This window comes from Triticum aestivum, chromosome 4B, assembly GCF_018294505.1.
Source record: "Triticum aestivum cultivar Chinese Spring chromosome 4B, IWGSC CS RefSeq v2.1, whole genome shotgun sequence".
NCBI classification, from domain to species: Eukaryota; Viridiplantae; Streptophyta; class Magnoliopsida; order Poales; family Poaceae; genus Triticum; species Triticum aestivum.
Window position 1 is genome coordinate 364,008,935 of NC_057804.1, and position 72,089 is coordinate 364,081,023.

At 45.9% G+C, this 72,089-nt stretch overlaps 1 protein-coding gene across 1 annotated transcript; it reads right to left on the bottom strand.

Annotated features, from left to right (window-relative positions):
• Positions 1-25,826: 25,826 nt before the first annotated feature.
• LOC123092190 (sucrose synthase 4) lies at positions 25,827-49,334 on the bottom strand. The gene is made up of 15 exons (XM_044513891.1): positions 49,167-49,334; positions 48,940-49,066; positions 48,692-48,843; positions 47,872-48,064; positions 47,655-47,773; positions 46,781-46,997; positions 46,579-46,674; positions 34,041-34,214; positions 28,418-28,534; positions 28,179-28,345; positions 27,732-27,956; positions 27,197-27,518; positions 26,849-27,093; positions 26,614-26,752; positions 25,827-26,246 (listed from the first exon to the last, which is right to left on the bottom strand). Exons 1-15 carry the CDS (start codon positions 49,262-49,264, stop codon positions 26,208-26,210), a joined length of 2,430 nt encoding a protein of 809 aa, XP_044369826.1. The 5' UTR covers positions 49,265-49,334; the 3' UTR covers positions 25,827-26,207.
• Between the last annotated feature and the right edge of the window lie 22,755 nt (positions 49,335-72,089).

Genomic DNA, 72,089 nt, shown 5'->3' on the forward strand with positions numbered 1-72,089 from the left:
TAGGACTAGGAGTCAACGAAAGGGAAGAGAGAAGAAAAGGAAGGAGGGGGCGCCGCCCCTCCCCCTAGTCCAATTCAGACTAGGCCTTGGGGGGCACGGCCTGCCTCTCTCTCTCTCCCTTAAAGCCCAATAAGGCCCCCCCGGCGAATTCCCGTAACTCTCCCGTACTCTGATAAATACCCGAATCACTCGGAACCTTTCCGATGTCCGAATATAGTCGTCCAATATATGGATCTTTATGTCTCGGCCATTTCAAGACTCCTCGTCATGTCCCCGATCTCATCTGGGACTCCGAACTACCTTCGGTACATCAAAACACATAACTCATAATATAAATCATCACCGAACATTAAGCGTGCGGACCCTACGGGTTCGAGAACTATGTAGACATGACCGAGACTCATCTCCGGTCAATAACCAATAGCAGAACCTGGATGCTCATATTGGCTCCTACGTATTCTACAAAGATCTTTATAAGTCAAACCGCATAACAACATACGTTGTTTCCTTTGTCATCGGTATGTTACTTGCCCGAGATTCGATCAACGGTATCTCAATACCTAGTTCAATCTCGTTACCGGCAAGTCTCTTTACTCGTTATGTAATGCATCATCCCGCAACTAACTCATTAGTCACATTGCTTGCAAGGCTTAAAGTGATGTGTATTACGGAGAGGGCCCAGAGATTACCTCTCCGACAATCGGAGTGACAAATCCTAATCTCGAAATACGCCAACTCAACAAGTTCCTTCGGAGACACCTGTAGAGCACCTTTATAATCACCCTGTTACGTTGTGACGTTTGGTAGCACACAAAGTGTTCCTCCGGTAAATGGGAGTTGCATAATCTCATAGTCATAGGAACATGTATAAGTCATGAAGAAAGCAGTAACAACATACTAAACGATCAAGTGCTAAGCTAACGGAATGGGTCAAGTCAATCACATCATTCTCCAATGATGTGATCCCGTTAATTAAATGACAACTCATGTCTATGGCTAGGAAACTTAACCATCTTTGATTCAACGAGCTAGTCAAGTAGAGGCATACTAGTGACACTTTGTTTGTCTATGTATTCACACATGTACTAAGTTTCCGGTTAATACAATTCTAGCATGAATAATAAACATTTATCATGAAATAAGGAAATAAATAATAGCTTTATTATTGGCTCTAGGTCATATTTCCTTCAGTCTCCTACTTGCACTAGAGTCAATAATCTAGTTCACATCACCATGTGATTTAACACTAATATTCACATCTGCATGTGATTAATACCCATAGTTCACATCGTCATGTGACCAACACTCAAAGGGTTTACTAGAGTCAATAATCTAGTTCACATCGCTATGTGATTAACACCCAAAGAGTACTAAGGTATGATCATGTTTTGCTCGTGAGAGAAGTTTAGTCAACGGGTCTATCACCCGTATGTATTTTGTAAAATATTCTCTGTCTACAATGCTCTGCACGGAGCTACTCTAGCTAATTGCTCCCACTTTCAATATGTATCTAGATTGAGACTTAGAGTCATCTAGATCGGTATAAAAGCTTGCACCAACGTAACTTTTTATGACGAACTCCTTATCACCTCTATAACCGAGAAATATTTCCTTGGTCCTTACTAAGGATATTCTTAACCGCTGTCCAGTGATCTACTTCTAGATCAAAAAATTGTACTCCCTTGCTAAACTCAGAGCAAGGTTTACAATAGGTCTGGTACACAGCATATCATACTTTATAGAACCTATGACTGAGGCATAGGGAATGACTTTTCATTCTTTTTCTATTTTCTGCCGTGGTCGGGTTTTGAGTCTTACACAACTTTACACCTTGGAATACAGGCAAGAACCCTTTCTTTGACTGATCCATTTTGAACTTCTTCAAAACTTTACCAAGGTATATGCTCATTGAAAAATCTTATCAAGCGTCTTGATCTATAGATCTTGATGCCCAATATGTAAGCAGCTTCACCGAGGTCTTTCATTGAAAAACTCTTTTCCAAGTATCCCTTTATGCTATCCAGAAATTCTATATCATTTCCAATCAACAATATGTCATCTACATATAATATTAAAAATGCTACAGAGCTCCCACTCACTTTCTTGTAAATACAAGCTTCTCCAAAAGTCTGTATAAAACCATATGCTTCGATCATATCATCAAAGCATATATTCCAACTCCGAGAGGCTTGCACCAGTCCATAAATGGATTACTGGAGCTTGCACACTTTTGTTAGCACCCTTTGGATTGACAAAACCTTCTGGTTGCATCATATACAACTCTTCCTTAAGAAATATCCATTTAAGGAATGCAGTTTTTATATCCATTTGCTAGATTTCATAAAATATGGCAATTGCTAACATGATTCGGACGGATTTTTAGCATCGATACAAGTGAGAAAATCTCATCGTATTAAACATCTTGAACTTGTCGAAAAACTTTTTGTGAAAAGTCGAGCTTTCTAGATAGTAACACTACTATCAGCGTATGTCATCCTCTTGAAGATCCATTTATTTTCCATGGCTTGCCGATCATCGGGAAAGTCCACCAAAGTCCACACTTTGTTCTAATACATGGATCCCATCTCAGATTGCATGCCCTTCAAGCCATTTCGCGGAATCTGGGCTCATTATCGCTTCCTCATAGTTCGTAGGTTCATCATGGTCTAGTAAAATGACTTCCAGAATAGGATTACCATACCACTCTGGTGCGGACTGTACTTTGGAAGACCTACGAGGTTCTGTAGTAACTTAATTTGAAGTTTCATGATCATCATCAGTAGCTTCCTCACTAATTGGTGTAGGAATCACTGGAACTGATTTCTCTGATGAACTACTTTCCAATTCGGAAGAAGGTACAATTATGTTATCAAGTTCTACTTTCCTCCCACTCACTTCTTTCGAGAGAAACTCCTTCTCTAGAAAGGATCCATCTTAGCAACGAATAACTTTCCTTCGGATCTGTGATAGAAGGTGTACCCAACAGTTTCCTTTGGGTATTCTATGAAGACGCACTTCTCCGATTTAGGTTCGAGCTTATCAGGTTGAAACTTTTTCACATATGCATCGCAGCCCCAAACTTTAAGAAACAACAACTTTGGTTTCTTGCCAAACCACAGTTCATAAGGCGTCGTCTCAACGGATTTTGATGGTGCCCTATTTAAAGTGAATGCAGTTGTCTCTAATGCATAACCCCAAAACGACAATGGTAAATCGGTAAGATACATCATAGATCGCACCATATCCAATAAAGTGCGGTGACGACGTTCTGACACACCATTACGCTGTGGTGTTCCATGTGGCGTGAGCTGTGAAACTATTTCACATTGGTTTTAAATGAAGGCCAAACTCGTAACTCAAATATTCTCCTCTATGATCATATTGTAGAAACTTTATTTTCTAGTTACGATGATTCTCCACTTCACTCTGAAATTCTTTGAACTTTTCAAATGTTTCAGACTTGTGCTTCATTAAGTAGATATACTCATATCTGCTCAAATCATTTGTGAAGGTCAGAAAATAACAATATCGGCCATGAGCATCAACACTCATTGAACCGCATACATCAGTATGTATTATTTCCAACAAGTCAGTAGCTCGTTCCATTGTTCCGGAGAACGGAGTTTTAGTCATCTTGCCCCAAAGGCACGATTCGCAAGAATGAAATGATTCATAACCAAGTGATTCCAAAAATCCATCTTTATGGAGTTTCCTCATGTGTTTTACACCAATATGACCCAAACGGCAATGCCACAAATAAGTTGCACTATCATTATTAACTTTGCAACTTTTGGCATCAATATTATGAATATGTGTATCACTACGATTGAGATCCAACAAACTATTTTCATTGGGTGTATGACCATTGAAGGTTTTATTCATGTAAACAGAACAACAATTATTCTCTGACTTTAAATGAATAATCGTATTGCAATAAACATGATCAAATCATATTCATGCTCAACGCAAACGCCAAATAACATTTATTTAGGTTTAACACTAATCCTGAAAGTATAGGGAGTGTGCGATGATGATCATATCAATCTTGGAACCACTTCCAACACACATCATCACTTCACCCTCAACTAGTCTCTATTTATTCTGTAACTCCTGTTTTGAGTTACTAATTTCTAGCAACCGAACAAGTATCAAATACTCAGGGGCTACTATAAACACTAGTAAGGTACACACCAATAACCTGTATATCAAATATACCCTTGTTCACTTTGCCATCCTTCTTATCCACCAAATATTCAGGGCATTTCCGCTTCCAGTGACTAATTCCTTTGTAGTGGAAGAACTCAGTTTCAGGCTTTGGTACAGCTTTGGGCTTCCTCGCGGGAGTGACAACTTGCTTGTCATTCTATTTGAAGTTCCCTTTCTTTCCCTTTGCCCTTTTCTTGAAACTAGTGGTCTTGTCAATCATCAACACTTGATGCTCTTTCTTGATTTCTACCTTCGTCAATTTCAACATCACGAAGAGCTCGGGAATCATTTTCATCATCCCTTGCATACTATAGTTCATCACGAAGTTCTAGCAACTTGGTGATGGTGACTAGAGAATTCTGTCAATCACTATCTTATCTGGAAGATTAACTCCCACTTGATTCAAGCGACTGTAGTACCCAGACAATCTGAGCACATGCTCACTAATTGAGCAATTCTCCTCCATCTTTTAGCTATAGAACTTGTTGGAGACTTCATATCTCTCAACTCGAGTATTTGCTTGAAATATTAACTTCAACTCCTAGAACATCTCATATGGTCCATGACGTTCAAAACATCTTTGAAGTCCCGATTCTAAGCCGTTAAGCATGGTGCACTAAACTATCAACTAGTCATCATATTGAGCTAGCCAAACATTCATAACGTTTGCATCTGCTCCTGCAATAGGTCTATCACCTAGCGGTGCATCAAGGACACAATTCTTTTGTGCAGCAATGAGGATAAACCTCTGATCACGGACCCAGTCTGCATCATTGCTACTATCATCTTTCAACTTATTTTTCTCTAGGAGCACATATAAAACATAGGGAAGCAACAACACGAGCTATAGATCTACAAGATTATTTGCAAAATACTATCAGGACTAAGTTCATGATAAATTTAAGTTCAATTAATCATATTACTTAAGAACTCCCACTTAAATAAACATCTCTCTAATCATCTAAGTGATCACGTAATCCAAATCAACTAAACCATAACCGATCATCACGTGAAATGGAGTAGTTTTCAATGGTGAACATAACTATGTTGATCATATCTACTATATGATTCGCGCTCGACCTTTCGGTCTCAGTGTTCCGAGGCCATATCTACATATGCTAGGCTCGTCAAGTTTAACCCAAGTATTCTGCGTGTGCAAAACTGGCTTGCACCCGTTGTAGATGAACGTAGAGCTTATCACACCCGATCATCACGTGGTGTCTCGGCACGACGAACTTTGGCAACGGTGCATACTTAGGGAGAACACTTTTATCTTGAAATTTAGTGAGAGATCATCTTATAATGCTACCGTCAAACTAAGCAAAATAAGATGTATAAAAGATAAACATCACATGCAATCAAAATATGTGACATGATATGGCCATCATCATCTTGTGACTTTGATCTCCATCTCCCAAGCATCATCATGATCTCCATCGTCACCGGCATGACACCATGATCTCCATCATCTTGATCTATATCAATGTGTCATCACATGGTCGTCTCGCCAACTATTGCTCTTGCAACTATGGCTATCACATAGCGATAAAGTAAAGCAATTATTTGGCGCTTGCATCTTATGCAATAAAGAGACAACCATAAGGCTTCTGCCAGTTGCCAATAACTTCAACAAAACATGATCATCCCATACAACAACTTATATCTCATGATGTCTTGACCATATCACATCACAACATGCCCTGCAAAAACAAGTTAGACGTCCTCTATTTTGTTGTTGCAAGTTTTACGTGGCTGCTGATGAAGCCATGTACCTAGGGTAGGGTCACAGACCTGTCCAAAGTACCCTTCCCAAGGACATCTCTAGAAGAAATTACCTTTCAGTCGACCTAGAAGGGTTCCACTCGATGGACTCGAAGACACTCGACCATGAAGCCACTCACTCGATCCGCCAGGAGATCTAGAGTCACTCTGCACACAAACGGTCTGTCATTAAGTAGTCTTTATGGTCATGATAGCACTTTATGTGGGCGTTACCAGTAACCCCAGGCCTTAATGTACTTTAAACCCTGCATAACTGAGGGCTGGAGGGGTCTGGCAGACTCTATATAAGCCACCCCCCTCCTCAGTGTAAAGGGTTTGCACCCCTGTAACTCATACGCATATAATCCAGTCGACTGCCTCCGGGCTCCAAGACATAGGGCTGTTACTTCCTCCGAGAAGGGCCTGAACTCGTAAATCCCTTGCGTATACAACTACTCCATAGCTAGGATCTTGCCTCTCCATACCTACCCCCTTTCTACTGTCAGACTTAGAACCACGACAGTTGGCGCCCACCGTGGGGCAGGTGTCTTAGCGACTTATTGGAGAAGTTGCAATTTTTTCCGATCTCCTTCACCATGGTTTCAGGCGGAGTTTTGGTCGAGGGCCGCGAGATCCGTCTCGGCGTGCTCACGTTCATCGCCGACGACTCTGCTTGGCTTCAGGAGGCTCCACTCGACATCGACGCGCTCCCGTCCGCGGAGCGACACACTTTCGCGCGTGTGTCCGCGGCGTCCTCCTATGGCAACCGTCGACCCAGTATCGGTCGGTCGTTGTGTCATCCTCCCTCCCTGCTTCCCGCCGGCGCAAGCGCTCCGGTCGGTCGAGGCTTCAGCGGTGGGTGAGGCACGCGGTGGCCCGCTAGTCGGCCACCCCCCAAGTCGCGGCAATCGAGCCCGACGAATCTCTCTACGGCCTGTTCGACCTGTCGACTGGCTCCGCAGAGACTGCATCCGAGTGCGACAGCAGTGATCCAGCGGCGGAGGTCCTGATGGTCAATGGACCGTGCAGTCCTCCTGGCTTCCCCCGCACCGACGGAGGCGACGGTGGAGGCGACCCAGCGCAGGTCCACGAAGAGTATCCACCCGAGCCACTCACTTTGCTGCAAAGGGAAGATCTTCGCCGCCGGAACATGGATGCACTGCATACTCCTATCGTTGGAGAAACCCCCGAGGCTCGCGCCTTAGAGGACGCGCGTTTGGCCAACCTGGCTGAGCGCACTTGACTGGAGAACCTTCAGCGAGCGCTCGACGAGCGTGCACGGCAACGGGTTCCGGACTCCAGTCGACGTCAGCTCTTTCCACCACCGACTCAGGTATATCGAACTCCGATTCAGAATTTAGCAGCTGCAGCCCGTATAGCAGAGTCAATTCAGCCTTCCCAGTCAGAGGCTGGCAGAGGCTTGATGCAGATCAGAGATTTGCTCCGGGCAGCAGGAGATCAAAATTCAGCCGTATCACAGTCGCGGAACAGGATTCACAGCAGATCCGTCGCTGCGAATTCAGTCCAGTCGGCCCATAGCCCTAGATCGCCCCCGAGGCGTGAGGGACGTGGAGGTCGGCGTGATCAGTATGATGACCGATTCGATCGCGATGATCGGCGTCGAGTGCCCACTCCACCCCCAAGAGGTGGGTCGTACGCCCCTCGACAGCAAGATGACAGACGCCAGCACAGTGTTGGGCGAAGGGTTCCAGTCGACCCCAGAGAACCAGGCTTTGATGCGAGATCCATCATCGTTCAAGGTTTGGTCGATCGGAACAGAGCTCACCGAGAAGGCCATGACAGAGATGTGCCCATCAGCAACAGAGTTCACGTCTCAGGACCGGAGTGTTTTAGCAGAGCTATCAGGGCCGCGGTGATTCCTCCCAATTTCAGGTTGGCGACTGGAGTCAGTAAGTTCACCGGCGAGTCCAAGCCCGATACTTGGCTTGAAGACTACCGAGTGGCTGTTCAGATTGGCGGCGGCAATGATGAGGTAGCCATGAAACACCTGCCTCTTATGTTGGAGGGCTCGGCCAGAGCATGGCTGAATCAGTTGGCGCCTAGCAGTATTTACACTTGGGAAGATCTTGCCCGAGTGTTTGTCAGAACATTTGAAGGAACTTGCAAGCGACCAGCAGGGTTGACAGAGCTGCAAGTTTGCGTGCAAAAGTCGAATGAGACTCTGAGGGATTACATCCAGAGGTGGATCACGTTGCATCACACCGTGGAAAATGTATCTGATCACCAAGCAGTCTGTGCCTTCAAAGAAGGCGTTAAGAACAGAGAGTTAAGTTTGAAATTCGGTCGGACCGGAGACATGACCCTGAGTCGGATGATGGAGATTGCCACCAAGTATGCCAATGGTGAAGAAGAAGACCGACTCCGGAGTGGCAAGTACAAGCCAACCGCTCATGAAACCGGGGGAGGGAACTCCAGTCGGAAACAGAAGCGGAAAGCCGAGCCAGCTGCTCCTGGAGAAGCCTTGGCCGTGACTCAAGGAAAGTTTAAAGGGAAGCCCAAAGCTCCTTGGAACCCTAAGAAGGTGAAAGACAAGGAGGGAAATGACGTGATGGATTTGCCATGCCACATCCACACGAAGAAAGATGAGGAGGGTAACTTCATTTACCCGAAGCATACCACTCGACAGTGTCGGCTCTTGATACAGCAATTCCAAGGGAAACAACCCAAAGATAAGGAAAAGGAGTCGGACAAAATTGAGGACAAGGGGGATAGTGATGAGGAATATCCCCAGGTGAATTCCACTCTGGTGATTTTTGCTGACATTGAGAGCAAAAGTCGATTGAAAGTTATCAACCGAGAAGTGAATATGGTTGCTCCGGAGACTCCCAATTATCTGAAATGGTCTCAGACGGCCATCACCTTCGACCAGTCCGATCACCCGACACACATAGCCACCCCTGGGAGGCAAGCTCTGGTGGTCGACCCAGTCATTGAAGGCACTCGACTGACTAAAGTGTTGATGGATGGTGGCAGTAGCTTGAATATATTGTACGCAGAGACGCTGAAAGGGATGGGCATTCCGATGTCTAGAGTCAGTACCAGCAACATGAGTTTCTATGGAGTCATTCCTGGCAAGAAGGCTGCGTCACTCGGCCAGATAGCTCTTGATATGGTTTTCGGAGATTTTTCCAAACATTTCCGCAAGGAAAAGTTGACATTTGAGGTTGTGGATTTCCAGAGTGCCTATCACGCTATTTTGGGCAGGCCAGCTTACGCACGTTTTATGGCTCGACCATGTTACGTGTACCTCAAATTGAAGATGCCTGGCCCCAAAGGTGTGATTACTGTTACTAATAATCGCAAGAAGGCGGAAGAGTGCTTTTAGAAAGGCTCAAAGATTACCGATGCTCAGATGGTAGTAGAAGAGTGGCAGGAACACCAGAAAAATGCAGACCCGTGTGATTTGTTGCGAGCTAAGAAGCCTGCTACAGAATCAGCGTTTCAATCGTCCGGTGAGACAAAGCCAGTTCACATCCACCCGACCGACCCCAACGCTGCTCCGACTAATATCTCCACAACACTCGACCCCAAATAGGAAGAAGCGCTCATCCAGTTCCTCCGTGAGAACTGGGACATCTTTGCATGGAAACCTTCTGACATGCCAGGTGTGCCCAGGGGGCTGGCTGAGCACCGTCTGCGAGTCGACTCAAAGGCGAAACCTGTCAAGGAACATCTGCGGCGGTCCGCCGTCCAGAAAAGGAAAGCCATTGGCGAAGAGGTGGCTCGGCTCTTAGCAGCAGAGTTTATCCGAGAGATTTACCACTCCGAGTGGCTCGCCAATGTTGTCATGGTCCCCAAGAAGGACAAGTCACTTCGCATGTGCATTGACTTTAAACATATCAATCGGGCCTGCCCGAAAGATCATTTTCCTCTCCCCCGCATCGACCAAATAGTCGACTCGACTGCGGGATGTGAGCGACTGTCTTTCTTAGACGCCTATTCCGGGTACCATCAGATCCGTCTGTATGGACCCGATGAGATCAAAACAGCTTTCATCACCCCATTCGGGTGCTTCTGTTATGTCACCATGCCATTCGGCCTCAAAAATGCCGGAGCCACGTTCATGAGGATGATTCAGAAGTGTTTGCTCACTCAAATCAGTCGGAATGTGGAAGCGTACATGGATGATATTGTGGTCAAGTCACGCAAAGGTTCCGACCTGCTGACTGACCTTGCTGAAACATTTGCCAACCTCAGGAGGTATGATATCAAGCTTAATCCATCAAAGTGCACATTCGGAGTTCCTGGCGGAAAATTACTCGGTTTTCTCGTTTCCGAACGAGGAATCGACGCAAATCCAGAGAAAGTGGGCACTATACTCCGAATGAAAAGACCTGTGCGTGTGCACGATGTTCAGAAGCTTACTGGTTGCTTGGCCGCTTTAAGTCGATTCATCTCTCGTCTCGGTGAAAAGGCATTGCCTCTTTACCGACTGATGAAGAAGTCAGACAAGTTCGAGTGGACTCCTGAAGCTGATGCAGCGTTTGCAGAGCTAAAAGCCCTGCTTTCCACCCAGCCGGTGCTTGCTGCCCCGATCAGCAAGGAGCCTTTGCTGCTTTACATTGCAGCCACAGGACAAGTTGTCAGTACAGTACTTACGGTCGAGCGGGAAGAAGAAGGAAAAGCCTTTAAAGTTCAGCGCCCAGTATATTATATTTCTGAAGTTCTGACCCCGTCAAAGCAAAGATACCCTCATTATCAGAAGCTTGTATATGGGATCTATATGACCACGAAGAAAGTTTCTCACTACTTCTCTGACCATACCTTCACAGTCGTCAGCGATGCCCCATTGTCAGAGATTCTGCACAACAGAGATGCAACTGGTCGAGTGGCAAAATGGGCGATTGAACTCCTTCCCCTGGATATCCGATTTGAGGCAAAGAAAGCTATCAAGTCCCAAGCAATAGCATATTTCCTCGCCGAGTGGACCGAACAGCAACTGCCGACTCAAGTTCACTCGGAGCACTGGACCATGTTCTTTGATGGCTCTAAGATGCTGAATGGTTCTGGTGCTGGGGTAGTGTTGGTTTCCCTCCGAGGAGACAGGCTCAGATATGTACTCCAGATTCACTTTGATTCCTCCAACAACAAAGCAGAATATGAAGCACTTTTGTATGGGTTGCGTATGGCTATTTCACTCGGCGTCCGTCGCCTCATGGTCTACAGTGACTCAGATTTGGTGGTTAACCAAGTGATGAAGGAGTGGGATGTCAGAAGCCCAGCTATGACTGGTTACTGCAATGCAGTAAGAAAACTGGAAAAGAAATTTGAGGGGTTAGAGCTTCATCATATACCCCGACTGAAGAATCAAGCAGCCGATGATTTGGCAAAGATAGGTTCCAAGAGAGAAGCCATTCCCAGTGGTGTATTTTTGGAACATATCCACGCGCCGTCAGTTAAAGAGGACCCTTTCACCGAAGAAGCCCCGCAGCCAAAAAGTACCACAGGTCCGACTGAAGTCGAGGTCCCAGCCGTGGTCGATCTGGTCATGGAAGTTTTGGTTATCATTCCCGACTGGACGGTGCCTTACATCGCATATATCCTAAGGAAAGAGCTCCTAGAGAATGAAGAAGAGGCTCGACAGATCGTCCATCGATCCAAGGCCTTTACTGTCATGAAGGGACAACTATACAGAGAAAGCGCGACTGGAGCCAGTCAGAAATGCATAACGCCGGAAGAGGGGACCTGTGGCCATCATGCGTCCTCTCGGACTATTGTGGCTAAAGCATACCGAACGGGTTTTTACTGGCCCAGAGCAAATGAAATGGCGAAAGAGATAGTCGACAAGTGTGAAGGATGTCAGTTCTACTCCAACATGTCGCACAAGCCCGCCTCAGCCTTGAAGACCATTCCAATCGTCTGGCCCTTTGCTGTCTGGGGGTTAGATATGGTTGGGCCACTGAGAACTGGCAGGAGCGGCTTCACCCATGTACTAGTGGCAGTCGACAAGTTCACCAAGTGGATCGAAGCCAAGCCTATTAAAAATCTTGATGCCGGCACTGCCATCAGCTTCATCAGAGAATTGATATTCAGATATGGAGTTCCGCATAGCATCATCACCGATAATGGGTCGAACTTCGATTCCGACCAATTCAAAGCCTTCTGCGCTTCTCAAGGCACGCGAGTTGACTACGCTTCAGTCGCCCACCCCCAGTCGAATGGACAAGCAGAAAGAGCCAACGGCCTAATTCTCAAAGGACTGAAACCCCGTTTGATGCGTGACCTCAAACACGCAGCAGGCGCATGGGTCGACGAACTTCCATCAGTTCTTTGGGGATTGAGGACTACTCCAAATCGGTCGACTGGGAGAACTCCATTCTTTCTGGTCTATGGAGCTGAAGCGGTTCTGCCGAGTGATCTGCTTAACAATGCACCGCGAGTCGAGCTCTACTCTGAAGTTGAAGCAGAGCAAGCCCGGCAGGACGCAGTCGACCTTCTGGAAGAAGAAAGAGAGATGGCCATGATCCGATCGACCATCTATCAGCAAGACTTGCGTCGATTCTATGCCAGAAATGTGAAGAGTCGGGCCTTCCAAGAAGGAGACTTGGTCCTCCGAGTGGACCAGCAGAAGCCACACAAACTTGCCCCTACTTGGGAAGGTCCTTTCATCATCACCAAAGTTCTCCACAACGGAGCATACCGTCTTTACAATGTCGGTCGCCAGGTTGATGAGCCACGAGCTTGGAATGCGGACCTGCTCCGCCCCCTTTTACACTTAAAGTATTCACTCGGCTGAGTTGTAATAAAAGTACTTCTGTAGTTTATTTATCAAAGACAAGAGTGTTATAATTTTCCCAGTGATTGTTGTTACTTTTGTTTACATGAGAAGTCCCCCAGTGGGTGGCTTAGCTGCGAATCCGTTTCGCCTAAGTTTGTAAAAAAATCCTTGCCGAGTGGCGAGCCAGTCTCCCACTCGGGGGGCTTAGCTGTGAATCTGTTTCGCCTAAGTACTTTCAAATCCTACTGAGTGGTGAGCCAGTCTCCCACTCGGGGGCTTAGCTGCAGTCCAAGTACTCGCCTAAGTTTAACAAAATCCTACCGAGTGGTGAGCCAGCCTCCCACTCGGAGGCTTAGCTGCAGTCCAAGTACTCGCCTAAGTATCTGAAAATCCTACCGAGTGGAGAGCAAACCTCCCACTCGGGGGCTTAGCTGCAGCCCAGTGCTCGCCTAAGTACTTAATACAATGTGCGCTCCGCAAGGAAGACGAGGTGCAGGTCGACTGCTACCTTCTCCTTCCGAGCTACGCCACAAATACAATGTGCTCTCCGCAAGGAAGACGAGGAGCAGGTCGACTGCTACCTTCTCCTTCCGAGCTATGCTACAAATACAATGTGCGCCCCACAAGGAGGGCGAGGCACGGGTCGACTGTTACCTTCTCCTTCGGAGGTACGCCATAAAAAATCCTACCAAGTGGAGAGCAAACCTCCCACTCGGGGGCTTAGCTGCAGCCTAGTGCTCGCTTAAGTTTTTAAAAATCCTACCGAGTGGAGAGCAAACCTCCCACTCGGGGGCTTAGCTGCAGCCCACTGCTCGCCTAAGTATATGAAAACCCTACCGAGTGGAGAGCAAACCTCCCACTCGGGGGCTTAGTTGCAGCCCAGTGCTCGCCTAAGTTTTTGAAAATCTTACCGAGTGGAGAGCAAACCTCCCACTCAGGGGCTTAGCTGCAGCCCAGTGCTCGCCTAAGTTTTTAAAAATCCTACCGAGTGGAGAGCAAACCTCCCACTCGGGGGCTTAGCTGCAGCCCAGTGCTCACCTAAGTTTTTGAAAATCCTACCGAGTGGAGAGAAAACCTCCCACTCGGGGGCTTAGCTGCAGCCCAGTGCTCGCCTAAGTTTTTGAAAATCCTACCGAGTGGAGAGCAAACCTCCCACTCGGGGGCTTACCTACAGCCCAGTGCTCGCCTAAGTTTTTGAAAATCCTACCAAGTGGAGAGCAAATCTCCCACTCGGGGGCTTAGCTGCAGCCCAGTGCTCGCCTAAGTTTTTGAAAATCCTACCAAGTGGAGAGCAAACCTCCCACTCGGGGGCTTAGCTGCAGCCCAGTGCTCGCCTAAGTTTGAAATCCATTTTGACTCATAAGGACGACGAGGTGCAGGTCGACTGATACCTTCTCCTTCTGAGATTCGCCACAAACACAATGTGCGCTATGACCCGACCCGCAAGGATGCAGGTCGACTGCAACTTGTACTCCAACCTGCAAGAGTACGTCAGCAGCACTAAAATATATACCGAGTGAAGAGCAATGTTCACTCAAAAGCAGATGCAAACATATTCAACGGCAAAACCAAGTTCAGATAGCATCCTACGGATCCAGAAGTGCTCAGGAATCGAGCCTGTTAAAGTTTATCGGTTACAAAAACCACTCGGCATTCCGAGGAAAATTTAAGACATCAAGCATAGAAGTTTTTTACTCCTCCGGTGGAGGACTGGAAGGCGCGACAAACTCGTCCAAGTCGATTCCATATGCAATCCGAGTGGCAGCAGCAATGAAGGTCTCCATGAAAGATCGGAAGTCATGCTTCTTGGTATTGGCCACCTTGAGAGACGCCAGCTTGTCCTCTCGCGCATCCTTGCAGTGAACACGGACCAAAGACAGAGCAACATCAGCACCACACCTGGCAGAAGACTTCTTCCATTCTTGCACTCGACTTGGAACTTCGTTCAGTCGAGTCATCAGAGACTCGAGGTCATTCTGAAGCGTTTGCCCCGGCCAAAGTGTTGTGTCGATGCGCGACGTTGCAACCTTCAGCCTAGCAAGATAGTCGACCACAGCAGCAACACGAGACTCCAGTCGGAGCACGTTCATGGCAGCTTCATCCTTCACAGGAGAGTTGATGGGATCCAAGCCTGTCTCCACTCGACTAGTCTCCTCTTTGAAGTTTTGGCAGAATTCTATAAACACAACCCAAGGATAAGCTAGCAGTCCTACAATAAGTCAATGATTACAAGTCAGTCGGATATAAGGGATTACCTTCGAGCATGAGGAATAACTTCTTGGCGAGCCCTCCCAGATAAGCCTCTAAGTCGTTCTTCTTTCCCACCAGTTCGCTAGCCTTGTCACTCAGGGCTATCTTGTCATTCTTCAGTCGACTGACCTCCTTGTTGGCCGTGTCGAGAGCAGCTTTTAGATTGGTATTCTCCTCTTCAAGTTTGCTGATTGAAGCCAACTTTTCTTCTGCGAGTTTCGTCTTGTCCGAAGCCGCTTTCTGCGCCTCGGCGAGGTCAAGGTCCTTCTTCTTCAGAGCATCCTTCAGTTTATCTGCAAAATGACAGTGAGATCAGACTCAGGAATGGACAAAAAATAGGGGCAGTCATCAAGGTTCTCACCAAACATACCTTTTGCCTCCTCCTTTCGCCTTCGTGAAGTTCTCCTGGACAAGCTTCAGATCAAGTTCGAGCAGGATATGCTTATTCTCCAATTCAGTATAACGAGCCACAAGCTCGCAAGATTTTTGCGAAAGATCAGTCGACAAACGTCAAAAATAGATCACTTCCGAGTGACTAAGAGGAAAAATCGTAGCATTTCTAAGACTACAGCCGAATCAAAATATTCAACAGTAGTCTCGAGGACTACACCTAGTGGGTGCACTCAGCGTGCCCCCACTGGTTCTACCGACTCGGATCGATCAGTCGACCGAAAGAGACAGAAAGTTATGATCCTAAACCATAGCTAACTGCCAGCAGTCAGCCATGGTGTCGTAAAAAAATATATGTGTGTTCTTCAGACCATAGTCGACTGCCAGCAGTCGACCATGGTCTCGGGGACTACACCCAGCGGGTGCACTCAGCGCGCCCCCACTGGTTCCATGATTCCATTCGACCAGACCGAGTGGAAAAAGTAAACAGAAGAAGTTCAAAGTATAGAGACTATAGTCGACTGCCAGCAGTCCACCATAGTCTCAGGGACACACCCAGTGGGTGCACTCAGCGTGCCCCCACCAATACAGATATTCAATCAACACACCCAATGGGTGTATAGATACTAAGATCTTCAGAAAGAAAAGTTTTCAGGTACCATATCCTAATAGAACAAGCGGTGATTAACTAACCTGGACATTGCTCTGAAGAGCTGAGCTTGCATCATAACCTGCTTAACTGGCGTCTCGGATCGCGTTCACCTGCTCCATCATGACCCCCGCCTGGCATATAGCTTCCTTAGCGGCACCTGCTTGGTCCTCTGGGACGTGGTGTGTGGAGAAGAGGGAAGGCGGATCAGCACTCGACGACGAAGGGTGGGCACTCGTCAGCGGCACCACAAAAGACACGGTAGCTCGAGTGATGTTGCCTCCCTCCAGTACCAGCGTCTCAAGTGCTAATACAACCTGAGCAGTCTTGTCGGCAGACGTCTTCCTGTTCCTCCTTTGCCTCAACGGCTCCTCATCGTCATCATCGGGGAGATCAATGACATGAGGTGGGACTACAAGAAAGATTCAAAGTTAAAAATGAAGATCCAATCGACTTAAAGTGAAACTACAGAGATCATACCAAGGTTGGAGGTAGCAGCATCTTCCATTTCATGGTCCTCATTCCTGGCTGAGGTCTCGGAGGTAGCAGCACTGCAGATCTGAGAAATCAGTCGGTTAGCTAACGAGTCGACCAAGATTTTACTCATGCCAAACAAGAAAACACAAGTTCTACTATTACCCGGAAATAGTGGGAATAGCCATCCTCATCTTCGGCAGGGCCTTCGTCGGCTTTGATGACGTCGCTCGAGGTTGCTTCGACGCTTTCTCAGTCGGTGCCGGAGAAGTCGTCCGAGGACGTTTCGTCGACTGCCCAACGGGCGCAGTTGCTTTACCATGCTCGACTACGGGGTCATGGGCGAGCTTGGATCGCCTTTCAGTACGAGGAAGGTCGACTTCCTCCTCCTCTTCCTCCTCCTCCTCTTCACCAGAACTGTCAACTTCTTCGTCCTCCTCACCGTCAGATTGCCACTCCTCCTGACTTTCACCTCCGCTCCCCTCCTCCTCCTCGACCTGTTCTTGCGCCCCATTGGGCATCGAGTACATCTCGGTAGTGACTTGGAAGAGAACAACAAGACAAGAATCAGTCGACTGAATTCTAATGAAAAGGAATGAAGGAAGCAGGGTCAGAGTCGGAGATACAGAATTGGACCTTGTCTGGCTGGTACGATTGGTCGAGTGGAGGGATCCTCCTGGCTCCTCGGGGGTTGTCCTTGTTCCCTGTTATGGCAGTCATCCACCTCTCCAGTGTGGCATCCTCGACCTCCTCCGGGTGGACCCGAGTGGTGTCTTCAGTGCCAGAGTACATCCACATTGGATGGTCTCTATATTGGAGCGGCTGGATGCGCCGTCGAAGGAAAACCTCCAGAAGGTCCATGCCAGTCACCCCATCACGGATAAGTTGAACTACACGCTCGACCAGCACCTTAACCTGAGCCTTCTCCTCCGGGACCACCTTCAGAGAGGACGGCTTGCTCACTCGATCCATGGAGAAAGGAGGGAGTCCAGTCGACTGCCCTGGCATCGGCTGGTCTTGGCAGTAGAACCAGGCTGACTGCCACACTCGAACCGACTCAGGAAGGACCATGGCTGGAAAAGCACTTTTACCCCACACATCTGAATCACTTGGGTTCTCTCGTCACTCGGATTGGCCTTCTTCACCGTCTGAGAGCGACAGGTGAAGATGTGTTTGAAAAGGCCCCAATGCGGCCGGCAACCCAAGAAATTCTCACACAAGGACACGAAAGCAGCGAGATACACGATGGAGTTGGGTGTGAAGTGGTGGAGTTGTGCCCCAAAAAAGTTCAGAAATCCCCGAAAGAAAGGGTGGGGCGGCAAAGAAAACCCGCGGTCAACGTGACTGGCTAAGAGGACACACTCACCCTCCTGAGGCTGCGGATGCCACTCCTTCCCCGGGAGCCTCGCTGATCCATGAGGGATCAGTCCCTCATCGGCCAGATCATCCAGATCATTTTGGCGGATGGTCGAGCCGATCCAGTCACCCTGGATCCAGCCCTGCGGCAGACCTACCCACGATGAGGATCCGCCCCGACTGGTCGCTCTTCCCTTCGCCTTCGCCGTCGCCTTCTTCGCCCGCTCCAAAGCCGCCGTCTTCTCCTTCACCATCGTCGCCAGCAAAGCACGCACAGGGCAGCAGCGCTGGGATAGAAGCGAACGCAGCAAGTGAATCTGAGGAAGAGGGAGAAGCAGATGAGGGCGCACTATTCAAAACCCCCATCCGACGCCTTATATGGGGTCGCTTCCGAGTGACTGACTGGTAGGCCCGGGCGATCCTGTCAAATCCCGCAACAGTCGCGCGCGCGATACGTGGCGAAAAAGGTGGCGCAGAAATCGAGGCATTCCTGCCTTATCCCATCCGAGTACCGCGGCTTCCTCCGCCTCGCGCGCTTCCCAAAATTCAGATCCTGCTAAATCCGCGAACAGCAGAGCAACTTGTCAGACTGAAGATTTCCTCCGATCCGTCGCTCGGAGATCTCCAAGTATAGAAAATTCACTCGACCAATATAAAGAATGGATCAAGGTGACTCAAAAAGAAGTTGGTGACGTCACCTAAGGTCATTGATCCAGAACAAGACATACTCATAGCACAAAAAGATGGGTCGGAAGAATTCTCAACTCCTTCCTCACTCAAACCTCGATCCATTCGGGGGATAATGATGAAGCCATGTACCTAGGGTAGGGTCATGGACCTGTCCAAAGTACCCTTCCGAAGGACATCTCTAGAAGAAATTACCTTTCAGTCGACCTGAAAGGGTTCCACTCGACGGACTCGAAGACACTCGACCATGAAGCCACTCACTCGACCGCTAGAAGATCTAGAGTTACTCTGCATCCAAACGGTCTGTTATTAAGTAGTCTTTATGGTCATGATATCACTTTATGTAGGGCGTTACCAGTAACGCCATGCCTTAATGTACTTTAAACCCTGCATAACTGAGGGCCGGAGGGGTCTGGCAGACTCTATATAAGCCACCCCCCTCCTCAGTTTAAAGGGTTCGCACCCCTGTAACTCATACGCATATAATCCAGTCGACCGCCTCCGGGCTCCGAGACATAGGGCTGTTACTTCCTCTGAGAAGGGCCTGAACTTGTAAATCCCTTGTGTATACAACTACTCCATAGCTAGGATCTTGCCTCTCCATACCTACCCCCCTTTCTACTGTCAGACTTAGAACCACGACAGCTGCTACGGGCTGAGCAAGAATCGTTCTTACCTATGCATCAAAACCACAATGATATTTCGTCAAGTTGGTGATGTTTTAACCTTCACAAGGACTGGGCATAGCCACACTCGATTCAACTAAAGTTGGAGAAACAGACACCCGCCAGCCACCTGTGTACAAAGCACGTCGGTAGAACCAGTCTCGCGTAAGCGTACGCGTAATGCCGATCCGGGCCGCTTCATCCAACAATACCGCCGAACCAAAGTATGACATGCTGGTAAGCAGTATGACTTGTATCGCCCACAACTCACTTGTGTTCTACTCGTGCATATAACATCTACGCATAAAACTGGCCCGGATGCCACTGTTGGGGAACGTAGTAATTTCAAAAAAATTCCTACGCACACGCAAGATCATGGTGATGCATAGCAACGAGTGGGGAGAGTGAGTCCACGTACCCTCGTAGACCGAAAGCGGAAGCGTTAGCACAACGCGGTTGATGTAGTCATACGTCTTCACGATCCGACCGATCGAAGTACCGAACGCACGACACCTCCGAGTTCAGCACACATTCAGCTCGATGACATCCCGCGAACTCCAATCCAGCAGAGCTTCACGGGAGAGTTCCATCAGCACGATGGCGTGATGACAGTGATGATGTTGCTACCGATCCAGGGCTTCGCCTAAGCACCGCTATGATATGACCAAGGTGAAATATGGTGGAGGGGGGCATCGCACACGGCCGAGAGAGATCAACAGATCAACTTCTGTATCATGGGGTGCCCCTAGCCTCAGTATATAAAGGAAGAGAGGAGGGGAGGGGTCGGCCCTCTCTATGGCGCGCCCTGGGGAGTCCTACTCCCATCGGGAGTAGGATTACCCCTCCCCCCCCCCCCCCTTCCATGTAGTAGGAGTAGGAGTCAAGGGGAAAGGGAAGAGAGAAGAAAAGGAAGGAGGGGGCACCGCCCCTCCCCCTAGTCCAATTCGGACTAGGCCTTGGGGGGCGCGCGGTCTGCCTCTCTCTCTCCCTTAAAGCCCAATAAGGCCCATATACTCCCGGGCGAATTCTCGTAACTCTCCGGTACTTCAATAAATACCCGAATTACTCGGAACCTTTCCGATGTCCGAATATAGCCGTCCAATATATCGATCTTTACGTCTCGACCATTTCGAGACTCCTCGTCATGTCCCGGATCTCATCCAGGACTCCAAACTACCTTCGGTACATCAAAACACATAACTCATAATATAAATCGTCACCGAACGTTAAGCGTGCGGACCCTATGGGTTCGAGAACTATGTAGACATGACCGAGACTCATCTCTGGTCAATAACCAATAGCGGAACCTGGATGCTCATATTGGCTCCTACATATTCTACGAAGATCTTTATCGGTCAAACGGATAACAACATACGTTGTTCCCTTTGTCGTCGGTATGTTACTTGCCCGAGATTCGATCGTCGGTATCTCAATACCTAGTTCAATCTCGTTACCGGCAAGTCTCTTTACTCGTTATGTAATGCATCATCCCGCAACTAAATCATTATTCACATTGCTTGCAATGCTTAAAGTGATGTGCATTACCGAGAGGGCCCAAAGATACCTCTCCGACAATCGGAGTGACAAATCCTAATCTCGAAATACGCCAACTCAACAAGTACCTTCGGAGACACCTGTAGAGCACCTTTATAATCACCCAGTTACGTTGTGACGTATGGTAGCACACAAAGTGTTCCTCCGGTAAATGGGAGTTGCATAATCTCATAGTCATAGGAACATGTATAAGTCATGAAGAAGCAATAGCAACATACTAAACGATCAAGTGCTAAGCTAACTGAATGGGTCAAGTCAATCACATCATTCTCCAATGATGTGATCCCGTTAATCAAATGACAACTCATGTCTATGGCTAGGAAACTTAACTATCTTTGATTCAACGAGCTAGTCAAGTAGAGCCATACTAGTGACACTTTGTTTGTCTATGTATTCACACATGTACTAAGTTTCCGGTTAATACAATTCTAGCATGAATAATAAACATTTATCATGAAATAAGGAAATAAATAATAACTTTATTATTGCCTCTAGGGCATATTTCCTTCACGTAGGTCCATTACATGAAGCTTATATTCTGCACCAAGGTGCATAGGCCATAAGCTGCCTAACGAAAGGAGGGGGGACAACAGAAAGAAAGAAAGAAAGAAGAACAGGCACATCAGCTTGATCTGCGCTATGCTCATAAGCTATGCAACCAAAGCAGGATGACCTGCTTGTGCTCTGGACTCCTTGCCCGATGGCTTCATAACTTGAGAAGATTTGATGCGTACAAACGTGCATAGGTTGGAGACCAGAACTTGCCGTTGAAAACCCTATCATTTCGGGCATGCCAAAGAGTGACAGCTGCGGCAGCGACGAAGACATGCCAAGCAGCTGACGAAGGCCAGTGTGCTTGAGACAGGTGCATAAACTCCAGCAGATCAGCACAGCGTGAAGCAGAGTTCTCCAAGCCAAACCTATCCCAGACTGTAGCGGGGACAGAGCAACGCAAGATGATATGGTCTGCTGGACTCGCGGGCCGGGCAGATATCGCAGTCAGCATGAGAAACCACCGAAGTCCAGTGCTTCTTGATCATGTTATCTCTTGTGTTCAGACGCCCCCAAAAAGCCAGCCATAAGAAGATCCGGTGCTTAAGCGGGATTATGGAGTCCCAAACCCACATATTGAAACGACCGTCCACCCCTCGAAAGGTGAGAAGGTGATAAAAATATGAAGTGCTCAAGACCTTGCCGTAGATGGACGAAGAACGGGTGTCTTGGTCGAGAGACGCAGGATGGATGCCCAACAGAAGGGAGTGCAGGTGGCGGAGCTCCTGGACAGCTGATCTTGTAAGGTTAGGGTGCAGCTGAACATCCCAGACACCATCAACACAGAGCTGCGAAGCAACCGAGCAGGCGCTGTCCTTTGCAAAGGTGTATAGAGTCGGCAGCACATGAAAGAGTCGCCCGACATCTAACCATTTTTCATCCCAAAAGGAGAGATGGCGCCCATCCCCCAGAGAGGATCTGGATGCGTAGAGCACCATGGGAATGAAGCACTTGAAACCTTTCCAAATAGGTGTATCCCTGTTGTGAGCTCCAAAAGCCATACGACCATTGTAGTATTGTGCAGCAAACCACTGGAAGCTTATCAGAGAACTGTAGAACCTTGGCTGTGAACTTGCATAGCATAGCTTGATTATGAGGAGTCACATCACGCACTCCCAGCCCACCAGAACACCGTGGCATAGTCACATAATCCCAAGCCACCAAGCATTGGCCACCCTGTACGCTGTTCTTGCCTTGCCAGAAGAACGCCCGAAAGAGATTGTTCAACTTTGCAAGGGACTCCTTGGGCCAAGGGAAGCATGTCATATAGTAGCTTGGAATGGCAGCAAGCACAGAGTTCAACAACGTTAGCCGACCACCCCAGGATAACAGAGTAGCTAACCAACCTGACAGTCGCTTGTCAACCTTGCGGATCACTGGCAGCAGCATGCCATGTGTGATCTTGTGCAAAGATAAGGGGAGCCCGAGGTAAGTGCATGGGAAGGAAGAAATCGGGCAGCTGAACAGAGCAGCAATCTCAGACATGATGACAGCGTCCAGCCCAGGAACCAAAGTGCTCTTGTCAAATTTATGTGCAAACCGGTGAAATCCGTGAAGGTTGCTAGGAGATACCGGATGACAGTGGCCTGCTGCATGCTGCCCTGGAAGAGAAGCAATGTGTCGTCCGCATACTGCAGCACCGGAAACAACCTGTCAGATTCGAGAGGATGTACCAACCTCCCGGCCTCAAACACAACACAACACATCCTTTGCAACACGTCAGCCACCAAGATGAACAAATATGGAGATAAAGAATCGCCCTACCTGAACCCTCTCTTGGAAACAATCGGGTCACCAAGCTCACCATTGACCATGACTCTAGAGCTGGAGGTGCGTACGAGAGAAGAAACCCAGCCAATCCATCTGCGGGGAAAGTCCCGTGCCTCCATAATACTAGAAATGCATGCCCAACTAACACTGTCAAAAGCTTTTCTGAAGTCCAGCTTCAGAACAATCATAGGCAGGCATCGCTTATGAGCACTCTGAATCATATCGGCTGCCATGGCAAAGTTTTCCACAATAGACCCGCCTTTAGCAAAGCCTGACTGCAACGGGTGAATCAACTCAGGCATCTGACGCTGCGTCCTACGGGTGAGAACCTTGCTCGCTAGCTTCGGCACACTGTGGACCATGGAAATAGGCCGGTAGTCACGTATGTCAAGAGGCGTCTCCTTCTTTGGCAAAAGAGTGATGAAAGCCGTGCTAATACCAGACAAGTCCACCCGGTTGTGATACAAATCTGAGAAGAAACGCTGCAAGTCAACCTTGAGGACGCTGTGAAAGGACTTATAGAACTCATTAGTGAACCCATCCGGACCAGGGCTGCGATTGTTCGAAGAGTGATTTATTGCCTCCAGGATTTTAGCCCAAGAGAACTCACGGCCGAGGCAGGACAAATCCATATGATCATAGAGGGAGTGAAGCTGAACTGTTGGCAGCGATGAAGAAGGATGGCCCAAGATACCTGAAAAGTAACTGGTGGCAAGCTGTAGCTTAAACTGATCATCATAGTATTCAACCCCATCATGAACCAAAACCTTGATCTTATTATGCCTGGCATGGCAGTTGGTAGTAGCATGAAAAAACTTGTTGCTCTCATCACCAGAAACGCACCATCTCAACTTAGCTCACATGCGCCACATAGCTGTTTGCCATAAGATAAGCTGCTCAGCCTTAGCAGACGCAAAAGCCCTTAAAACCACCTCCAGCGTAGACAGCCTACGTCTCTCTTCAACTGCATTCAAAAAGTCAACCACCAGCTTGTTGTTGTTGATTAGCAGATCCAGACCAGGTTGATTACACTTCCACTCACGCAGCCCCGCACGGACGCGCCTCATCTTGAAACTGATAAGAGAAGCAGAAGAGTGCAACGGCCTGGTATCCTTGGACCAGCCCTCTAAAATGATCTTCCTCGTGTCCTCCATGACCAGCCAATGATTCTCCATGCGGAACAGCTTGCTCTTCACTGTCCCAGCACCAAACTGAACTAGAATTGGAATATGATCCAAGGTAACAGCGGGGACAGCCGAAGCAGTGGTCTGAACAAACCCCAGGAGCCATTCTGTGTTCACAAAAACCCTGTCCAGGCGAACCAGGGTAGGGCAGCCGCGCTTGTTCGACCAGGTGAACTGCCTGTTACTGATATCTACCTTGTCCAGACCGTTCTCCCGAATCCATCCATTGAACAACTCCATCATAGACCAGTTGATACGACCACGAGACTTTTCATGCTCAGAACGGTACATGTTAAAATCCCCCACAACCATCCAAGGCTCTGAAACCGTACCGACCGCAGAACTAACCATCTCAAGGAAGAGAGAGCGTTCGTGGTCATGGCAGGGAGCATACACACTCGTAAGCAAGAAGGATTCATGGCTAGAAGTTGAGACCAGCCGGATGGTGATGTGAAACCTGTGAGCAGCCACAAGTTGCCCAAAAACAGCAGCAGAATCCCATGCCACCAAGAGACCACCAGACGAACCAGCGGATGGGACGAACGCATGATCATCCAGATAGGCCGGAAGGAAGGCACCCATCTTCCTCCTAGGTATAGAATCCAGTTTGGTTTCCTGCAAACAAACCACACTAGGACGACAAGAGGTTATCGCGTTACGAACCAAAGAACACTTGTCCTCATCACCGAGGCCTATAACATTCCAGTCAAGTAATTTCATTGATAAACAAGCATGACAGCAGCCCGAAGAAGCAGGGGAAATGTTCATGGGTGGAAATAAACCTCAAAGAGCAGAGGAGCATAAGGCTCACTAAGCGTGCACGGGAAGGCCCCCGAAAGGCAAGAAACATAAAGCTAATGTAGTACAACCTGAAAAAGAAATGTAGATAACCCGGAAGGGGTGGAACATGCAGACTACACAATGACATGCAGCTACAGAACCATGCGGGGGGAGTACATGGCAAAGAAACATAACAGGCCAAGCAAGAGACAGCCTAGGCCTACACATCTTGAACATAGCCGTCGCCCACAGAGGAAGCAGAAGAGATGTCGATCGGGAATGACCTCGCAGCCCCAATGGCAGCGACAGCATCATCCTGAGCTAGGGCATGGGAGAGGATGGCATCAGCGTTGAGATCGCAGCATTTAGCCAGCTGCTTGAGCTTGCCCCTAGTCAGAGGCCTCAGGGTGGCGGAGAGGGGGAGCTCCAGGAGGTCAGCAACCGCCGGAACCTTGGACTTCTTGCGACGGCCGCCAGGAGTAGAACACCGCCCCGAAGCAGAACCAGAGCTGGAAGAGGAGCCCGCAGCCCTGGCCTTCCTCTTGGACGCCCGCTCGACGGGTCCAACCCGCTCCCCATCGCTCAGCCTCAGAATCCTGGCGCTGCGACGCGGAGAAGGGGGGAGCGCGGCAGCCGACCGGCTTGGCCCAGCACCCCACGCGCCATCCTGCACCGGCGGCAGCAGGTTGGAGGAGGCCATAGCCAGAGCGCGACCGGCGAAGGGTGAAACATAAGGATTCACTGTCAACTTTGTGTAGAGCGGTATTACCTCGCGTGCAGAGCAGATTCCACATGGGATAGCGGGCAAGTGAATTCTGTCTTAGCAGAAGCTTTAAAATACAAACAACCTGGCAAAATACAATTTTCCAACAGTGTATCAATCACTCATGTACATAACGAGCACACACAAACCCCAGTTCAGCACTCGCAATGTAAAAAGTAAAACAAGGTGTCACTGATGAGCACACACAAGGTGTCACTGATGTACATAACGAGCACACACAAAGTAAAAAAAAAGGCGAGTTCACCGGTCGCTGGACAAATAAGTACGTACTACTGTAGATGACTTTCGCTAACGGTCGTCAGCTGCATCTTATTTCCTTTCTCCTTCCTCCGATGACATGAAGTCTCTTCTCCCAGACACGAGCACACAACAGTTTAGCAGGGGACGTGTACTGGAGACGGAACAGTTAGTGCGCCTCATCTACTGCAAGCGGCACGCTCTTCACCTGCATGAATAAAAGAGACGCCGATCAGAAGTGCATCTTTTTCAAACAAATATGATTCTCTGTTCTCCCTCTATCTCAAGACGAAAAAAGAAGAACATCTCGAGAAGAGAAGAGAATAGAGAAGTGCGATTTCCACTATGCAAGTCAACTACTACTACTCCCTCCGTCCCGAAATACTCGTCTGAGATGGATAAAATTGGATGTATCTATAACTAAAATACGTTTAGATACATCCATTTTTCCGACAAGTATTTCCGGACGGAGGGAGTATTATCTAGTAGTGGTCATGTTTCAAACACAATTCATCTAGAAACTGCTGTGTTGCTGTGAGCAACTAGCGCCACGAGGCTGAGAGGCTACTGCGTACCAGCTCACGTAGCTTCAGTATGTAAAACATCTCAAGGTAACGCCTAGTCTCCCGCCTCTCGAGCTTCGAAACGTACTTCCAAAAGCCATAAACCCCAGCCAGTGTCATCAACCTCTCGGAGTAAATCTTCCATGTATACCTAGACACCAAGGAGAAAACAAATATCATACAAGCAACCATGAAAAAACACCAGGTAGGCAGGCACCTGCCCAAAACAGGATTGACTGGTACTAACTTCTCGTAAATACGCTGGAGGCCTCTGTCAGATATCTTAACCCAATGATTGGGGTCCTGTTTGCATTTTTCAAAGAAGTCAGCCATCAATATGGCAGCCTGATCAGGATGGTAAGGATCAATGTGGAAACCAGAGATCCCGTGCTCTATAATCTCGGCAGGCCCTCCATGGAGTGTTGCAAAAGTAGGGAGTCCGCAGGTCATGGCTTCCACAACAGTGAGACCAAATGCTTCATACAAAGCTGGCTGTAGCAAAGATCAATTAATATAGTCAGTATGTAAAGCTACTTGGTTAGGACCCACAAAACTTTTGCCTCTAGAACCACAAGTTACAACTTTACAACCATACCTGCACAAAGGCACCATGAGTATCAGCAATGTAGCGATACAGCTCACCGTTGCGAGCCCTGTTCGTCTGGGCAGAGATCCAACGGAACTGCCCAAACAAGTTATATGTCTTGATAAGTTCATGCATCTTCTCTATCTCTGCGATCTCTTCTCTGTCCTTTGATTTCTTGACATCGTTGTAGCCAGCGACCACAACAAGGTTTACCAGCGACCTTAGCTTAGCGTTTTTACTATAAGCTTCCACTAGTCCTGTCATGTTTTTAACCCGGTCAAGTCTTGCCATGGAGAAGAGAATTGGTTTTGATCGGTCATCCAGATGTCCACTGCAAAGAACAGTAATTATCATCAGAAAGACGCACGTGTCAACACTATTTGCAGGACCATACTACTAATATCACTAAAATTGTGCAGAAAGACATTATTCCATCATTGATGGTAATAGTACATGGTAACTGAAATCTACAAGAAGTGCAACCATATAATCTCTCGAAATACTATTGTGAACGACATCCAACAAGATGACAGAGAGTTCTCACATGTGTACATCGTTTTGCTCTGGGTCATAAATCAAGCTCTTAATTGAACCATGAAGGGCAGTGAGCCGCTTGTCCTTTTCAGTGAATGGAAAATATATAGACATGTCTGCTCCAGGAGATACTATGTTGAACTTTGGATCAAAAACATCAATCCCATGGACAACGCGGTACAGGCCAGGAAGAGTAAAAGCAGTATGGCTCTCGTACTGTCCAACTGTGTTTTTGCTGCATACCATGGACATGTAAGAATTAAGTACGAGTGTCTTGTCAATAATACCGATGTACGATCGAAACCAATGCAACAAGTCTAGATGTTACCCTGGTATTAAATAATTAATGAAACTGAGTTTTCATGCATACTGATACTACATGTGAGCAGATTAGTTAACCAAGATGAAACGACAGACAAAAAAAATGGTCTGGCCAACAAGGCAGAATAGAAGAAACCTTCCAGTGATTTCTTGGTACGTGCTGGTGATTATGAAATCAGCATTGTTCATAGCGATTATATCAGCAGTAAACTGACAAGAGAAATGATACTTCTCATCGAATTTCTTCCAGTATATGTCTGAATCTGGATATTTGGTCTTTTCCAGTGCATGAGCAATATTACACTGCAAAGAATATTCTGACATAATCAGTAAAGAAAAAGTTTAAAACCTTGACTATAATTTAATAAGTCATACCTGAGTAATTCCCATCTTATAAGATAGCAATGATGCCACAAGATTTCCATCACTGTAGTTCCCAATTATGAAATCTGGGGTACCCTGTAATTCTGCAGCAATTTCACCAGCTGCATCCTATATTGCCACCATTTTGCCACAAATAAAAATACCCAATTGTACAATGATAGCAAGTGTCAGATGAGACTAAACACAAATTCATACTCAGAGGAAGTGTTCATGTAGAAATTATAACGAGGAAATTTATCCTTAAAAGTTGTGTTCCTTTCTACATAAGTAACTCTGCACCTTACCGTAGTTGTCTCATGTCCAATAATATATGGCATCATTCCAAACCATACACGTTTCATGATATATATCGTACAGATGCGATGTCTTCCTCGTGGGACTCTTTCAGGAAATAAGATAACAGTTCATGGCCATCTCAGGAGTGACCGGGTAGATTCTGATGATTATCTTGAGCACACGCTCCCTCCGTTGGAGTTCGAGGGGGATGCTGGATTGTTTGCTGGACGGCCGGCAAGGACTTTGGTCGGCGCTACGGAGAGGAGGCCGGAGGGTGCTTCTCTTGTCCTGGCGCCTCACGTGGACGCGACTCCGGTGTCGGCGACTGCGGGCAAGATGGGTCGTGGGGAAGGGGGTTCGGGGCAGGTGGCCTCGTCTTCTCCCATCCCCATCCCCATCCCGGTGGCGTCGGTGACGCCGGCCCCGAGGGGGTCGGCCGGTGCTGGGAGAGGGAGCCCGAGGCAGGCGGCCTCGGCTCCTGCTACTCCGATGGTGGCGGTATCCACCGCGGCAGCAGCTGCGTTGGGGGGGGGGGCTGCTGGGGCAGGAGGCCCTGTCTCCTCCCTCTTCCCCGACGGTCAGGAGGACTGCCTCTCCCTCGCCGATGGCTCATCCGTCTGAGCCGGCGGCTGGGGTGGGAGGAGGGTGCGGGCAGGCGGCCCCCGTCATCCCCTCTTCGCTCCTACCCTTGGCCGGGGTCCCTGGTGTGGGGCACCCGTCTGAGGGGATCAGGAGCCCGCAGACGCCTTCTCTGGTAACCTCGGCAGACCCTTTGAGGGATTCAGTGCTAGGTTTTACTAGGGAGGAGGTTGTCGCGTTTGGCGGGATCCCGGACCCTATCTCCGAGGGAAGACGGATGAGTGCTCGCATCCTCGACATCCCTGAGGTGGATGATATGCAGCAGCGGTGCGCTATGAGGGCGGCCAAGCTTCAGGAGGCTGCTTTATCTTCTGGTATGTCCGTCAACTTATCTAATTCCTTATTGCATTTTTCTAATGAGGACATTATAAATAATGCAAACCAATTAGGAGTTTCACTAGGTGCTACGGATAGTGAGATTACCAATTCGGTGAATGATCTATTAGATTTGGAGGCGGAACGTGCCTTAGAGACTATTCGTAATCTTGCAGCAGTTAAACCAATGAATGATGATGAGATTGATGCGTTAGGGGTTAGAGTGCTCGATAATCTATGTGCGGATCTAGCACCCCCCAATCATGACTCTGAGGAAGATGATGTACCCCTAGAGAATGATGCTAGTAATATTTGTGAACCCGGTTATGAGGACCGGGCGACAGAGCTTAGTAAACCTAAGCGTAAGTGGAAACGGAAGGTCTATCCCGATTCCGCAGTTCGTAGGAGTGCTAGGATTCGAACCACTAAAAAATTCATGATGAATTATGAGAGGAATTTTTTGGAATAGCAGAGGTCTGAAGGACTTGGCTAAAAGAAGATTCCTAGCTGAGGCAGCTTTAGAGCAGAGGTTAGATTTTGTTGCTCTATCGGAGACGGGTAGAGATAACTTTGCGCCCCAGTTTCTCTCTTCTCTTGTGGGTGGTATTGATTTCTATTGGCATTGCCTCCCTCCGCGAGGAAGATCGGGTGGTATCTTACTAGGTGTGAGATGCGATTCGCTTGAAGTCCGAAGTGTAATGATGGGCGACTTCGCGGTGAAGTTTCAGTCAGGTCTAGGATAGATGGTTTTAACTGGGCTCTGGTGGCGGTTTATGGTGCCGCACAGCCCGAGCTTAAAGCGGAGTTTCTGGCGGACCTTGTTCGAATCTGTGGGTCAGAACAGCTTCCAATTTTAGTTGAAGGTGATTTCGATATCATCAGGAGGAGAGAGGAGAAGAACAATGATAACTTTGACGGCAGATGGTCGTTTATGTTCAACACCATTATTGAAAGCTTGGATCTGAGAGAGATAGAGCTTTCTGGTAGAAAGTTCACCTGGGCTAATGCTCTGCCAAACCCAACCTATGAAAAACTTGATCGAGTTCTTGCGAGCGTGGAGTGGGAACAAAAGTTCCCTCTGGTTACGGTGCAAGCTCTTTCGAGGGGAATATCTGATCACACCCCATTGTTCGTGGACTCAGGGGAGCCGAACCACGTGGGTAACAAGAACACCTTCTCCTTCGAGATGTCATGGTTTGAACGTGAGGGGTTCTTGGACTTAATTGCCAGGGAATGGGATAGAGGTGTAGGAGGCAAGACTGCGATAGAGCGTTGGCAGAATAAGATTAGGCATTTGAGAAGTTCCTTACGGGGTTGGGCTAAGCACCTCAGTGGTGTGTATAAGATTGAAAAGGATAGACTCCTTACTCTTATACAGGCCCTAGACATACAGGCCGAATCCACTATTTTATCGCCAGCTGAGCTTCAGGTTAAAAATGAGGCGGAGAAGAGGTTGAAAGAACTGCTCCGCGAAGAAGAATTGAAGTGGGCTTTGCGTGCTAAAGTCCGCAAAGTGGTCCAAGGGGACGCGAATACTCAGTTCTTCCATTTGATTGCTAATGGCAAGCACAGAAAGAAGCGTATCTTTCAGCTTGAGCAAGACGAGGGCACTATTTTAGGTCAGGATAACCTAAAAACATATATTACCGACTATTATAAGCAGTTATTTGGACCTCCGGAGGATAATTGTGTGTCCCTCGATGAGTCCAGGACTGAGGATGTACCTCAGCTATCGGCTGCCGATAATGATATTCTGGTTGCCCCGTTCTCGGAGAAGGAGGTGTTTGATGCTATTGCACAGATGAAAAACAATAAGGCTCCCGGACCGGATGGATTCCCGGCAGAGTTCTATAAAAAGTGCTGGCACATTATTAAGGGGGATTTACTACCTATGTTCCATGATCTGTTCTCTGGACAGCTTCAATTATTTCACTTGAATTTTGGGACTATCACACTGCTTCCTAAGAAGACAGATGCGGTGCGAATTGAGCAATTCAGGCCGATCTGTCTCCTCAATGTTAGTTTCAAAATTTTCACCAAGGTCGGGACTAACAGACTCACACAGATTGTGCATTCTGTGGTGCAACAGTCACAAACCGCTTTCATGCCGGACAGAAATATCCTTGAAGGGGTGGTAGTCCTGCATGAAACACTCCATGAAATCCATTCCAAAAAATTAGATGGAGTGATTTTTAAGGTGGATTTCGAGAAAGCGTATGATAAGGTCAAATGGCCATTTCTCCAACAGTCATTGCGTATGAAAGGTTTTGATGAAGCCTGGCGCCGACAGGTTGAATCATTTACGCAAAAAGGTAGTGTGGGAATTAGAGTTAATGATGACATAGGTCACTATTTCCAGACACATAAAGGCCTAAGACAAGGAGATCCGATGTCCCCTATCTTGTTTAACATTGTGGTGGATATGTTAGCAATTTTGATAGGAAGGGCTAAGGAAAATGGTCAAGTAGGTGGATTGGTACCTCATCTTATTGATGGAGGTGTATCCATCCTTCAGTACGCTGATGATACAATCATCTTTATGGAGCATGACCTGGCCAGGCAGAATATGAAGCTTGTGTTATGCCTATTTGAACAATTGACCGGGTTAAAGATTAACTTTCATAAGAGCGAGCTGTTCTGTTTTGGTAGGGCCAAAGATGAACAGGATGCTTATAGGCAATTGTTTGGGATGTGAGTTGGGAGAGTTACCCTTCTCTTACTTGGGGATTCCAATCCACCATCGTAGGCTGACAAACAGAGAATGGAAGTGCATCGAGGACCGATTTGAGAAGAAAATGAGTTGCTGGAAGGGTAAGCTCATGTCATACGGAGGCCGATTAATTCTAATTAATTCGGTGCTCACGAGTATGCCAATGTTTCTTCTATCGTTCTTTGAGGTCCCAGTTGGGGTTAGGAAGAGACTGGACTTCTATCGATCGCGTTTCTTTTGGCAGGGTGATGAGCTTAAAAGAAAATATCGACTTGCTAAATGGGATATCATTTGTAGACCGAAAGACCAAGGGGGTCTCGGGATTGAGAATCTCGAAGTTAAGAATAAATGCCTTCTTAGCAAGTGGCTGTGGAAGCTCTCTTCGGAGAATGATGCTATGTGGGCTCAAATCCTTCGCAGCAAGTACCTCCAGACAAAAACTTTGTCCCAGGTTACAGTCAGGCCGACCGATTCGCCCTTCTGGAAAGGCCTGATGAAAGTCAAACAGGCATTGTTTAATAGGACGAAATTTGTTATTGGAAACGGCACGAGTACACGTTTCTGGGAGGATACTTGGCTCGGCGAGACACCCTTGGCCATCCAATACCCGTCTTTGTACCGCATTGTTCAACGACGTGAGGTGTTCGTCGCATCGGTCTTTCAATCTACCCCCCTTAATATTCAGTTCCGACGAACGCTAGTGGGCAATCGTTGGGAAGAATGGCTCCGTCTAGTTAGGAGACTGATGGAAGTCCAGCTTTCACAACAACCCGATGAATTACGCTGGAAGTTGACTAAGTCTGGAGTATTTACGGTCAAATCAACGTATATTGATGCTATTAATTCGCACTCCATTCCTACGTCCAAGCATGTTTGGGATGTCAAAGTTCCTTTGAAAATAAAAGTGTTTATGTGGTTTGTCCATAAACAAGTTATTTTAACTAAGGACAACTTGATAAAGTGTAATTGGACAGGACCTACTAGGTGTAGCTTCTGCGATCGGGATGAGACTATCAAACACCTCTTTTTTGATTGCCCGCTGGCCAAGGTAGTTTGGCAGACAGTCCATATTGCTTTTAATATCAACCCACCGAATTCTGTTAATGCGTTATTTGGGACATGGCTTAATGGGATTGAGCCTGACTTAGCGAGACATATTCGGGTTGGAGTCTGTGCTTTGCTGTGGACTATCTGGAATTGCAAAAATGATTTGGTCTTTAACAGAATATCATGTATACATTTTTTGCAGCTCTTATTCCGAACTACGGCACTGATCCGTTCGTGGTCGCTACTCACCCAGACGGAGGCCAGGGAGCATTTGGTTACTGGGTCTTTCCGCTGGGAGATGGTAGCTCGGGATATCTTCAACCGGTTTGGGTGGCGGTCATGTAATAGGATATGCATTTAGTATCCCTATCTAGTTTTAGCCGGCCGGTTGTGGCGTCTTTTCTTGGCTAGTTGGTGTTTCTAGCCCTTTTTGGCTCTGTGTGAGCTTTCTGTGCTTTTTTTTATTACTTTTGGAGACCTTTGGAACCATGTTGGCACTACTTTATTTGGTTAATAAGATGGCCGTATGCATCTTTCTGATGCAGAGGCCGGGGAATCTCCCCTTTTCCAAAAAAAAATGGCCATCTCAGGAATCGCTACAAGGGGAGAAGCATCACTGATACTTACCTCAGCAAATTTCTCCAGATAGGGCCACACGTCAAATCTTGAAATCCATTTCCTGAGTACTCCATTTTCATTTCTGAAGGGAACACGCAATATGAAAGTGTGCTGTGTTCCACTTATTCTCTCAAGCCGCTGATTACATGATGTCCCTTTTGAATCTGGTATTAGTCGAGTAACCTAAACCACATAACAGAAACAAATGATTAGCAGTGCTTCTCTGTCTGCAAGAGTCAGTAGAAAGTACTTCCAAACTATACCAAATCTATATACCACATAACAGAAACACATGCTGATTTTTATCAAACGTTCTGAGAGGTAATTAACAGTGATCTGATGGCTTTATTCGCTGTGGACACTGCCTCTGTTTCAGCTGGATCATTACCCTCTTGCCGAAGAAACAAGATGAAGTACAAATTCAGTAACGTCACCCTATTTTCCTATTAAATGCCAGTTTACAATATTCACCAAAGTGGACACTAATGGCTTCATTGCCATAGTCCATAATGTAATACGACCAACCCACACGATGATCCTGCCAGGCCGACACATCCAAGAGGGACTGGTGACCTTGCATGAAACCATTCATGAGGTTCATCAGAAAGGGGTATTCTTGAAGGTGGATTTTGGGAAGGCATATCATAGTCAAATGGCCTTTTCTTGAACAGACCTTCTGCATGAAGGATTCCACACCTGAGTGGCGTGGATGAATTGCTCAGTTCATTCACGGTGGAGTGTTGGTATTGAAGTCAATGGCAACATTGACCATTAGCCCCAGAGCGGACAGGGTATGAGGCAAGGTGATCCTATGTCTGATTTTTTTAATACTGCCGCTGATATTTGCCTTCCTCATAGCACTGGCTAAGGAGGACACGGTCAGGTTGGCAGCCTCATCCCAAACTTGGTAGATAGTGGGGTGTCCATGTTTGGGTATATGGACCATACTACCGGCGACCGAGCTATGTACGACGCTGGGGGCTGTGGGGCCCCTAGCCTTGGACCAAAGTGTGAAATTTTTTTTGAGGGGAGGGCTCAGATGAGATCTTTTTGGCATTTTGCAACCCCACGAATTTTCTACCTAACTCTGGCTATCTTCATGGAACATGATATGGAAAAATTAAGATCAATATGAAAGTCAGTGAACCTGTGAACATTTTTTTTTTTTTTTGCTTTGGTTAAGCCAAAGAAGTCAAGGATCAATATAAACAATTGTTTGGTTGTGAAGCAGGGTCCTTCTTCTTCCAATATCTTGGCATACCCATTCATTATCACAAGCTCTTGAATAAGAAATGGAACTGAGTTTAGGATCGATTAGCAAAAAAACAGTTGTTGGAAAGGCAAGCTTCTATCCTACATTGGACGACTTCTTCAAGTCAATATTGTATTCACAAGTTTACCAATTGCTTATGGAACCTCTACTGAGTTGCCCAATTGAGTGCAGAGAAGAATGGGTTATTGCAAATCCATATTCTTCTCGCGAAGTGATGAGCATAAACAGATGTATCTGTTGCCAAGTGGAGTTTTAATCTTAGTCCTCCCGGGTTCTTCTTGGGGCAACTCCGAAGGCGGGAATGTATCTGGTGCACCGGCGCTTGTGGTGCAACCGGTGCACTGGACGCCGTAGCGCATTTTAAAATGCTTCAAAAAAATCTAAAGCATTGAAACAACATCAATGTATGTTGTCGAAAAAATTCATATCAAAATTCGAAATATTGCACGAGATATAAAAATGAAAATTTTGACATCAATGTGATAATGAGCCAAATCTAAAGCCCAACTGATGTTATGTACTATAAAGTGTTGAATTTGTTATTTTTGTATCTCAAGCAATGTTTTGAATTTTGATTTTAAATTTAACGACAACATACACCGATGTTATGTGAATGTGCTAATTTTTTTCAAAAAAAATCAAACATTTGTAAATGCGCTACGGGCATCCGTAGCACCACAAGCACCGGTGCGCCAGATGCATTCCCCACCGGAGGCTCCCCCAGTTGCCGCCACCACCAGATCCGTCGCCGTCGTACAAAAGCAGATGGCGGCAGAGGGGCGATCTCCCCTTCCTCCATCCTCCCTGCCCGACATTCCATGGCTTCTCCGCTCCCTCGTCACCACGTCTCTCCTCGAGGTGGCCTTAGCGAAGGCGGCGGACGCTTTGTGTCATGGCGTCGGGCCTCTGGCCAACTCGATCCTGAAGCCCATCCTCGGGGTCATCTGCTGGTGAGGGTTGGGGCTTGAGGTTGCTCCCTCTTGCGCCGGTGACTGGCTGAGTCCGAGCAGATCTGGCAGAAGTCGGTCGAGCTTGGCCCAAGGTGGTCCGAGGGGCAGCTGCGATGCCATGGCCACTGTGGTCAGGCAGGGCTGTGGAAGCCATGCCATGGACTGGCAATGTACAGCTGGGTGTGCGATGATCCACAAGTTCTGCGCCGGAGGCCGTGATCCCATAATCTACAGGTTTGTGGGCGGCAGCCATCTGCATCCCCACGAGGCGGTCCTCCGCTAGGACACACGGATGGCACCGTGGTTCTGCGGGCTGCTGGCGTGGACGACACAACAAAAGCTGGTGTATGGTGATGTTTGATGCAGATTTGCCACGGCCTGCCACTTAAGAACGGTCAGCCAGAGCGTCGTGAATTAGGATTTTGGCTTTGTCATTGACCTTCCTCCTCTGCTGGGATCATGGAAAGTGGAGGCAACGAACACATTATGACTTCGATTTGGTGGTGCTTCTCGAGAGACTCCAGGATGAAAACCCTAGTGCGTTGTACCTGATGATGATGGTGTTTTTGCGCTGTACCTTGCTGAATGCATTGCTTGGAGTTTGCTCGGACTTGACTTTAGGGTGAAAATTCACACTCTTGCCATCGGTGGCTAGATCCGGCAACAATGGGCGACGGCAGCGGTTATGCATCGTTTCCTTTTGGGAGGCGTTGCTTTGTGTTGTCATGAGATAGTTGGTACCGATGGTGATTGTCGTATTGTGTCGATCGCTCCGGGTTATTTTCTTCCGCCTACTCATAGCTTGGCTTTGCTATTTGTAGGCATGATACTTTGTTGGTGTGTGTGTGTGTGTGTGTGTGTGTGTGTGTGCACGTGCGTCGGTGTTGGTTCTCATGTAGATACCGGCCGTGTGCTCATTGTGTTTTGTATTCCCTTGATGCTATATTATAAGTCAACAAAAACATCCTTTTTGTCAACAAAAAAAAGTGGTGTATTATTGTAGACCAATACCAAGGGGTTGGTGGAATGGTGGTAGAGGACCAAGGGGAAAACAAGTGCTTGCTAAACAAATGGTTCTTCAACTTATTAAATGTTGATGGGGTGTGGCAAGAGTTACTGCACAACAAAATCAAGTACTCCGAAACGCTTTTACAACATGCCATGAACCTACGGGCTCTTTTTCTTGAAAGGCCATATGATGGTTAAAGAGTTCCTCAACATGGGTAGTGGCACCACCATACCAACACTTGGTTTTGTGAAGTCTCTTACTACGGGATAGCCCTCTCAGTGAGAAATATCCAATTATGTACAAATTTGTTCAAAGAAAACATGTTTCGGTTGCCGATGTCATGGCCTTAGTGCCGTTAAATGTTTGTTCTGGGTGGACAGTAACTGGTGGCATTCCTGGCCCCATCTAGTTCAGCGTTTAATGTTCATCAATTTAATGATGGAGTCAAATGTTCTCCGATAGAAGATACATGCCTCCTAGTCTTTTGGGGCCAAATCTACGTGCCGATATGGTAAATGAGAAACATCACTTGTAGAAAAGTTACTACTCCCTCCGTTCCAAAATAAGTGTCTCAACTTTGTACTAACTTCTACAAAGTTGAGACACTTATTTTGGGACGGAGGGAGTATAAGAGAACTCATTGTTCCCCTAAAAATCAAGATGTTTTGGTACGCATGCAGAGGTGTCATTTTAACAAAGGACAACCTAGTAAAATGCAATTGGAACGGCAGCATGAAGTTTTGCTATTGCATTTAGGGTCTTACAATTCAGCACTTATTATTCCTCAAATGTTGTTCTGCATGACTTCTGTGGATAACGGTGTTTCTGCCTTTTAATCACCCCCGCCTACTAGTATTCCTGAACATGTTTGGGAATTGGTTACGTGAGGCTATTAGACAACTTAAAGCTCAAATTCAGTTAAAGTGCGTGTTTTATGTTTGGCAATATGGAATTTTCGTACTCCCTCCGTCCGGAAATACTTGTCATCAAAATGAATAAAAGGGAACGTATCTAGATGTATTTTAGTTCTAGATACATCTCTTTTTGTCCATTTTAATGACAAGTATTTTCGGATGGAGAAAGTATTTGTTTTTTAAAAAAGAAACAAGTTTCTGATTTCCTTCAGGTTATTCATATGGCTACTCATCAGATCCGTACGTGGTGCTCACTTCAGCGTGGGAAAGCGCAGACTTCTCTGGAGTCCGGGTGCAGCCACTAAGATTGATGAGGACATCAATACCATTGTTACACCCACAGCCCCTACTGCTGCATATACGGGACCAATTACTAGAGCTCGCGCACGTCAATTAAATTATCAGGTACTTTCGTTTCTTGGTAATGATTCTAATGTTCATGAGAATATGATGCTGCCTAAATTGGATACATTTGTTTTGCTTACAAATGAAGGGCCTAGCTTGGAGAAGAATGAACACTGAAGCAAGAACAAGCATGGAGATGATGCCATGCGCAAGGGGAACAAGAACGGAGTTACAAGTGATGATTTCAGGACTTTGAAGCCACCATAATGGGTGCATGAAGACTTGGACGAAATATACAAGTTGCCACTTCATAAATTTCGTCCCGAGGCTATTATAGGTGCTGCGTCACCTTTTTATTGGGCCAGGCCCATGTAATTTCGAAATACATAAGTATAGGCTATTTTTAGAGTCCGTATGTGTGGGGAAACAAGAGATAGGGTTGATTTCGGACCCCTCCACCAAGGGCCACGAAATTCCCCCTCTCTTCCTCCATATATACAGCCCTTAGGGCACCGTTTAGACTTTGGGTTTTGTTTAGATTAAAAGTTCGCCATAGCTGCAACTTCGCGTACTTCGTTTGTGTTCAACGACCAGACAAAGGCGTCACAGAACCCCACCTTGATCAATAAAGCTTTCATCTTATATTCGCAATATTCAGATTGCAATCTCAGTTTCTTGCTTGTTCTTCGTTTGCTCGCAGGAAACAGACCCTCGTGGTCAGGTTGATCGTGCTCCGGCGTGGTCAATAACTTCTCGGAGTTGGTTTAGCGATTGCTAAGGCGCGACGTCCTCGCACGTTCGTAGTCGTATCGTCAAAGTCGACTGCCACCAAAGCGATATTCATCATCTCATCGAAAGACGGGACACCTTTGCCTTTATCAAGTGGTATCAGATTTCCAGGTTGCTCGATGAGATTTTACAGTTTTTCGTAGTTTAGATCGAGTCTGTTCTTCATACCTATAGTCCACGAAAAAGCCAAAAAAAAATTAGGGTTAGTTCATCCCATCCGAACCAATCTGAGCCTTGCATAATCTTTTCTGTATTTGCTTTGTTGAATTTGCAGTTGCATCGTCGTGTCCAGTTGCTGGTCTTAGCGTCTAGTCTTTTAGAGTTTCGAGTTCTGTTCACAGGTTGTCACGTCGCCGCTGCCATATATCACCACCGCATCATCATCGTCGTTGTTGCCATATACCACCACCACATATTCACCGCCAATCCGAATCCATATACGCCACCACATATCCGCCGCCATCACGCCAATCCGAGTTCACCTGCAACATATATCCGCCACCTGTCCGTGTTCCACCAGATTCATCTCCGCCACCAGTCCGAGTTCCACCAGATTCATCTCCGCCACCAGTTCTAGTCCGAGTCCAGTAATTGTTGCATTGTTCTCGATTTCCAGATCACGCGATACTCCGAGTCGTGACAGAGAAGGACTCCCCAACTTCCGAGCCATCCGCAGAAGAAAAATAGTTCCAATTTCAAAAAAAAAACTAAGTCTGGAAAATTCTGGCTAGGCAGTTTTTAGACCATTTGTAGACTTTTTCGAAAAAAATTTGTTGCGGAGCAAAAAAAAAGAGGAAAAAAAGTGCAAAAAAAAAGAGAAAAAAAATTCAGAGTGTGCTCCTCCCTTGTTTACGTGCCACGCCGTGATTTTGTTGGTGTTCTAGGCTCGCGTCTCTAGCACAGTCTAGCCTAGGACCAGCACAGTACCGTCGTTGAGCGTTTATTCAATTTTGCATCTCTGAATTGATTATTGCTGACCCTTTTTGCTACCATATTATAAGCCTTCCCAGCTCCACATACATCTACGTCGTGCGTTTGACTCTCCCTGGTAATTGCTCTATCTAAGCTTTGAGAGTTTTGACTACAATGGTTGCCGATCACCGCCTGTTGCTAGGTAAGAACTGGTAAGAATTTGAGTTTTGCTTGACGGATTTGTGACACCCACCACCACCACTTGTTCGTAGTCTGTAGGATCATATTTTTGTGTATTTCTATTGCTGCTAACCATGCCAGGATCACAAGCCGACGAGATTGACTGGGAGAATTTATCGAACAAGGAGCTTCATGATAAGTTTCAGCAAATGATGACTGAACAGGTGCAAGATGTGTTGAACAATTTTGAAGAGGCCATGGAGAAGATCACTGGCCTTGAGAAGACGTTCGAAACAAAGCTCGATAACAAGTTTAATGAATTGCTCGCGCGTCTTCCACCACCACCACCCGCTGCACCTAACGCACCTCTCCAACAACAACAACAACAACAACGACTACCTCCACGTCGCGAAACAGACCTCCGCCGAGCAAGCCATGTTCCTCTTGCGTTTGGCCAAACTGTTGGTGCTGCTGTTGATACTTCTGTGGCTCCTGCTGCCGATGCGGAGGAGGATGATTATGTGGGAGAATATGAGGATGAGGTTGATCAAAATCAGCACTACGTGCAGCCACCTGTACCACCACCAGCAGGTCGACCTCAGGTATATATTCGTAATGGTAGGCCTGCACCACCACCTCAGGTACGAGATGATGTCCATATTCCTAAACTGAAATTGAATATTCCACCATCTGAGGGTAGATATGTTCCTGATATATATCTTACTTGGGAGTTAGAAACTGAACAACGATTTACATGTTTACAATATCCTGAGGAGAGACGAGTTGCTGCTGCTGTTTGTGCTTTCACTAGTTTTGCATGTGTATGGTGGTATGAACATTGTAGATTATATCCTATTCCAACTACTTGGGCTGCTTTGAAAACTCCTATGCGTACGCATTGGGTTCCACCATATTATCAACGTGAATTGCTTCAAAAATTGCAGCGTTTAAGACAAGGGAAAAATTCTGTAGAAGAATATTATCAGGAATTACAAACTGGCATGATTAGATGTGGTATTGTTGAGGAGAATGAAGCTATGCTTGCACGTTTTCTGGGTGGATTAAATAGAGAGATTCAGACCATTCTAGACTATAAGGAGTATACTAATATCACTCGTTTATTCCATCTTGCTTGTAAAGCTGAACGTAAAGTGCAGGATCGACAAGCATTGGGGCGAACTAACTTTTCTGCAGGCCGACCTTCATCATGGACACCACGTGCATCTTCTACTTCAACTGCATCAGCACCTCAGTCACGTGCCTCCTCCAGTCGTGATACAAGAAAACAGGCACAACCACCATTATCTGCCAAGAGCGCACCTGCTGGGCCTGCACAGAGTTCTTCTTCTTCCATGGCATCAACAGGGCACACAAGTGATATTATTTGTCGTCATTGTAAGGGAGAAGGTCATTATGCGAGAGAATGCAAATCTCCACGTGTGATGATTGCTACCGCGGATGGTGGATATGAGTCCGCTAGTGACTATGATGAGGAGACTTTGGCTCTTATTACACGTGAAGAACATGGTGGAGATGATTCTGATCATGAGACGCAATACATGGCTCCTAAAGACGCTGACAGGTATGAATGTTTAGTTGCTCAACGTGTTTTGAGTGTGCAGATCACACAAGCTAAGCAAAATTAGAGGCACAATTTGTTCCATACCAAGGGAGTTGTGAAGGAACGTTCTGTGCGCGTCATCATAGACGGAGGGAGCTGCAACAACTTGGCTAGCATGGAGATGGTGGAGAAGCTTTCTCTCACCACAAGACCACATCCACATCCTTACTACATTCAATGGTTCAACAACAGCGGCAAGGTTAAGGTAACACGTATTGTTCGTGTGCATTTTAGTATCTCTACATATGCTGATTATGTTGATTATGATGTGGTACCTATGCAAGCATGTTCCTTATTACTTGGTAGACCATGGCAATTTGATAAAAATTCTGTACACCATGGTAGAAACAATCACTATACTCTTGTTCATAAGGATAAAAATATTACTTTGCTTTCTATGACTCCTGATTCCATTTTGAAAGATGATACTAATAGAGCTAATAAAGCAAAACAGGAGACGAATAAGAGTGAAAATCAGATTGTGGCAAAAGAATTTGAGCAACAAATGAAGCCTAATAATAAACCATCTAGTGTTGCTTCTGAAATTAAATTGAAAAGTGCATGTTTATTTGTCACCAAATCTGATATTGATGAGCTAGATTTCAGCAAATCTGTTTGCTATGCTTTTGTGTGCAAAGAGGCATTATTTTCATTCGAGGACGTGCCTTCCTCTTTGCCTCCTGCTGTCACTAACATTTTGCAGGAGTTCGCTGACGTATTTCCACAAGACGTGCCACCGGGATTACCGCCTATTCGAGGGATTGAGCATCAAATTGACTTAATTCCCGGTGCTTCACTGCCAAACCGTGCACCATACCGTACCAATCCAGAGGAGACGAAGGAGATTATGCGTCAAGTACAAGAGCTTCTCGACAAAGGTTATATACGCGAATCCCTTAGTCCTTGTGCTGTTCTTATTATTCTAGTGCCGAAAAAGGATGGTACATCACGTATGTGTGTTGATTGTAGAGGCATTAATAATATTACTATTCGTTATCGTCATCCTATTCCTAGGCTAGATGATATGCTTGATGAATTGAGTGGCTCTACAATATTCTCCAAAGTTGATTTGCGTAGTGGATACCGTCAAATTCGTATGAAATTGGGAGATGAATGGAAAACAGCATTCAAAACTAAGTTTGGATTATATGAGTGGTTAGTCATGCCTTTTGGGTTAACTAATGCACCTAGTACTTTTATGAGATTAATGAACGAAGTTTTACGTGCTTTCATTGGACGATTTGTGGTAGTTTACTTTGATGACATATTGATTTATAGCAGATCTTTGGAAGAACATTTGGAACATTTACGTGCTGTTTTTATTGCTCTACGTGATGCACGTTTGTTTGGTAACCTTGGAAAGTGCACCTTTTGCACCGACCGAGTATCTTTTCTTGGCTATGTTGTTACTCCACAGGGAATTGAAGTTGATAAAGCCAAGATTGAAGCTATTGAGAGTTGGCCGCGACCCAAAACGGTCACACAAGTGAGGAGTTTTCTTGGCCTCGCTGGATTCTATAGGCGTTTTGTGAGAGATTTCAGCACCATTGCTGCACCTCTCAATGAGCTTACAAAGAAAGATGTGCCTTTTTTTTGGGGTACCGCACAGGAAGAAGCCTTCTCGGTATTGAAAGATAAGTTGACACATGCTCCTTTACTCCAACTTCCTGATTTTAATAAGACTTTTGAGCTTGAATGTGATGCTAGTGGAATTGGATTAGGCGGTGTGTTATTACAAGATGGCAAACCTATTGCATACTTTTCTGAAAAATTGAGTGGGCCTAGTCTGAATTATTCTACTTATGATAAAGAATTATATGCTCTTGTTCGGACTTTAGAAACATGGCAACATTATTTATGGCCCAAAGAATTTGTTATACATTCTGATCATGAATCTTTGAAACATATTAAAAGTCAAGCTAAACTGAATCGTAGACATGCTAAATGGGTTGAATTCATTGAGACTTTTCCTTATGTCATTAAACACAAGAAGGGAAAAAAATGTTATTGCTGATGCATTGTCTCGCCGCTATACTATGCTTTCACAACTTGACTTCAAAATATTTGGTTTGGAGACCATCAAAGATCAATATGTGCATGATGCTGATTTTAAAGATGTAATGCAGAATTGTAAAGAAGGAAGAATGTGGAACAAGTTTATCGTTAACGATGAATTTGTGTTTCGTGCTAACAAGCTATGCATTCCAGCTAGCTCCGTTCGTCTTTTGTTGTTGCAGGAGGCGCATGGAGGAGGATTAATGGGACACTTTGGCGTGAAGAAGACGGAGGACGTACTTGCTACACATTTCTTTTGGCCAAAGATGAGACGGGATGTTGAGCGTTTTATTGCTCGATGCACTACATGTCAAAAAGCTAAGTCACGACTCAATCCTCATGGTTTATATATGCCTTTGCCTGTACCTAGTGTTCCTTGGGAGGATATATCTATGGACTTTGTTTTAGGTTTACCTCGAACAAAGAAGGGGAGGGATAGCATATTTGTTGTCGTGGATAGATTCTCGAAAATGGCACACTTTATACCATGTCATAAAAGCGATGATGCTGTTAATGTTGCTGATTTGTTCTTTCGTGAAATTATTTGCTTGCATGGTGTGCCAAATACTATTGTTTCAGATCGTGATACTAAATTTCTTAGCCACTTTTGGAGATGTTTATGGGCTAAGTTGGGGACTAAACTGCTTTTTAGTACTACTTGTCACCCCCAAACTGATGGACAAACTGAAGTAGTCAATAGAACATTGTCTACTATGCTTAGGGCTGTTTTGAAGAATAATAAGAAAATGTGGGAGGAATGCTTGCCTCATATTGAATTTGCTTATAATCGTTCATTGCATTCTACTACTAAGATGTGCCCTTTTGAAGTTGTGTATGGTTTCCTACCTCATGCACCTATTGATTTGTTGCCTCTTCCATCTTCGGAGAAGGTTAATTTTGATGCTAAACAATGTGCTGAATTGATTTTAAAAATGCATGAGTTAACTAAGGAAAACATTGAGCGTATGAATGCTAAATATAAACTTGCTGGAGATAAGGGTAGAAAACATGTTGTGTTTGCACCTGAAGATCTTGTTTGGTTACATTTGCGTAAGGATAGATTTCCTGATTTGCGCAAATCAAAGCTAATGCCACGTGCTGATGGTCCCTTTAAGGTGTTAGAGAAAATAAATGATAATGCATATAAACTTGAGCTGCCTGCAGATTTTGGGGTTAGTCCCACTTTTAACATTGCAGATTTGAAGCCTTATTTGGGTGAGGAAGAAGAGTTTCCGTCGAGGACGACTTCATTTCAAGAAGGGGAGGATGATGAGGACATCAATACCATTGTTACACCCACAGCCCCTACTGCTGCACATACGGGACCAATTACTAGAGCTCGCGCACGCCAATTAAATTATCAGGTACTTGATTCTAATGTTCATGAGAATATGATGCTGCCTAAATTGGATACATTTGTTTTGCTTACAAATGAAGGGCCTAGCTTGGAGAAGGATGAACACTGAAGCAAGAACAAGCATGAAGATGATGCCATGCGCAAGGGGAACAAGAACGGAGTTACAAGTGATGATTTCAGGACTTTGAAGCCACCATAATGGGTGCATGAAGACTTGGACGAAATATACAAGATGCCACTTCATAAATTTCGTCCCGAGGCTATTATAGGTGCTGCGTCACCTTTTTATTGGGCCAGGCCCATGTAATTTCGAAATACATAAGTATAGGCTATTTTTAGAGTCCGTATGTGTGGGGAAACAAGAGATAGGGTTGATTTCGGACCCCTCCACCAAGGGCCACGAAATTCCCCCTCTCTTCCTCCATATATACAGCCCTTAGGGCACCGTTTAGACTTTGGGTTTTGTTTAGATTAAAAGTTCGCCATAGCTGCAACTTCGCGTACTTCGTTTGTGTTCAACGACCAGACAAAGGCGTCATAGAACCCCACCTTGATCAATAAAGCTTTCATCTTATATTCGCAATATCCAGATTGCAATCTCAGTTTCTTGCTTGTTCTTCGTTTGCTCGCAGGAAACAGACCCTCATGGTCAGGTTGATTGTGCTCCGGCGTGGTCAATAACCTCTCGGAGTTGGTTTAGCGATTGCTAAGGCGCGACGTCCTCGCACGTTCGTAGTCGGATCGTCAAAGTCGACTGCCACCAAAGCGATATCCATCATCTCATCGAAAGACGGGACACCTTTGCCTTTATCAAAGATGTAGCACGAGGTATGTTCAACCAGTTTAGATGGCGACCTAGCGATAGCATGCATAAGTCTGACATGTAAACCCTATTGCAGTTGCTCTGGTCTTTAAAGAAAATTGTTGTGCTTTTTGTATGGATTGATACTTTGCGATAACATGGTTGCGTGCATCAATCGATGAGAGGGCCCGGGGCTCCCTCCTTTATCGAAAAAGGTTACCATATACAAGAGCATGTCATAATATAATGAGACAACGCAATAAAGCAACCGGAGAATGTACCCAATGAAAATGATTTTTAATGGACAATAAAAATGAGAAGAGAAGAAAATTGAACTTACAATGAGAATTTTAGGGGTAACATCGAGGCCTTGTTTCTTTAACCTAAGAACCATTTCATCCTCCAATGCACGAACTTGGTCCAATATATAAACAATCTGAGTACAGCAAAGAAAGGAAAAGATGATGTATCAAAGGGATGAGCAAATAGCACATTAAAGCTGGGACGAGCTATATATCGATGGCCATGCCATTGTTTGGTACCTGCCCTCCAGTATCTGGCATGCCCAACACATTAGCTTGACCGAAGTATCCATGAGGAGAAACTATCACAACATTAAAGATCATTGGGATCCTCCCCAAGAATGTCTCTAGTGTAGATGGATCTGGTGCTTGAAGAATATCCAAAAGGAGATGTATCATCTCTAAGACATGTTCAGGTGTATCACCCCAACCTTTCTCCAAGCCCCATTCTTGAAATCTGAAGGTTACAGAAAAAACATCGTGTGTTAAAGCTACATTATTCTTGCCTGATGTGATTTATTCAAAAGCTGCACTTCGTAAATCACGAAATAATCTCAGACATACACAAGAATTACCAGTGATTAGTAAATTTGCGGATGCAAGGCCTAGTCAAAGGCAACAAGACTAGCATACTTTCTTTACCACAAAAGCTATTAAATGTCTGTATGGAAGACTTAAGCAGCTGGAGTTCCAACAAAAGGTTAGAGAGGGCATCTCTTAGAAATGCTCGAAGCCTCAAACAGTCCAACCCCAGAACTGAATTTGGTTACATAGGACTAACTGTAACAAAATTCGTGGTTTGTAGTCTCCCCCGCATATTTGTGCATATATTGAGTGGCTAGACAAAAAACAATCAGCGGATGACAGTAGTGAGGTGTATTCCGTCAGTGCCAGGGTGACTTCCGCTTACCCAAACAGTCAGATTGGTTTTAACTTCTCAAGAACTGTTCATTTTTTGCTAAATTTTCTGACAAGGGTCAGAATTTTCACTCTTAGAAATGCTCAAAGCCTCAAACAGTCAAACATCAGTAGTGCTTCTCCAAACAAAAACAAAACTATACAAACTGAAATGCAAAAATGACTCTGGGAGCACAATGTGGTATGGTAAACTAACTGATTAGCAAATTGTGAGTATGGTGTTTCAGCTGGGAGCTTTGACAGGTGCTCCTCAGCTTTGGTCAGGACAGACTGAAGCCTTCCCACGCTCTGTATCCTGTCATTTAACATCATCACCTGCAGAACACACATGCAAAGCTTCCCAAATTAACAACAAACATACACATGAACCACAAGTTTCTCACAAAGATATCCTCGGCGGTAACAAAACTCACATGCCCCTTGTGCCGGTGCTCGCGAAGGAAATCAAGCAGGGGCTCCAGGCAATCCCTGTTGCGGAACAAAATCGAAGACAGGTGCCTGTTGAGAAACTGCACGCCATTTCCAATCGACAACGAGCGACTTGGACGTGGGATTAAGGCAGTGAATGGCTCAAAGTCAAGCTCCAGCACGTAGGGGTCGTTGTGCCTGCCAGGCCATGAGGTTAAGATTATGGTGGTAGAAACTGAAACAATGCCACTTGTGACAGTTTAGCTGCTTTTAGTTTTAGTTTTAATATCATCACTCTGCAAGAGTCGAACCACAGCTCCAACAGTCCAGCACAGAGCCGTACTGATTCTGAAAGCTAGTACTAAGTTGTCAATCTCTTAACCTGACGTGCACATCATATACTCCCTCCGTTCCTAAATACAAGTCTTTATAGAAATTCAACTATGGACTACATACAGAGCAAAATAAGTAAATCTACACTCTAAAATGCATCTATATACATCTGTATGTGGTTCATAGTGATATCTCTACAAAAACTTGTACTCCCTCCATCCCAAAATACTTGTCGAAGAAATGGATAAAAATAGATGTATCTACAACTAAAATACATTTAGATACATTCATTTGTCTGCCAAGTATTTCGGGACGGAGGGAGTATTTAGGAACGGAGGGAGTAGTAGCTAAGCAAACGATGAAACTGTGGTTGCCTGGTGGCGGCCTCTCAAACCCAACATTAACCTCGCTAAAAATTGACCATAGCAGAGGCAAAAGGAGCAAACACTGGAGCTGAGATAGCAGGAAGGAACAGGGGGGAGCAACACATACTGGCCGTCGACGAGCTCCTCCTTGAAGCGGAGACACTCCGACACGCTGAGCTGTTCGACGTTGAGCTCGTGCACGTTGACGCGGACGTACTCCCAAACCCCCGGCCGCGGCCGCACCGCGATGGCCACGAACGGCGGCAGCACGATCGCCTCCTGCTCGAAAAATACGCGCACACGAGAGGCATAAAAAACATTCAGGGACACACGCGCGCGCACGAAACAGCCGGTGTTGCGATGTGACGGGCTCACCTGGGAGGAGAGCAGGACGTCGAGGAAGGGGCCCTCGGCGAAGGCGCTGCCGCCGGAGACCTGGACCTCGTCGAGCGTGTCGAGGATGCGGTGCGGCTGCAGGACCCCCTTCCCCTTGCTCACGTACCTACGGTACGGCCACCAAACCGACCGAAGCAGGGGCAAAATAATCGTCAGCAGAGGCATACGAGCCAACAATTGAGCGGGGTGGCTGATCGGCGACTCACTTGGAGAGGAGAGCGACGAGCTCGTTGCGGTGGGCGTGGAGGGTGTCCTCCACGCGCTCGCGGATGATCGGGGTGCGGTCAAGCTTCGAGGCGGCCATGGCTGGACCCGTGTCACTGTGCTCCCGTCCCGCGATGTTGCGAGCGCTGGTGAGGAAGGCGAAAGCCGAGTTGCCCAACTTTATAATGCAGCGCCTTGCTGACGCGTGGTGGAGAGCGTTGGGCAGTTAGCGAAAATGATTGTACAATGTAGAGTACTCCCTCCCTCCGTTCGGAATTACTTATCGCAGAAATGGATGTATTTAGACGTATTTTAGTTCTAAATACATCTATTTTCGAGACAAGTAATTCCGAACGAAGGGAGTACTTCGAATGAAGGAAGTACAAAGTACTACTCCCTCCGTTCGGAATTACTTATCGCAGAAATGGATGTATCTAGACGTATTTTAATTCTAAATACATCTATTTCTGAGATAAGTAATTTCGAACGAAGGAAGTACCTAGAACATTTTTGTGGCGTATTCGTACGGAAGTATATGGCGATTTCGTTCATTTTAGGCTCTCAAGTATGGCGTGAATGAATGTGCCCGCTCAGTCTCTCAAAGGTATTGTCACAATGTGCGTGCATGCGTCGATAAGGGCGAGTATATATGTATATGTATGAGCGTCTGCATCTGTACTATGTTAAAAAATACGAAGTATATATGGTTTGGATTGTTAGAAAGTTATTGATGCGATCTAAAAAAAGAAATTGTTGGTGCCTTAACGCTTTGCTGTCTAAATAATACTTCCTCCTGTTTTTGTTTTACTTCGCGAATTCGCGTACAATGTTTTTAAGTCAAACTACAAAAGTATAGGAGGCAATGTTTTCATCTATTACGATGTGTTTGCGGTGACTTGATTTTTAGACGAAAAGGAGTTTCCCCTCACCCCAACTTTTATAAAAAGCGAAGGCAAAACAACCAGTCACGGACTGTTAAACAGCGCTCGACGACAGAGAGTAGCTGCCGCAGATAGAAAGGGTTTTAAGGACTGCCCTATTACAAGCTCAAGGATAGTTCAACAAGTAACAGCGACTACAGCTCCAGCAACGCCATACTGAGAAAGAGCACTAAGATCTCCATGCAATCCTAAGCAACTCCCCTCTTCGGTGGTCCAAAAGCCTTAAGCATCGGAGAAGTAGCGCACCCTGAGCTTCGGAACATAGCACTTTCCACTTCTTGATCATCGCCCCAAACAGGTCCAAGACACACCTTATACTTCGCCATCTTCGCCCCTGGAAAACAAAATCATTTCGAAGACGCCATAAGCTCCACAAGGCAGCAGCAGAAACAATATTCAAGGCTTCACAATGTTTCCTTCTCTTCCAGAAGGAAGTTAATTGATCAAAAGAGTTAGGAACATTTATCGCAAAGATATCAGCAATTAAGCTCCAGACAGATTCAACAACAACGCAGTCAAAAAACAGATGCTGAATAGATTCAGGTTCACAACAAAAGACACAGGACATGTCCTCAATATGCCTACGCTTAGCTAAATTATCTCTGGTTAGACTCTTGTTATAATAAACCAGCCAGAGAAAGACATGTATATTTGATGGCACTTTGATCTTCCATATGTCATCTTTAATGATAGAAGGAATCCCTCCAAAGTTAATTAGCTTGCAAAAGGATTTAACAGAGTACTTGTTAGAAGAATCTAACATCCAGAGAGGTTGATCTGGAGAGTCAGACAAACAAACAGTCTTAACAATCTCAGTGAGTTCCTCCCATCTAACTAATGTATTTTCTGTGACACACCTCTAAATGTTAACCGAAGCTCACCGTCCACCCAGACCTGGGCCAGGGTAGACTCCTGTTGTTGGCAAATACTGTAAAGATCCCAAAATGCAGTTTTCAAAGAGCAATCTCCTGCCCAAATGTCATGCCAGAAGGCAATGCTATTCCCATCCCCAGGAACCCATCTATAGAAGTTCTTAGCAGCTGCAAGGGCCCTAGATAAACTTTTCATAAATGGAGAACCAAGAACCACCCTAGTATTAAAAAAAATTAGGACAAGTGGTATTATATTTATACTTCAGCACTTTCTTCCAATCACTGTCCCTCTCGTCATAAAATCTTTTTCCCCATGATGCCAAGAGAGCCATGTTAAATTCTCTAAGATTGGGTACCCCCAAGCCACCAAACTCTTTTTTCCTAGAGATCAGCCCCCAATTAGCAAGGTGGTATTTATGAGAATCCCCCATGTTACCCCAAAAGAAATGAGACATTTGAGAAATAACCATATCAATTGCCCATTTGGGAAATTTCATAATAGACATAAGGTAAGCAGGAATACTAGCAATGCATGTGGTAAGCAAAATCAATTTCCCTCTGTAAGATAGAAATCTCCCCAACCAGCCCGAGATGTTCTTAATAATCCTATCAATAATGGGTTGAAGGTCCTCCCTCCTCAACTTTTTAAAGTGAAGGGGGACACCTAAATATTTGAAAGGGAAATCCCCCATCTGGCAGCAAAAAACTTGGCAAATTCATTAGACAGCTGTTCAGAGATATTAATAGCATGCAAATCGCTCTTATGGAAATTAATTTTCAAACCTGATAAATGTTCAAAGCATGAAAGAATCCACTTCAAATTTTTAGCATAATCCAGCGAAGTCTCTAAAAATAAGATGGTGTCATCAGCATATTGCAGGCTGACCACACCATTCGAAAAGGCCTGTGGCAGAAGCCCACGAATTACACCAATACTTGTAGCTTTTTGAAGCATTTTTGAAAACACATCAGCCACCAGGTTAAAAAGAAGGGGTGAGTGAGGGTCACCCTGCTTCAATCCCTTCCCCCCAGAGAACTGGGGGCCCGGTGACTTGATTGCTATTTGGAGTTTCTTTTTTCTTTTAGTGATTTTGTTCGTGGCTGCATTTTGACAATGAACACTTGCGTGACGTTTGGAATGAATGTATCTGTATTAGTTCGTGCGCGTCACTGCACGGGCAGAAGGTGGCCTTGAGCATTTTCGCAAAAAAAAGAAAAGAAAAAAAAGAGATGTTCTTGAGCATTGCCAACTGGAGAACGGTACCTCGAAAGCACACCTTTAATATTACCGGCGCTAATGACGACACGTATCTTACTCTTTCTGTTTCTAAATATTTGTCTTTATATAGTTTTTAAATGAACTATCACATATGGATGTATATAGACATTTTTTAAAGTGTAGATTCATTCAGTTCGGAAATACTTGTCATCAAAATGGATAAAAGGAAATGTATTTAGATGTATTTTTTTAGAAAAGGAGGATGACCTCCGGCCTCTGCATCTGGGCGATGCATACGCCCACTTTATTAATTATTCTCACGGGACCTTACAAAGTAATACAACAGTAAGACTAAAGCCGCCGTCTAAGCATCTCTATCCAGCTGATGAAGGGGCGCAGATAGCCTGGGCCTAATACCAAACAGACATCACAGCCAAACCTAACATCTAAAACCTGAGAACCCATCCAGGACGCCTGCTGGGTATGGGTCTCACCGGTCCGGTGTGCACTCAGATGCCGCCGCCGCCAACTGCCACCGCTCCATCTTCAGAAGTGTACTGATGCATCAACCTTACTCGGGCAAGCTATCGTCGACGCCACCACGGCGCCAACGACACCTTCTCCCTGCGCGCAAATAGCTGAGCACGTCGCGGTCGCCACTGATACACCTCAGCGCCATGCTGCCAAGTATCACCAGCCGACACAGCTTGAACTCCTTGGAAGATCTGTCGTGCGTAGCACCTGCCGACCAGGCATGACAAAGCGTAGCACCTGTCGGTCAGGCATGACTTGACATCACCACCGAAGCTCCATGCAAGACGAAGCCGCTCCACCTCCTGCCTCTGACATCCAGCGCTGCTCCGCAAACGATGCTCCCAAGAGAGAAACGACACCACAGTGACGCCATCGTCCGATCTGGAACACCAGATCCTAGGGTTTCCCCCGGAGCAGCACGAGTGGGTCGACAATAGTTACACGACGATGCCTTCATCAAGATAACGGCGAGAACGCCACCATCGCCTGCCGTCGGCTCGGTTTTCACCGGCAACCATGTCTCCCCTACTCGCAGCCTGGACAAGATGATGGATCTCGAGATCCGATCACCAAGCCTCTGGCCGGCCATCTCGGGAAGAAGATGACCACCACGTTCACCAGTGTCACCACGCCGGGCACGCGTCGCCGCCGGCACCCCCATGGTGCCTAGAGGCCGACAAGCCCCGACGATTCCCATGCCTTGCCAGCCGCCATGGCCCAGACCCCGGCACCACCAGATCTAGATCGGATCGGGGTCCAGGGCCCCAAGCCGCAACCGCCGCGGAGGCAGCACCACTGGACTGTGCCTAGCCCTCCAGCCCGCTGCCGAGTCATCGCCGGAGCTCCGCCGCGCCACGCCGCCAAGCCGTCGCCGGAATAACTCGTGCCGCCACTAGAGAAACCGCAGCCGCCGCGCGTTGGAGAGGCCTCAAGCGCAGCTGCCCCGCCGCCAGGCAGGGGTGCCGCTGTTGGAAATATGCCCTAGAGGCAATAATAAAAGGATTATTATTATATTTCCTTGTTCATGATAATTGTCTTTTATTCATGCTACAATTGTATTATCCGGAAATCGTAATACACGTGTGAATACATAGACCACAACATGTCCCTAGTGGGCCTCTAGTTGACTAGTTCGTTAATCAACAGATAGTCATGGTTTCCTGACTATGGACATTGGATGTCATTGATAACGAGATCACATCATTAGGAGAATGATGTGATGGACAAGACCCAATCCTAAGCATAGCACAAGATCGTGTAGTTCGTTTGCTAGAGCCTTTTCAATGTCAAGTATCTTTTCCTTAGACCATGAGATCATGTAACTCCCGATACCGTATGAGTGCTTTGGGTGTACCAAACGTCACAACGTAACTGGGTGACTGTAAAGGTATACTGCGGGTATCTCCGAAAGTGTCTGTTGGGTTGACACGGATCGAGACTGGGATTTGTCACTCCGTATGACGGAGAGGTATCTCTGGGCCCACTCGATAATGCATCATCATAATGAGCTCAAAGTGACCAAGTGTCTGGTCACGGGATCATGCATTACGGTATGAGTAAAGTGACTTGCCGGTAACGAGATTGAACGAGGTATTGGGATACCGACGATCGAATCTCGGGCAAGTAACATACCGATTGACAAAGGGAATTGTATACGGGGTTGCTTGAATCCTCGACATCATGGTTCATCCGATGAGATCATCGAGGAGCATGTGGGAGCCAACATGGGTATCCAGATCCCGCTGTTGGTTATTGGCCGCAGAGCCGTCTCGGTCATGTCTACGTGTCTCCCGAACCCGTAGGGTCTACACACTTAAGGTTCGGTGATGCTAGGGTTGTAGAGATATAAGTATGCAGTAACCCGAAAGTTGTTCGGAGTCCCGGATGAGATCCCGGACGCCACGAGGAGTTCCGGAATGGTCCGGAGGTGAAGAATCATATATAGGAAGTGCAGTTTCGGCCATCGAGAAAGTTTCAGGGGTCACCGGTATTGTACCGGGACCACCAGAAGGGTCCCGGGGGTCCACCGAGTGGGGCCACCTATCCCGGAGGGCCCTGTGGGCTGAAGTGGGGAGGGGAACCAGCCCCTGGTGGGCTGGTGCGCCCCCCTTGGCCCCCCCTCCCCCGCACCTAGGGTTGGAAACCCTAGGGTGGGGGGCGCCTCCACTTGCCTTGGGGGGCAAGCCACCCCCTTGGCCGCCGCCCTCCCTTGGAGATGGGATCTCCTAGGGCCGGCGCCCCCCTAGGGGGCCTATATAAAGGGGGAGAGGGAGGGCAGCCGTACCCATGCTCTTGGCGCCTCCCTTTCCCCTTGCTACACCTCTCTCTCCCGCAGACGCTTGGCGAAGCCCTGCCGGGATCCCTGCTGCATCCACCACTACGCCGTCGTGCTGCTGGATCTTCATCAACCTCTCATTCCCCCTTGCTGGATCAAGAAGGAGGAGACGTCACGCTGACCGTACGTGTGTTGAACGCGGAGGTGTCGTCCGTTCGGCGCTAGGATCTCCGGTGATTTGGATCATGATGAGTACGACTCCCTCAACCTCGTTCTCTTGAACGCTTCCGCTCGCGATCTACAAGGGTATGTAGATGCACTCCCCTCTCTCGTTGCTATATGAACTCATAGATTGATCTTGGTGAACGTAGGAATTTTTTTATTTTATGCAACGTTCCCCAACAGCCGCCACCCAGCACGCCCTCCGCCGCGCCGCTGGGCCCCGCCCAACCCAGCGCCGTCCCGCGCCGCGCCATCCTGCGCCGGACGCCAACCGCGAGGGGAAGGGCAAGATCCCCGCCGCCACCAACGCCGGCCGGTCTTTGCCCGGCGGCGCTGTGCGGTGGCGGCGGGGGGAGAGATTGACGAGGGAGGATGAGGGACGGCGGCTAGGGTTTCCTCCGAGGATGCTCGCGGGAGCGGCTCGGGGGGTCGGGGCTGTATACTCCACAAATATCCTTTTATCCATTTTGGTGACAAGTATTTTCGGATGGAGGGAGTAGTCACTTGTTGAAATCTCTAGAAAGACAAATACTCCCTCCGTTCCTAAATATTTGTTTTTTTAGGATTTCAAATAAACTATCACATATGGATGTATATAGACATATTTTAGAATGTAGATTCACTCATTTTACTTTGTATATAGTTATAGACAGATATTTAGGAACGGAGGGAGTATTAAACAGAGTGAGTAGTTATCTTCAAGCTTACTCTCCACACATATGCATGTTAGCGCTGGGCTCCTCGTGTTTGGGCAAACAAACGACCGAAACCACCAGATAGTTCTTCTCACAGCGCAAAGCTGCTTTTATTTTGCAGGGATTTTTGCTTCGCCTTTCTTGATAGGAGCACGACGAGTGGCCGGCTAGATTGTTCTTCTCACATCTGTCGCGCCACGTGGTGTGGCAGTCGGCCGGAGCAGTGGCACCATCTATTTTGACTTGGACGGTAGTACAGTGGTCCATGCGACACATCACGCTAGAGTACATGTGATGAGCTTGGGAGGAGGCGAGCTCACGCTGAGATTCTGGGACATCAAGCAAGAGCAGCGCACGTTGCGTTCGCAAATCAGCTTTCTTTCTTTTTTGTTATTTTGAGCAACAGATCCACAGACTTTACAGAGTTTGGGCGGGCTTCTTGTTTTTCTTCTTCTTCTATTTTTTTTCCGGGGTTTCCCTTCTTCTACATATGGTTGGCATTTTAGAGCATCTATAACCGGACCAAAACATGCCAGCCCTAACGGGCTGTCCGGACGCAAAACGCACCCATCCGTGCCGCGTAAATCCGCCCAAACGTCCCGACTGAACGGCAGTCCTCATACCAGGCCCGGGATGCTCGGACACGCCCGTCGGGTAGGACTAATCGCAAGGGTTCACACGGTCACACGCAGAGATCGTCGATCTGACGGGCGCCTTCCCCGGTCCTCGATGCACACACATTCATGGTGTCACGTGGTGCTGCTCCGCGCGTGCCGCCTCAGGGAGCAAGTCCGACTATTTAAGCCGGCCGACGGCAACCCAACCCTAGCCCGCCCCCATTCCTTACCTCTCCCTCCCGCCCATGCAGCCAGCTTCCATCTGTCATTAGTCATCGCCCGACAGAGGATCACCACCTACGTCATGTTGACGCCGGAGCGCTAGTTGAAGTTGCTGGAGGAGATCCAGGCCAGGCGCGCTGCTTGTATCGCTGTCGGCCTGCCTCTGGATTCGCCGGAGGACGACGTGTTCTTCGCCAAGCTTGAGAAGGAGGACGAGGACGAGCTGGGTGTGCGCGTGGCCACCAATGACCACGAGGCCGACGGCTCCTACAGCAACTTCATCGACATCTCTAACGAGGAGGACATGTAGTTTAGTAGTTGGTAGTAGTAGTATATGTAGATCATGACTCTGCATGAGTTTTTATGAAGATGGTAATCAGAAATGCCTACTATGGTTTTTGAAATGAAATTTGACGTATGCCCAGCCAATGTCAGCGGCCATGTCCTGACGTGTCCACGGATGTATAGGGGCCCAAATTGTTTCTGCTGAAGAAGTCTCCACGCCCCGCTTTATAAATAAAGCCCTACAGACATACAATCAACCGCAAAACGGAGGTCACAAAAGAGAGGCAGGTGGGGGCGAGAGAACATAAAGTTTGCTCCGGCAACAATAACACAAGCCCGAAAATAAAAGTAAGTCTCAAGGGGGATAGGTGATCATCATTAGTCTGGCCACCAACTCCTTGTGCTTCCTCATTAACTTTTCAACAGCCGTCCTGTCACACCGCTTGTTAAGAGCCTTCTTAACTATATGAAACCGCACAATTTATAAAATCGCGTCAGAGGTTTACGCCCGAAAAATATGCTCAATGACCATCTTATTCCTAGTGCACCACAAGGTCCATGCCATAGCCTCAAAGTTAATCCACAACAGTCTGAGGACCTGCCGTAAACAACTAGCAATATGCTCGTAAAAGTCTCGGAAATTGGTTGGGCACTAACCATTGCCGCAAACTTTCCTCAGGTAATCCCACAGAAATTGTGTGGCCACACAATAAAAAAGATGTGGTTGAGGTCCTCGTCAACTCCACAAAGCGGACAAATGTCATCCCAAGGTCCGTTCCTTTTGAGCACTTGGCCCTCAGAAGGGAGCCGACCCCTAATGAGCACCCAAAGAAACACTTTGATCCGGGGAGGTAATCTAGTTTTCCACGGTTTCGAAAGCCCTACAGGAACCTGGCATGTGATACCTCCCAAACGTATCTACTTTCTCAAACACTTTTGCTCTTATTTTGGACTCTAGTTTGCATAATTTTAATGGAACTAAGTCGGACTGATGTTGTTTTCAGCAGAACTACCATGGTGTTGTTTTTGTGTAGAAATAAAAGTTTTCGGATTGGGCTGAAAATGTACAGAGAATATTTTCAGCATACATAAAAAATATTGGCAAATAGAAATACTGGAGGGAGGCCACCCAGGAGCCATGAGCTTAGGGGGAGCGCCCTATGAGCTTGTGGGCCCCTCAGGCCTCCATTTGCCATAAGACCAACTCTATAAGTACCGTCTCGCGAAGAAAAAAATCAAAGAGAAGGAATCATCGCATTTTACGATACATACTGCCACCACCTCGTGTTCTTCATCGGGAGGGCGTTTTTTTCTTAATCTCATGTCACTATGGCTTAATCTCGGGTCAATATGCTTAAACTCAGGTCAAATAGCACTCCATGGTCAAACTTCCCGAAAGATCACCCATCCTCACACTACTCCAGCCCAAGCACGCTTAACTTCAAAGTTCTATCCAACCCCAGCAACAGCTCACTTCACACACAATTGTTGATATATCTAGCATATCAATCCTATTATACCTTGTTGATGTCTACGACTTTGTTCATGTTCATGACTATGATGAAATTTTGAAAAATATTTCAAACTTCCCGGTCATATTACGTATCATTTTTTGAAAAATAATTCAAAAAAATAATTTCAAAATCAATTTTTTTTGAATTTTTTTGCCTCTAGATCTTGAAAGCCCCGTAACTTTTTTCTGTTAGGTTTTTGGGGATTTTGACAATGTTTAACGGGCTTCCCCCAGTTAAATTCGGATGTAACTTTTCGAGTAGATGATTTTTCATATATAAAACTTTTTAATCCGAGTTCGTATGCAAAAGTTATGCCCATTTTACAAATTTCCAGAGAGATTTTGCAAATAAAGTCGAAATTTATATTTGTAAATTTTCCCAACAACTAGACCACATATCACATGGGAAACTTATTTTCTTTTATTTTTTTGACATTTTTATCATTTTTTTTATTTTTTAAAAACTGAAAAGGCGGTCCAGGGGGGGTGCATTCGGTGGAAGCTGGGCAAACTAGTAATGGCGCACCGTGGGGTGGTGCGCCATTAGTAGTTAAACTAGTAATGGTGCACCACACCCACGGTGCGCCATTACTAGTTTTGAAAAAAAATATATAAAAAAATTGATTTTTTTAATTTTTTTTTGAAAAAAACTTAGTAATGGCGCACCAATGGACAGTGCGACATTACTAGTTAAAACTTTTTTTTATTTTTTTTTCAAAACTATTAATGGCGCACGGTGCGTGTGGTGCGCCATTACTATGTCAACTAGTAATGGCGCACCACTCCCACGGTGCGCCATTAGTAGTTTTGAAAAAATAATTTTTTTTACTAATGGCGCACCGTGGGATGTGGTGCGCCATTAGTATTTGCACACTAATGGCGCACCAACACATGGTGCGCCATTAGTATTTAGTAATGGCGCACCACATGTACAGTGCGCCATTAGTGTCCATCCCATCTATAGCCCTTTTCCTAGTAGTGGGAGTTCGTTTGGGGCTCCCGAGGATGGAAATTGTCCTCGTCATCATCATCAACCCTTCTCCATCAACCATTCCATGATGCTCACCATCGGGGTGAGTAATTCTTTTGTAGGCTTACTCTACGGTGATGGAGTTGGATGAGATTTCTCATGTAATCGAGTCAATTTTTTATGACTTGATCCCTAGTATCCACTATGTTCTAAGATTGATGTTGCTAATGACTTTGCCATGCTTAATGCTTGTCACTATGGCCCGAGTGCCATGTTTTCAGATCTAAAATCTCTATGTTTTCATGAATATATTTGAGTTGTTGATCCTATCTGCTAGCTATATGTACTTATTATTGTTCTGAGTAGACCCCAAAGTAACAATAGTTGGGATCTCTCCGGAGATGACTGTAATTCGAGGACTTCATGTATTCACCATGTGTTAGTGCTTTGTTCTAGTTCTCTATTAAAAGAAGGCCTTAATATCCCTTAGTTTCCTTATGGACCCCGCTGCCACGGGAGGTAGGACAAAATATGTTATGCAAGTTCTTATTATAATCACGTATGACTATATACAGAATACATGCCTACATTACATTGATGAATTGGAGCTATTGTGTATCGCTCTAGGTTGTGACTTCTATATGATGAATATCATCCAACACAAATATCAATCGCTGATCCAATGCCTATGCTTTTCTCATATTGGTCTTAGCTAAGTTACTTTCGTTGTTGCCGCTGTTACAATCACTACAAAAATGCTACTGCTACTATTCCTATTACTGTTGATATTGTTACCACTTCTATCAAACTATCATACTACTGTGCTACTAAACACTGCTACAGAAATATAATTTCCCAGGTGTGGTTGAATTGAAAACTCAATTGCTAAGACTCATAAATATTCTTTGGCTCCCCTTGTGTCGAATCAATAAATTTGGGTGAAATACTACCCTCGAAGACTATCGCAATCTCCTATACTAGTGGGTTATCAAGACCTTTTCCTGGCGCAGTTGCCGGGGATCATAGCTCTACTTTCACTTGGGATTTTACACTATGAAGAATCTAAAAGACGCTAAGAGTAAGATCGTACCCTCTAAGGCGAGGGGAGGTAAGGAACTGCCATCTAGATTCGTGCTTGATTCACCTTCTGTTTTAAGTAGGCTTGCGACACCACCACCTCCTATTCGTTCTGATATGTCATAAGTAATTGATGATACTACTTCTACTATAAATTAAACTTGTGATGATGCTAGTACTCTGCTTGATGAAACTATCCCACTAGGTGAATTTCTTGATAAACAACTTGCTAAAGCTAAAGAACTTGAGAATGTTGAAATTGATGAAAATTATGGTTCACCTATTATGCCTAGCTCTCCTACTAGAGTTGAAACACCTAAGATACCTAAGGGTTATGTTATATATGGGGAGACAACTAAAGAAATTCTTACTTGTAATGATAGAGATGATGTTAAGAAACTATTGAGTAAGCTGAAAGAAAAGTCTATGATAGTGAGAATGAAATATGATCCTAAGTTTGCTACTTCTCCTATTTGTGTTACTGGTAAGGATTATGAATTCTCTATCGATCCTGAGTTAATTACTTTGGTTGAATTTGATCCTTTTCATGATTATGAAACTGAAACTGTCGTGGCACACCTTACTAAATTGAATGATATAGCCATCCTATTTTCTAATGACGAAAAAATTTGCTACTACTATATTCTTAAGTTGTTTCCTTTCTCATTAAAGGGTGATGCTAAGAAATGGTTTAATACCCTTGCTCCTGGTTGTGTGTGTTGTCCCCAAGATATGATATATTACTTCTCTGAAAAATATTTTCCTACTCATTAGAAACAAGCTGCCTTACAACAAATATTTAACTTTGTGAAAATTGAAGAAGAGAATCTCCCTCAAGCTTGGGGGAGTCTTCTCCAGTTACTTAATGCTTTGCGTGATCATCCTTTTAAGAAAAATGAAATACTTGATATCTTTTATAATCGACTAACCGATGCTTCTCAGGACTACCTAGATAGTTGTGCTGGCTATATTTTCAGGGAACAAACTGTTGGACAGGTTGAAGAACTATTGAATATTATATTCATAAATTCTGATGATTGGACACTTCCTGAACCACCACCAAAACCAACTCCAAAGAAGAGAGGTATTATATTCCACAGCCGAGAAGATATGCAAGAGGCAAAGAAATCTATGAAAGAAAGGGTTATTAAAGCTGAAGATGCTAAGAATTTAGCACCTATTGAAGAAATACATGGACTCGATACCCCGACACAATTAGTAAAGGTAAATTATCTTTATAGATTCGATGAGGGTCATATTCCCTACAATAAATTGGCTAGTCAATGCGTGGATGAATTTGATAATTACATTGTTAAGCAAGAACACTTCAATATGTATGTTAAAAATCAACTGACATGGAATGCTATCATGATTGATCACCTGAGTTATTTGATGTTTAGCATTGCTAATGATGTTAAAGGTCTAGGTAAACATGCATCCATGGTTCACACTCAATTAGAAGAATTAGCTAAGTCACAAAATGATTTGCTTAATGAGATGAATAATAAAATGAATGATCATGTTGTTAGGGTAATGACTAGGGGTGGTAAAAGGACCCAGGATCCTCTATATCTTGAAGATCATCCTAAAAGAATTGAGCAAGATTCTCGGAGAATTAATATTGATACACCTAGTTCATCTATGATGAAAATGAAAATGAAAAACGATAGAATTTTGCATGCTTCTAGTGAACATGTGGTAGGAAAACCTTCTGAGAATAGTAATGATATTTCTGTCTCTGATGCTGATACACAATCTGGTGATGAACATCCACCTAGTGATAATGTAATGATGATGATGTTCATGTTGATGCTAAACCAGACAATGATAAAGAACATGATAATGATGTAGAAATAAAACCTGTTGTTGATCTTGATAACGCACCTCCTAATAATAAAAGATATGATAAAAGGGATTCGATTTCTAGAAAACATGGTAAAGAAAGGGAACCATCGGTTCAAAAACCTATACCTTTTCCCACTAAGCCTCCGAAAAATAAGGATGAGGAGGACTTTGAACGCTTTGTTGAAATGCTTAGACCTGTCTTTTAACGAAATCGTTTAACTAATATTCTAAAACTGCCTCCATATGCTAAATACATGAAAGATATTGTCACTAATAAAAGAAAGATACCTGAAGCTAAATTTCCACCATGCTTGCAAATTATTCTTTTAAGGGTGGAGTACCTAAGAAGTTAGGAGATCCTGGAATACCCACTTGTAGCGACCCGACCTCAACTGATCAAGCCTCTGTGTATCTGCGTCATTCCTGGATCGGTATGCTGGCACACACATTACATCAATGTATATATCAAAGTGCAATCACATGTATAAATAAGGTAAAACCGATATATGCCTCATAAGTCTCAACGAAAACAATCGAACGGGTGTGGAGTCCCATCAACGCCAATGCAAGTTGAGTGTAGACCGTAACCCTACAACGTAACTCTTACTCGTCGTAGAAATTCCTGCAACATAAGACATTACAGCCGTGTAGGTCAGTACATTAAATGTACTAGCAAGTCACATCATAAGAATAATGAACCTATTTGTACATGCAATTTGGCTGGTGGAAAGCTCTAAGTTTAGTTTTTGCATAAAGCTAGCTTTTCCCTAGAATAAAAGATATTATTCTACCATTACAGTATAGCGTAGGATGAGTTGGCAAACCCAACTCAATCCATTCATAAAGTTTCATCTAAAACCCAACTATTTAAATTAAGAGTGATGAGATCTCCCGGTATTCCCACTACTAGATGCTCAAGTTGTCCGTAACCAGGGACACGACTAATCGAGTAGGTTTTAACACTCTGAAGAGGTTTGCACACTTTTCCCCACAAGACGTGATCGCCTCCCTTGAAGTTCTCGCACTGCCTGGAATTTGAGAACATGATGACCGAGAGATAGTCTTTCGAAAGTATTTCCCATTAACCCACGGATAGGCCGGTACACCTACTCATTCTACATCTGCTAGCCTATCCCGGAAGAGGTCACAATAACTAGTTAACTAAGCCAGAGCCCATATTGGCCTGTGTCTACACACATAAGCTTTTAGACATGAAAACACGTTTGATCCCTTTGATCCTGAGCAGACGGACCAGTAGTGGTGCACCACCATGGATTTCCCATGCATGCCCCACTGTACCCGCCACCATTCCAACCAATTTTCACCCAGGTAGTTCATTTAAAGTCTTGTTCCTGATTACTACTTTGTCACTCAAGTCTCGCCATGAACACTTCCCAATCCATGTTTACAATAGCGAGGCAGAAAGTAAACTTACATGGTGGTGATAAGGTTGTATGGTTTAGACCTACGTCAAATGTACTACTTGGTAAAAGCACAGCCATCCGGCAAAAAAAATTCCTACCATGCAATCCTACCGCAAAGTACTAAGTGCATAAATAAAACATAGGTAATTGAAAGAATGGTCAAATGTGAACTTTCCTGGTAATAGTTGATGAAGATTATATCGATCTCAAAAATTAACTTAATAGAACTATTCGTCACACTCCGATGAAAATCTATAGTCAAACATTTCATTCACATAAGCAATCATTTCAGAGAACCAAATAACATGCAAAGCAGAAAGGCCCAGAAAAACCAAATGAACATACAACACACTTACTATCACAAAAATATTCTAAGTGCAAAATAACATATGACATTCAAAAATGTGATGTGATCTATAGTGCATACAAGGCATATAGGTGAAACTATCATGGACAGATCCTAAGTGTGTGAAAGAAATATTGTGAGATTGGTCCAAGTCATAGGGTTTGGCTACGGTGACAAAATGCAAAAGGAATCAACTCAATATGAGTTGCAGTGTAGGAGATATGGCCATTTGAAGTTTGAATTCAAATCTGAATAATTTGAATCTGACAAAAATTAACAAAAAGTGATACCACTGGATAGATCTAACCATGACGAAGAATTTTCCGCTGGTTTCATCGAGTTTGGACTACGGTTAAAAAGTTGTGGCCAATCTAAGTTTAGGGGCGAAACTGAAATTACAGGGACTAAACAAAGAAAGAAATAACTGCGAATAGGTCCCTGGCATGTGGCAGATTTCTATAGGCTGCAAGTTGTTCGCTGCGAGGCTTACAAGGCGAACAACCGCTAAATGAACGGGCGGGGGGGGGGGGGGGCGAGCGGCTCGACTTACAGCGAGCATCCAAGATTAACAAGGGCGGTGGCGTTGGCGTCAGGCGGCGGATAGGGCAGTGGCTGTGGTGCTCCTCGGCGGCGGGGGACGAGACGAACGAGACGGGCACGACGTGGGCGGTCCGGTGAGGTGACGACGCACGTCGGGGTGGCCTGGATGGGCGGAGCGAAGGGCGGCGGTTCCGTTCTCCGGTGAGGATGCAGGTCTTTGGGGCGGTGTCTCCGGTGAACCTAGGGCAAAAGGAGAATGTCAACAAGATGTGCCTCGGCGAGTAAAGAAGTTTGACACGAAGAAAATGAAGGTAGGGAAGTCTACGATGACAAAAACAATGACGAGGTCCTCCGGCTCCGACGAGATCCAAAGCGGCGGGGCAACGACTGTGAGGAGCGAGAGGACGAGCGAAGTGGCTAAATGAACAAAGGGGGACTCCGGGGTTTAAATAGGCGAGGTCAGGGAGGCGAGACTGAGGGATGAGCTTCATCCCGAGAGCTTCGGCCGGCGGGTGCGGGCGGGCACACACGCGAACTCATCCAAGCGGAGCGAGCGGGAGGTTGGGGGCGCTGGGGGCGGGGGCCATGGGTCGGCGGGACAGAGAGGTGAGGACGGGCGCGCTGGGCCTTAAGTGGCTGCGGCCCAGTTGGTGTGCGCCTGGGCCTCGCGCTGTGTGCGTTTTTCTTTTTTGTTCTTCTTTGTTTTTTTAATAAAAAGAAAAAAATTGCACAGAGAGAAAACAAATAAAAATCTGCATAGGCATATTATATACCAAAATGTTCACAAAAATACAAGAATAAGATGAAGTATTTTTCAAGTTCAACTAAATTCCATAAAAATCATAAAAGTTAAACAATGCTACTATTGCATTTAAAACAATAAAAATCATTTTAAAATACCAAAATGATTTCAAATTTATTTTCTCCTAATTTTCTATTGAATATAATCATTTACCCTCATTTCCATTTATTTATTTTTAGGATAAAAATAATTTGAATTGAAACCCAAATAACTCCCAATTGGATTAGAATTCGGGATTTCAGACAACCTCAAATGGAAAAATGAGTTTCAAATAACTTCAAAGTGACTTCCAAATTATTCCTTTGAAACTTCCAACTCTCTTTCTTCGAATTTGAAGAAGTAATTTTATCTTCCCTCATGAACTCATTGAGTTGCTTAAAGTTTCTAAATTTGACATATTTCAAATGGAATTCAAATCATTTTCAAACCCCTTTTTATTTCTTTAAATGGAAGAAGTCATATTATCATCACTCTAGGGTTTTGGTGATGAAATGAATTTGATATCATGGAGATCAAAATGCAAGATGAAAAGTTTTGGGAAAGTCCTTTTATTCCCTCTCATTCAACTTTCAAAAAGTTTAAGTTTCCACTCAATTTCAGACAATCAATTACACAACAATCACACAAACAAGCATAATTATTTATTTAATATAACATTCCAAATTTTAGAATTTTGGGATGTTACACCACTATACCATGCTCCATTAAAAGAAGTTGTTGTAAAAACCACTTTATGTGATTTAGGAGCCGGTGTTAGTGTTATGCCTTTCTCTTTATATAAAAGATTTGATTTAAGTAAGTTGACACCTATTGAAATCTCTTTGCAAATGGCTAATAAATCAAATGTTATACCTATCAGTATTTGTGAGGATGTACCTATTGTAGTTACAGATGTTACTATCTTAAAAGACTTTGTTGTACTTGATATACCCGAGGACGATAACATGTCGATTATCCTTGGTAGACCCTTTTTTAATACTGCAGGGGCTGTTATTGATTGCAACAAAAGCAAGGTCACTTTTCATGTCAATGGTAATGAGCATATGGTTTTCCGGGGAAACAAAGTTTAATGAATAGTATCAACACCATTGAAAAAATTGTGACAATTACTATTGGAGGTTTTGAATTTCCTCTTCGACTGTCAAAAATAAGAATATGAAACTCTTATTGTTGGGGAGATGTATATCCCCGTTAAGGTAACCTAGTGTTATATGAAAATTCTTCGGTTTCATATTACTCGAAAATAGTTTGTTAATAAGACTTGATCAACCTTACTAAAGGATTATCTTTGAGGGGCATGTGGTTGATGAATTTAGTAAGCACAACCTACCCTACCTACTATTTTCTCTGTATTAGTTTTATTAATAAAGTAGAATGCCATGATTTTCCTGATTTCCGAATCATCCGTGCAATAAAAAATGCCCCAAAAATAAAAGTTCTTGGAATGACCTGAAAATTTAGTATGATTTTTTCTGCAATATTTAAGAATTTTTGGCACTGAACACAGCCGAGGGAGGGTGCCTGATTCGTCCATTTTGTATCATGTTTTCCTACTATTATTTATAGTATTTTCAATCAATATAACACTTTGTGGAGCAATTCTAATGCCTTTTCTCTCATAATATGCAAGGTTTATAGGAAGAGAGAGATTGCCGGCATATGGAATTCTGGACCTGAAAGAGCTATGTCAGAGATACCTATTCCCCACATCTCCAAATGAGCTAAAATTTCACGGAGATTTATTTTGGAATATATAAATTATTGGAGAAAAGAAGTACCAGGGGGCCACCTAGGTGCCCACTAGGCACAAGGGTGCGCCTACCCCCCTGGCGCACCCTGGTGGGTAGTGGGGACCCTGGCTAGCCTCCGGTGCTCACCTTCTAGTATATTGGCCCATTTGGCCTAGAAAAAAAAGTAAGGAGAGGACTTTTGGATGTACGTAGCGCCGCCGTCTCGAGGTGGAACTTGGGCAGGAGCACTTTTGCTCTCTGGCGGAGAGATTCCACCAAGGATACTTCCCTCCGAGAGGGGAAATCAAAGCCATCGTCATCACCAATAACCCTCTCATCGTGAGAGGATCAATCTTCATCGACATCTTCACCAGCACTGTCTCATCTCGAACCCTATTTCATCTCTTGTGTTCAATGTTTGTATCAAATCCTCAGATTGGTACATATGGGTGACTAGTAGTGTTGATTACATATTGTAGTTGATGCTAGTTGGTTTATTTGGTGGAATATCATATGTTCAGATCTATTATGATATTCAACACACCTCTGATCTTGAGCATGAATATGTTTTGTTAGTAGTTGCTTTTGTTCTTGAGGACATGGGAGAAGTTTTGTCATAAGTAATCATGTGAATTTGGTACTCGTTCGATATTATGATGATATGTGTGTTGTTAATTCCCTTAGTGGTGTTATGTGAACGTCGACTACATGACACTTCACCATCTTTGGGCCTAAGGGAATGCATTGTGGATTAGTTATTATATGATGGGTTGCTAGAGTGCCAGAAGCTTAAACTCTAGTTTATGCGCTATTCTGTGAGGGGCTGATTTGGATCCACATGTTTAATGCTATGGTTAGACTTTTATCTTAATTCTTCTTTCATAGTTGCAGATGCTCGCGAGAGAGGTTAATCATAAGTGGGAGCTTTGTACAAGTAAGAAAATCACCCAAGAACCGGTCCACCCACATGTCAAATTATCAAATTAACGAACGCGAATCAAACAAACATGATGAAAGTGACTAGATGAAATTCCCATGTGTCCTCGAGAACGTTTTACTTATTATAAAAGACTATTTTGGCATGCCCTTCGCAACAAAAAGGATTGGTCTACCTTGTGCACTTATTTTTACTCTTGCTACTTGTCACTTGTTACAAATTATCTTGCTATCAAACTATCTGTCACCGATAATTTCAGTGCTTCCAGAAAACACATTGCTGAAAACCGCTTGTCATTTCCTTCTGCTCCTCATTGGGTTCGACACTCTTACTTATCGAAAGGGCTACGATTGATCCCCTATACTTGTGGGTCATCAAGGCTCTTTTCTGGCGCCATTGTCGAGGAGAGAAGCGCTTCTGGTGAGTGGAATTTTGTGACGCCCCCAATTCAATCGTACACTAATCATGCACGCAAACATGTACGATCAAGATCATTGACTCACGGGAAGATATCACAACACAACTCTAAAAACATAAATAAGTCATACAAGCAAAATATTACAAGACAAGGGCCTCGAGGGCTCGAATACAAGTGCTCGATCATAGACGAGTCAGCGAAAGCAACAATATTTGAGTACAGACATAAGTTAAACAAGTTTGCCTTAAGAAGGCTAGCACAAACTGGGATACAGATCAAAAGAGGCGCAGGCCTCCTGCCTGGGATCCTCCTAAACTACTCCTGGTCGTCGTCAGCAGCCTGCACGTAGTAGAAGGCACCTCCAGTGTAGTGGTCGTCGTCGACGGTGGCATATGGCTCCTGGGCTCCAACGTCTGGTTGCGGCATCCGAGAAGAAGAGGAAAACGGGGGAAAGGGGGAGCAAAGCAACCATGAGTACTCATCCAAAGTACTCGCAAGCAAGGAGCTACACTACATATGCATGGGTATATGTGTAAGGAGGCCATATCAGGGGACTGAACTACAGAATGCCAGAATAAGAGGGGGATAGCTAGTCCTATCGAAGACTACACTTCTGGCAACCTCCGTCTTGCAGCATGTAGAAGAGAGTAGATTGAAGTCCTCCAAGTAGCATCGCATAGCATAATCCTACCCGATGATCCTCCCCTCGTCGCCCTGTGGAAAAGCTGTCACCGGGTTCTATGTGGAACTTGTCTGGGTGTGTTTTATTAAGTATCCGGTTCTAGTTGTCATAAGGTCAAGGTACAACTCTGGGTCATGCTTTTACCAAGGGACACAGCTATTCGAATAGATTAACTTCCCTGCAGGGGTGCACCACATAACCCAACACGCTCGATCCCATTTGGCCGGACACACTTTCCTGGGTCATGCCCGGCCTTGGAAGATCAACACGTTGTAGCCCCACCTAGGCACAATAGAGAGGTCAGCACGCCGATCTAAATCCTATGCGCGCAGGGGTCTGGGCCCATCGCCCATTGCAGACCTGCATGTTGCGTACGCGGCCGGTGAGCAGACCTAGCAACCTCCATTACAAAGGAAGTCGCGTTACGCAGTCCAACCCGGCGCGCGCCACTCAGTCGCTGACGTCACAAAGGCTTCGGCTGATACCACGATGTCGAGTGCCCATATCTTTCCCGCGTAGTTGGTTAGTGCGTATAGGCCAGTGGCGAGACTCAGATCAAATACCAAGATCTCGTTAAGCGTGTTATTATGAAGCAACTGCGAACATCGACCAGGGCCAGGCCCACCTCTCTCCTAGGCGGTCTTAACCTACCCAGTCGCTCTGCCACAAAGATCCACACAGAGCGCCGTCGGGACAAAGGTCCTTTCAGCCCCCAATTCGTGAATCACTCGCGGGTACTCCTCGAGCCGACCCGACTTTATTCACCATCTGTAGTATGTATATATGTATAGTATATACCCGTGATCACCTCCCGAGTGATCACGGCCCAATAGTATAACAAGGCAGATTGACAAGAATGTAGGGCCAATGATGATAAACTAGCATCCTATACTAAGCATTTAGGATTGCGGGTATGGTATCAATGACTGTAGCAACAATGACAGGCTATGCAACAGAATAGGAGTAACCGAACAGTAACATGCTATAGTACTCTAATCCAAGCAGTATAGAGAAGAATAGGTGATATCTGGTGATCAAGGGGGGGGGGCTTGCCTGGTTGCTCTGGCAAGAAGGAGGGGTCGTCAACTCCGTAGTCGAACTGGGCAGCAGCAGCGTCGGCTTCGTAGTCTACCGGAGAGAAGAGGGGGAAGAAACAATGAATACCATGCAAACAGATGCATATCGATGCATGACATGACAAGTAACGATGCTAGGTGTGCCCAATCGCTGTAGTAGGTGATACCGACGAAGGGGGAAAACATCCGAGAAAGTATTCCCGGTGTTTCGCGTTTTCGGACAGATGAACTGGAGGGGGAAAGTTGCGTGTTTGCTATTCTAGGGATGTGTGGTGGACGAACGGGCCGCGTATCCGGATGCGTCTCGTCGTTCTGAGCAACTTTCATGTAGAAAGTATTTTCATCCGAGTTACGAATTATTTTATATGATTTTCTAAAGTTTTAATCATTTTCTGATTTTAATTATTTATTTAAATCCAACATTATCCAGAACAGTGCATGATGACGCAGGCATGACATCACAGTGATGTCAGCAGGTCAACTGGTCGGTTGACCAGTCAAACCAGACAGGTGGGTCCAGTGGGACCCACATGTCATTGTCAGGGGCATTAATAGAGTTTTAAAACTAACTAAATGGGTTAATTAGCAGGTGGGGCCCAGTAGTCAGTGAGAGATTAGGTTTTAATTAATTAATTTAATTAATTAGTAGTTTATCTATTTGTTTTTATTTGTTTTATGGCATGGGCCCGCATGTCAGTGGCAGTAGCTGCCACGTCAGCGTAGTTGACTTCGGTCAACGTGGCCAGTTGGGGCCCCCAGGGCCACAGGCAGTGACCTAGGGGTGGGCCCCGGTGTGCCAGCTCAGCGGAGCCGCCGGAGTAGCTCCAGCGAGCTCGCGCGCAGCGGCCGAACACCGGCGAGCGTCGGGATTCTCCTACGCGGCACCAAATCGGGCGCAGCCATGCTCTCTGGAACGGCCTCTTTGCGCCGCGTCCGATGGAGGGGAGCACGACGGCGGGGGTGGCCGGAATGGTCGCCGGCGAGGCAAAACGCGGCGGCGGCGCACGGGAGGCTGCGGGATTTTGCTACAGGCCACCAAAATTGACACGGGGGGTTGCGTTCAAACGGCAAGACGACGACACGACGGTTGGTGGTGGTTACGCGGGCAGTGGTGGCCGGAATCGAGCGCGGCGAGCTCATCGGCGGACGACTGGAGTTGGGAGCGAGAGGAAACGACGACGCCTCAGGTTAGCGAATGAAAGGAGAGGCCAGGCGAGTCGTACGCGAGGCGGCGAATGCAACGGGCGCTGGCCCGTGACCATTTGGTCATCGGAGGCACGCCGGTGACGAGCGCAGGCGGCAGCGCGTTCGGGCGCTCAACTGGGACGGCGTTAGGAGGCACGGGAGGGAGTGTGCGCATGCGCGTTGGGCTCCTGTGAGCATCAGGAGCACGATGCCGTGCTCAGGCGAGCACGACGGAGAGGATGGCCACGGCGGCGAGGCGATCCGCGGCGACGGGCTCACGGCAACGACACGAGGTAGCTACGGTGCGCAAGGGGCCCATCAAGGAGGAGCAGGAGGAGGAGGGTCTCACCGTGCGGCATGCAAGATGGCCCGTGGTATTTTAGTAGTAGCATGGGGGTGTCGCCGGAGTTGGGGAAGAACGGCGGCGACCGGAGATGTGGAAGAAGGGGGCCGTTGCAGCAGCGCCTCCGAGCTCTAGCTGCGGCCACCGGTCAACGA

Excerpts from the sequence above, each read along its gene's own strand:
- LOC123092190 (XM_044513891.1), bottom strand. The coding sequence starts at position 49,264 with ATGGCCGCCTCGAAGCTTGACCGCACCCCGATCATCCGCGAGCGCGTG. Across the intron at positions 28,535-34,040 it reads ATCTGGAGAAATTTGCTGAG|GATGCAGCTGGTGAAATTGC; the intron begins GTAAGTATCAGT and ends GTGGCAATATAG. Across the intron at positions 27,957-28,178 it reads TACCAAGAAATCACTGGAAG|CAAAAACACAGTTGGACAGT; the intron begins GTTTCTTCTATT and ends CATGGTATGCAG.